We start from the raw sequence: 72,089 nt of genomic DNA on the forward strand, positions 1-72,089 counted from the left end.
GGGCTTGAACTCAGGGGCTGAATGCTGTTCTGGGTTTTCATGCTCAAGGCTAGAACTCTACGACATAAGCCACATCTCCACTTTTGGCTTTTTGGTGGTTAATTGGAGATAAGAATCTCACAAACTTTCCTATCCAGGTTGGCCTTTGAAATGCAGTCCTCATATGTCAGCCTCATGAGTAGCTAGGATCACAGGTGTGAGCCACAAACACTTGGATCCTAGTGACTTTTAGTCTTTTTTTGGCTGATGAAATATTCCTGAGCCCTGTTCTACATAGTTATCATCAAACAGTCTTTCTGATAGTCTGAATTTATGCTATCAACACAACTGAAATAATTCAAGAATAGAACTTACGTTCTTAGGAGAAGCAGGCTTAATATTTATAATAAAGATCAATGGGGAAAGTATTGAATTCTATTAAGATTAATGAAAGTTCTGCCTGAATATGGCATCTAAAGTCAAAATGAAAATAAATGATTAGCTAATGCCACAATAAAATTTCAATATTTGAATATTTAAATACTCAAATTAATGTAACTATAGAAATTTACTTATTATTTTAATCAACAAAAATATCTTTGTTTTCAGTATTAATGTAAAGTTTTACTCTAGATGATTATAGAGCAATAAAATAATTTAAAAATTAGTAACTAGTTCAAAAAAATGTAAATTGTGTTGAATTTTGTGAGGAAGGTGAAAAATCTTTTGAAGAGGAAGGTTGTGTGTTTTGACTTTTTTCAAAAGAAAATGGAAAACTAAAGTCATCTTTTCCAGCTCCAAATGTATGAGTTGAAGTGTCTGATGGAAAAGAAAATGTAAAGGCATCTTCTCCTTCTGGTTTCCCAAATATGTTTCCTGGAGAAGATAAACATAATGAGATCATGCTATTTGACACATAACATGTATATAACATAATAGATTATAGATCATTTTTCTATTTAGCATATATTTCAATAGATTTCTCATATATGCAAGGCATCATTCTTGGTACTATGGAAAACTACAAAAGACATAAACTTAAGCCCAACTTGCAACTACAAGGAACTTGTGTACATGTTAAAAATATGGAGTAGAAATGAAGAATTGAAGGCCCAGAAATAGGCATGCATAGAAGATTAGGGTAACCACAATCAATTCAACTTGGCAGGGGCACTAAGAAATAAAAAGGATACATTAAATCAGAATTAATAATGGTGAGCTTAGAAAAAAACGTTGAATGTCCCACTCTAGAATATGGGCTTTATTTAATGAATTAACAGAAAATCATAAACATTTAAGACATGAATTGAACTGCTTCATAAAGTTTACTCAAGAGAGAATGTGTAAAAAGAACCTAGAAACAGAGACAGATAAAAACGGGGAAAAAACTACAGTCCATCAAAGAGATGGCAAAAAATCTCACCTCACCTACCATCACAGCAATGAAAATGGAAGAAAAAAAATGCTGGATTGGAGACATACTACATAAGCAAACTTATCTAACTAATACTTATTAAGTAGCCACAATGTATGTTTATGACATTATTAATAGAAATAGAACAGTAGAAAGACTTCTACAGTTTGAAAAAGAAACTTTTCATTTAACTTTACATATACAATTATTTGGTTGTTGACTCTCAAAATTGCCAATAAGGAAAAATAGATTTTTATTCATTATATTATTTAAAGCTATAAATACAAAAGTATTTTTAAAATCTTAAATTTACTTTAAAATTAATCATTACTAAACAATTAAAAATCAACAGTAAAGCCTTGCTTGAAATGTCATCTAGGCACCTATATTTTTTTCCACTCTAAACATTCACACTGTGAGACCAAAGGAGAATGTTCTCAGGAGAGGATCACAAAGGCTCGATTGCTATGTGCATATGCTCATATAAAATGATGTTTATTGAAATGAACTCTCCAAGAAATGGAAACAAAGAGGTTTTGTTGTTTTGCTTTTTGTTTTGCTCCTTTGTCACTGTACCTTTCATCTTTCATGTAAGATTATCAGTTTTGGTGAGAGTCAGGAGGAGCACAAAAATGGTGGGACAAAGGGTGAACAAATGCAGCTGATACTCACTAGACATTATGTTGAAAATGAACTACACAACTTGTGAGGGAGGGGGACCAGGAGGGAAAAACTGGGAGAAGAGGGAAGGGTAAGGGAAAAAGGAAGGGAAAAGAGGGGAAGGAAGGAAGGAAGGAAGGAAGGAAGGAAGGAAGGAAGGAAGGAAGGAAGGAAGGAAGGAAGGGAGGGAGGGAGGGAGGGAGGGAGGGAGGGAGGGAGGGAAATTGGAGAGTAGGAGAGAAGAGGGAGGGAAATGGGTAGGGAGGGGGGAAGGGAAAGGAAGGGGTGGGGAAGTGAAAGGAGGAAGGAAAGATCAGTGAGGGTCACAAAAGTAGTGGGAAAATTAATATGTTTTTATATGTAGCAAACTTCAAATCACTTACCAATTTCTTGTGACGGAGGATTTAGATTTACTGCAGAATAATGCTCATTAAACTGGAAAATAATTCCCACAAACTATTACTTGTAAAATAAGTAGAACAGTATATAAAGCATATCTAATATTCAAGATTAAAGTAAGTCATACTTCTTATATAACATAGAATTGCACTTAAAACAAGTTCTGTCTTAGGACTGGGTATATGATTCTGTGGTACAAGCCTTATCTAGCTACATAATGTCCTAGATTCAATATCCAGCATAAAAAAAGAATTCTATCTTCATTTACATTCTATCTTTATTTACTTACATTAAAATAAGGCCTATCCCAGCACTTGGGAGGAGGACCACCAGTTTGAGATCAGCCTGAACTTCATAGACCTTATTTCAAACAAACAAGCTTTTGAGTTTTTCTTTTTCTTTTTCTCTCAAGACTAGGGCTCTACCACTTGGAGCACAACTCCACTTCTGGCTTTTTAGTAGTTAATTGGAGATAAGAGTCTCACAGACTTTTTCTGACTGGGCTGACTTCAAACTCACATCCTCAGATTTCAACCTCCTGAGTAGCTAGGATTATAGGTGTGAGCCACCAGGCTTCAGGTAATTCTGTTTTATCCAATGCTAGAATCTTTAGCCTTCCCCTTACCTCCCCTCCTTGTTTTTGTTTTGCCAGTTACAGGGTTTGAACTTAGGGCCTTCCATTAGCTCAGCTTGCTTGCTCAGCTGGCACTCTACCACAGTGCCCCTCTAGCCCAGGATTTTTGCTGGTTATCTGGTAGATGGAGTCTCCAAAATCACTAGTTTCAAGACCACTGTTTCTGGATCTCAGTCTCCTGAGTAGCTAAGATTACAAGCATAAGGCAGAACTGCCTGGTTCAATCTTTATCTTTTAATGGAGCATTTAACTCATTCATATTAATAGAATTATTATAAAGTTCTAATTTTCTGTAGCATTTTACTATTTATGTTGGCTCTTTTATCTTTTATTATTCTTTTCCTTTTTTTTTTTTTTGCCTTAAAAAAAAACTTTTTGGTGACACCAAGGTTTGAACTCAAGGCTTTGTACCTGCTAGGTAGGTATACTACTACTTGAGCCATGTGCCTCAGCTCTTTTTCTTTCGTTGTTTTCTTTTTTTAGTAAGGTCTCACTTTTTGCCAGGGCTAGCCTGAATTTTCCTATTTAAGCTGGGATAATTTGTCACTGTGTCTAGCCTTTTATTGGTTAGGAAAGGGTCACATCAACTTTTCTCCTAGGCTGGCATAAACTGCAATCCTCTTGATCTCAGATTACCCATTAGTGAGGATTACAGGCATGAGCCACTATGTCAGCTAAGGTTTGTTTTTCCTTTGCTATTTTTTAAAAAACAGAATTCCATCTTTATTATCAGTTTTACTTTTGAACATTTTCTTGATAATTCTTGACAACATTTTCCTAAGAAACATTATTTTGTCAGTCTCCTTCCCTAGCTCTACCTCTGCATAAACAAAACAACAAAATTAAAGATAAATTTTCTATTATTCCAAATACATTCATCAATTACCTGAGAACAAATTTATTTTTACAACATATTCTTCCTACATGTGTATTTTATATATCTATGTATTCAATAATTTTTCAGTGGTTTTATAGTTTTCTTTATTTAAAGTGCCCATTTCCCATTAAGTTTATGTATAGCTATGTTGTTGTTGTCTTAAATGAGAATTTAGTCGTAACTCTTTAGTCCATTCTTTCTAGGAATTTACTTCAGTAGTTTTTCAAATTAGCACTTAAGTAAAAACTGAAGCAAAAGGTGAAGATATACAATGATACAGATACAGTACTGTATCATCTCTTGAAAAAAATATGTCAACCATTTACTGTAAGAGGACACAGCAATTAAAACTTCTAATCCACATAAAAATACCTAAATGAGCAATAATAATACTTTCATTACATTGCTACTTCTTTTCATAGCATTATTAAGTGGTTGGGACTTTTCAAGGTGTTTTGTGTGCATAAATTCATTTAATATTCGCAAACAAAATTATTATTTTCATTTTACAGGTAAGGAAACTGAGAGTTTCTCTACTTCAAATCCCACATGCAAAACATACAAGTTATTATCTGACTTCTAAGCTCGTTCTAACCACTACACAGTATTTCTCTACTCTCACTAAAAGCCTATCTTAACTCTTCAATTTATGTATTAAATGCAAAAATGATCTACCATGATTTATGTCAATGAACAGTAAAAATATTAGGAGGAAATTGTTTTCTAGGGAGGGGGTAATACTGAGGTTTGAACTCAGGACCTTGTGGTTGTTAGGATAGTTAATATTCAACTTACCATAAGAGTCAAACTTTCAGACCAGAGAATTACTTACCTTTAAAACTAACTAATGACAGAGGTGCAAGGTACACACATATAGTTGAAAAGACCAATTTATAACAGCATTTTAAGTTAATTGATAATATGTAGTTTGCTTAGGAGTTAAACACATTCATTATAAAATCAAATTAATTTTAAACTACAAATTAAATCCTCCCTGTGTTAGCTAGGAGCCCATGGCTCATGCCTGTAATCCTAGCTACTCAGAAGGCTGAGATCTGAGGATTGTGGTTCAAAGCCAATCTTGGCAGAAAAGTCCCCACAAGACATTTATCTCCAATTAACCACTAAAAACCAGAAGTGGCGCTATGGCTCAAAGTGGTAGAAAGCTAGCCTGGAGCAAAACTGCTCAGGAACAGCAGCACCTAAGCCCTGAATTCAAGCCCAACCACCACCAACCAAAAAAAAATCTGTATTTTTAGGACTTTAGTAGCGTTGTTTTACTTTCATGGTGTTGAGTATCAAACCAGGGCCTCACCAATGCTAGGCAAGCACTCAACTATTTATCTATATGCCAGGTCTAATATTCAGATTTTTTGGGGGGTGGGGGCGAGTCGTTCGTGGGGCCTGAACTCTGGGCCTGGGCGCTGTACCTCAGCTCTTCAGCTCAAGGCTAGAGCTCTACCACCTGAGCCACAGCGCCACTTCCAGCTTTTTCTGCTTATATGGTGCAAGCACTCTGCTTATATACAAGGCAAACACTCTACCACTGAACCACCTTCCCAGCCCCAGTGTACAGTTTTTAAAAATAAAACTTATACTTTTACCTGATCTGATGAGTTTTCTGAATCAAATACAGAGGAGTCAAATAAATTCAATCCTGGTGATCTAGAAGCAAAACTTGTAATAAATGAAAATCCAGGAGATTTTTGTGTTTGATCTTCAGGCACTGTATTTCTATTTCTGTTACAGAGAAATTAAGAAGGCATTAAAATATTATAAAGCTCTTGTGGAACAATGCAAATGGTAAGTACCATAAGCAGTAACATAGAGGTAAAAATTAGCATAGTAGAAAAAGTAGGGAGTAGCTACTAAAGTGACAAACCTATGGTAAAAAGATGGTTTTGGTGGAAAATAATGTAGAAAAATCAACGTGAGGGTAAGAATACTTTCTGAGAATATACTATCAGGCACAATTCTACCAGGTACTTTCTTGTTTTTTGTTTGTTTGTTTGTTTTTGTTTTTTGTGGGTCCTGGGGCTTGAACTCTGGGCCTAGCACTGTCTCTGAGCTCTTCAGCTCAAGGCTAGCGCTCTACCACCTGAGCCATAGTGCTACTTCTGGTTTTCGGTGGTTTATTGGAGATAAGAGTTTCATGGCCTTTCCTTCCCAGGCTGGCTTTGAACTGTGATCCTCATATCTCAGTCTCCTGAGTAGCTAGGATTACAGGCACGAACCACTGGTACCCGGTGCTCTACCAGGTACTTCCATAAGAATAACTTACTTCACAAAATGATCCAATGAGATAGGTAGTTACTACTGCTGTAACTTTCATTTTGCAGTACAAGAATTTGGAAGCAAGAATAGTTAAGTGATAACTGAAAAGAAGTGCTAGAGTTGAAATTTTACTACAACAATTCAGATTCAAAGTCCAAGCACTTAACCTTGACATTATCTTTTAGATCTCAAAATCCAGTCACAAGATCTTACAGAAAAGCCAGCCATTAAAAAATGCTATGTAAAGGAGTTTAAATATAAAATGATCTGAGAAAAATTAGACAAGATAATATATTACACAGTAGTTAAAAATAAGGATTTTATGTCCAGAATTGTCTGTTTAAAAAATCTCAACTATAACACTGACTAGTTTTATCAGTAAATTCTATTCCCACATCTAGAAAATGAAGATAATAACATGCCTACAATTTAAATAGTTGTTATGAACTATAAATAAGCATTATTTATAAAGTGCCTAGTGACTTGCATATACTGCCACATAAGAGCTGAGATTGTAGCACAAGGGTAGAGAATATGTTTGGCATGCATGAGGCACTGGGTTCAATCTCCACCACCTAATATACATTTGTGTGTGTGTGTGTGTGTGTGTGTGTGTGTGTGTGTGTGTGTGTGTGTGTGTGTGTGTGTGTGTGTGTGTGTGTGTGTGTGTGTGTGTGTGTGTGTGTGTGTGTGTGTGTGTGTGTGTGTGTGTGTGTGTGTGTAGTAATATTCTCACCCATGGAGAGAGGTTTAAGCATTTGATATTTCCCAGTTTTCAAATTTGATGACTTCTACTTTGAACATGCTGTGCATAAGTCAACACACCAGAATATTCATATACAAAACTCTTACTAGTAGTTCAAAATACAGATATAGACCACAGGTGGATGATTTCTGATGAAGTAAAGTCTATTTGACATGTGTCTTAGAAGAACCTCATGGTTCAATGTTAAAGAAGAGACTGAGGGGCTGGGAAGATGGCTCAGTGGTAGAGCACTTGCCTTGCATGCCTGAGGCCCTGGGTTCGATTCCCCAGCACCACATAAGCAAAAAGAAAAAAAGCCGGAAGTGGTGCTGTGGCTCAAGTGGTAGAGCGCTAGCCTTGAGCTGAAGAGCTGAGGGACAGTGCCCAGGCCCAGAGTTCAGGCCCCACGACCGGACCCCCAAAAAAAAAAAAAAAAGAAGAGACTGAATTAAATATAAAGGTTAATTGCAGCACTACTTTCTTGGCTGCTAATCACAAATCTGTATTTTATAATTTTATAATTAAATATTCATGTTAGAGAGATATTTATGCCTAAAGAAGTTATGTAACAGAATGGCAATTCTTGCTTTAGACAAAACAACACATGGAAAAATAACTGCTAGAACATTAATGAATATTAAGACTATAATCTACCATAAATGACAGTAGCTCTTTAGTTTGACCTTTGTAATTTTTTCATAATTTTCTCAACCTTTGGAAAATCTTATATCTATATACTACCATATGGAATGAATACTCAGAATCTACATATCTTCAGCTAAATAAATGATTCAGGAAAAATGGCTTTTTTATGAAACAAATCACTAAAACATTTAAGAAGTTTTCAGAGGAATGAATATATGGAGTTCCATTACACTAGCGTCTCTCCTTTTCATTTCTGAAACATTTCATAATAAACCCCTTACAATATTTATATGTCAACGAAGAGATAATTTAATTAAAAGTAGTATTTAAAAACCTACATTTCAAACAAGGGACTTTTTGGAAACTGTATTTTCTCCAAAGATTCAGGTGTCTTCACAGCTTCAGTTCTTAAAAATATAGGAGTTTCAGGATTTCGTGAAAAAATTTCAGCCCTTTCTTCTACTTTGTCACTAGTATTTTCTATTGACTTTCCAAAGTGTTCTGTACGTGTAGCCTGCAAATTCAAAGTAACAGAAAACTTTAGTAATAAATGTTACTATATTAATAAAATGACATAAAATGTACAAGGTAGGAAATCAAAAATTATCATTTCACAGATAAAATAAGTAAATTAAAAAAACAGTAAACTGGTACTATATATTCAAAAAATTAAAAAGCTAGTTATTTTAATTATTTTTCTCTTCTTTCTGGCTCCCATCTTCCTTACTCCTATCTAAAAAAAAAAGTCAGTGACAAACTGATCATATTGAAATTGAAGAAAGTATTTAAGAGTAATTTTCTTTAAAATTACAACATTGTACTCTGGAAAAATTGTCTACTAACTTGTATTTAAGAATTTTGCTTTCACTTGGTTCATGTTATAGTCTGACTCTGAAATGTTCTTCTTCAAGGCTTGTGTCCCAGCTTGGGACTATTTGCAAATTCTAATTAAGATTATCTTTAGGTCCTTGGGGGGCAGGAAGAAGTATGCCTTGGAAGGGGATTATGAGAACTTAGTCACTTCCTCTTTTTTTTCACTTCCTAGCCATGATGTGAGGTAGTGTGCTGCCACAGGCCCAAAGCAATGATCAGGGACTGCACCTCTAAACTGTGAACCAAGACAAATCTTTTATCTTCATAGTTGGTTATCTCAGACAGCTATTATTTCATACTGTTAACAGGAAGATGTTAACACAAATTATGTACCTGTCCTTTTTTGCCATTTTCTTTTTCTCTCTCTCTCTCTCTTTTGTCAGTCATGGGGCTTGAACTCTGGGCCTGGCGTTGTCCCTCAGCTCTTCAGCTCAAGGCTAGCACTCTATCATTGAGCCACAGCACCACTTCTGGTTTTCTGAGTGGTTTATTGGAGATAAGTGTCTCACAGACTTTCCTGCTCAGGCTGGCTTTGAACCGCAATCCTTAGATCTCAGCTTCCTGAGTAGTTAGGATTACAGGTGTGAGCTACCAGCACCCGGCTTCTTTACCTTTTCTATAAATATTGAGAACCTAAATACTAATTTTCCTGTTTATGTTTTTGTTGCCCAGAGATGTTATTCCTTAGATACATACTCACTACAACAAATTCTTTTTTTTTTTTTGGCCCTGGGTTTGATTCCTCAGCACCACATCAACATAAAAAGCCGGAAGTGGCACTGTAGCTCAAGTGGTAGAGTGCTAGCCTTGAGCTAAAGAGCTCAGAGACAGTGCCCAGGCCCAGAGATCAAGCCCCACAACCACCCCGAAAAAAAAAATGGAAATGGAATATAAAATTAGAATGTTTTTCTTAGAAATCAGAAATCAAACATCTGACTTACTTGTGAAGAAGTACAGCTTGATTCTCTCAATTGTCTTACCATCCCTTTATCTCCACATTCTACATCTGTTATATAAGAAAAAAACTATTGTTCTTTTTCAATTTTATTGTAAAATAAAATATTAGTCTAGGTGTATGAAGGTATGAAGTTTAACTTGAAATTTTATATGATCCAACACAATACATACAAATAAAAGAACAAAACATAATATTTATAGTTTAACAAACAAAATTGTAAAAACACTCACGTGGCCACCACTAAGTTGAGGAAATCAAGCATCATGAACACTACAAAAAGTCTCATACTCTCCATATTCTCCTTCCTCAGAAGTAATCCCAGAGCTGGAAATGTGGCCTAGTGGTAGAGTGCTTGCCTAGCATGCAAGAAGCTGTGGGTTCGATTCCTCAGTACCACATACACAGAAAAAGCTGGAAGTGGTGCTGTGGTTCAAGTGATAGAGTGCTAGCCTTGAGCAAAAAGCAGCTCAGGGACAGTGCCCAGGTCCTGAGTTCAAGTTCTAGGACTGACAAAAGAAAAAGTAATCCCTACTCTGACTTTTGTGATACTCATTTCCTACCTTGTATATGATAAACCATAAAAATAATTTTTTTCCTGTTTTAAAATGTCAAATGGAATAGTATCATATGCTATTATCGCTTTGCTTTATTTAGCACTATGCATGTAAAATTGATCAATATAAACATATTGCTGAATTTAAATACCTTGTTGAATATAAACGTAATTTTCTCATTCTTAAGTATTTTGTCATTCATATGCTATCTATGCATTCCAATGCAACTGAGCATTTTTGATGCTTCTCTTTTAAAGTTATTACAATATTGTAACATTCTCTTAAATACATCCTTGTATGTATTTAGCTATATTTCTCTAAATATCTACTTAAGAATAGAATAGGTAGAATTAGGAAGTATACATTATGTCTATATTCTAAGACCAGAGAGTTGTGTCAGTTTTTGTTCTGACAACTAGCCATTCTAGAAATCGTTTAATCCCACCAGATAAACTATTAAGTTCAATTATAATTTAGGTATGGTTTCAATTATATAGTTGTTTATAAAGGACAGTTCCCTATTGTCCTACATTCTCAGCAGCATTACTTTTTAATACTTAATGTGGTCAGACTTTTGAATTTTACTAATCTAGAGATGTGTAAGGACATCTCACTGTAGTTTTTACAGTTCCATGAGTTGCTGAGCACCTTTTCATGTTTATTTGCCACATAAATTGCTCTTTTTAAAGTGCTTATTCACATATTTTACGTATCACTTCAAATTGGGTTGTCTCTGCCTTCTTTTCTTATATGGAATGCTTCATGAATGTGCGAAAATTTTAGACAGGAGCTATGCTAATCTTCTCTGTATCATACCAAATTTAGTCTATGAGCTGCCGAAATGAAAATGTATTTTTTTTCTTGATTAATAGTTCTTTCACATCGTGTGGACTACACCAGTTGTGAGGCTTGAACTCTGGGCCTGGGCGCCTATCCCTTAGCTCTTCAGCTCAAGGTAAGCACTCTATCATTTGAACCGCAGTGCCACTTCAGGGTTTAGGAGTGGTTTATTGGAGATAAGAGTCTCACGGACTTTCCTGCCTGGACTGGCTTTGAACCATGATCCTCAAATCTCAGTCTCCTGAGTAGGATTACAAGCGTCAGCCACTGACACCCGGCTAGATTACTCTTTTTGACATTTTTATATACTGCAAACATATCTTTTGGCATGATGACTCACATTCTAATCTTTATGATATCTTTTGATTTAAAAAATTCTTAATTTTAATATAGTCAAATTTTCTTTTATAATTAGGCTTTTTAATTATTTAAAACTCCTTAAAAAATCTTCAAAGGATTAGGAGAGGAAAAACTGGGGGGAACAAAGGGAAGGGTGACATTGACCAAAATTCATTATACTCATAACCTGACTTATGGCTATGTAAAGTCTTTCTACAATTACTTAATGGTGAAAATTTTTTTAAAGCTTCAAAGGATTCTAAAAATCCTTTCCTATACTGAAGTCATGCATCTGTTTCTCTATGTGATTTTCGAAAAGCTTTGTATTTTGAGTCACAATTATCACTATTCTCCATGTTTTTCATCACATTGTGGGTATAGAGGTTGCTAAAAGTTATCTTTTTATTTTCCAAAATAATTATATGTCTTCATCACACGTGTTCAACAACAGGTAAAACTATGTTATTTATATACATTTCCAACTTTTTATTTCAAGGATGTATTGTTCCTAGATATTACATATTGCTCCTGTCTAGTACTTTCAGCTTGGCATATAGAAAGGATATAAACATCTAGAATATATAGTTATGAATATACATCTTACAGAGAAAAATGTAGGGAGACTATCTTTGTGGAAAAAGCATCGTTTTTTGGATGAATCCCATAAAAAATATTGATACATTATGACCATTCTGTCAAGTACTTGTGGCTCATATCTGTAATCCTAGTTAGGCAGGATCTGATGTTCATGGTTTGAAGTCAGTCCAGGCAAAAACATCTATGACATTTACCTCCAATCTGCCCCCCAAAATAGCCAGAAGTGGAGGTATGGCTCAAGTGGTAAAGTGCTAAACTTGAGCAAAAAAGCCAAGTAAGAGTTGGAGGCCTTAAGTTCAAGTTCTAGTACCAGAAACAAAAAAACTGACCATTCTGAAAATGCATACATATATCTACAATATTTTCATGCTTTCAGAATGAGGTATTTCCAAAATAAGAGTCCATAATCAAATGAGATCTGAAGATATTTACATAGCATAATGTGTGGGATAATTTTATGTATTAATGCATTTCCAAATATGTATAATATACATATTCTTACAGGTATTTATATACATATAGACATATGCCATATAGGTGTACATATGAGATACATAAGAAGAGAGAAAAAAGTATTTTCAAAGATGTGTCAAAATCCCAATAGCTAGCTGATTTGAGGATAACAAATGCACACATATATTCTATGAGCCCTCTATGATTTTATCCAGAGAAAATGGCCCAAGATGGTAAAACATTAGTGCAAAAGAATATAGTATTATTTATAATAGCAAAAAATTCTAGAAACAACCAAATATTTAATGTGAGAAAATGGCTAAATAAATTATGGTGTATTCACACAACAGACCATTATACAGTTATTCCAAATAAAACCAATGACCTAGAGAAACAAGCTCAATAGTGTATCAAGTAGGGACACAAAGGATGTAAAATTATATGAGACATGATTCAAATTTAGGATGAAAAAATATGTATAGACTAAAAATATGCACAAGTAAGTATGGGCATCAGCTATGTCTATGTGATGGTATTTTTGTTTCTTTTAGATTTTTGTTTTCCAAACTTCCTACAAGGAAATGCATTTAGAAGAACATGTACTTTAATGCTTGGCCTGTGTGGGCAATCACCAAAGATAAAAATATCCAAATAATTTATTTGAATAATATGTATACATATATATAGTTACTTTTACTTAGGAAAAATATAAAAAGCAAATACCTGAAATGCCTGTATTTTCTTTTTCAAACCACTGATTACAGCTTGCTTTTTTCTGTAAATTTAATCTAAAATACAATAAGCATAACTTTATATTATTTCCTTAGTTGGTATTTATTAGCCATTCCTTCCCTCCCCTCCCCTTCCTTTCCTTCCTCTCCCTCCCTTTCTTTCCTTTTCCTTCTTCTTCTGCTTCCTTCCTACCTTTTCCCTTGCTATTCCCCTTTGCCTTTCTCCTCCCTTTCCTCCCTCTTTCCCCCTTCCCTCCTTCCTTTCCTTTCCTTTCCCTCCCCCCTCCCTCCCTTCCTTCCTTCCTTCCTTCTCTTTCTGTGTTGATCTACCACTGAGATACATCCCTAGTCCCCAAGAATTTTATTTTAAAAAGTTACCTGAATTGCAAAGAATTTTGTGAACTTTTAATAGCTGTAATATCACTCATAGCAGAGTCATTAAATACCTGCAAGAAATTAAGCATTATAATTGGCTATATAAAACAATAAGCATATGCCATAAACTGCTCAGAGCTGTCTCAGATTAACATTTCACTCCCCTATCATCATCAATCATTATCAACATCAACAACTACAAATATTTACTAAAACTACTACACTCAAAACAAAGTAAATACGGAGAAACAAAAAGAGACTCTCAGGCTAGCCAGGAATAGTGGTATACATCTGTAATTACACCTACTTGGAAGGTAGAGATTGAAAAGATTGTTCTAAGAGGTCAGTCCTGCCAAAAAAGTTAGCAAGATACCCAACTCAGCCAACAGACTGGATGTGGTGGCAGATGCCGGTAGTTTTACCTGCATGAAAGGCACAGGTAAGAGCTTCAAGCTACAGCCTGGCCCCAGGCCAAAATGGAAGACTATCTTATAATAATAATAAAAACAGCTGGATGCAGGTAGCTCATACCTGTAATCCTAACTACTTGGGAGGATGAGATCTGAGGATCTTGGTTCATAGCAAGTCTAGGTAGGAAAATCCGTGAAATTCTTATTTCCAAGTAATCACCAAAAGGCCAGAAGTAGAGCGGTGGCTCAAGTAGCAGATTGCTAGCCTTGACCTTGGGACAGTGCCCAAGGTCCAAAGTTCAAACTCCAAGACCAGCACACATACACACATACAAAAAAAAATAACAATAATTTAAAATAACTGAAAGCAAAAGGATGTGACTTAAGAGGTAGAGTGCCTGCCTAATAAGCACATGGTCCCGATGTCCAAGCCCAACACTAACAAGAGCAACAGAAAAAGACTCAGAATGTGATGGGTTTTGTTTTCTTTTTTGTCAGTTGTGGGGCACTATCCCAGAGGTCTTTTGCTCAAGGCTAGTGCTCTACCACTTTGAGCCACAGTGCTACTTGAATTTTCTGGTGATTAACTGGAGATAGTCTCAAGACTTTACTGCCCAGGCTGGCTTTGAACTGTGATCTCGGATCTCAGCCTCTTAAGTAGCTAGGATTACTGGTGTGGGTCACCGGTACCAGGCTAGAATTTGATCTTTTTAAAAAATATGATAACCATTTGGGGCAAAATTTCTACATTTAAGGTAATGCTTTAAAATTTTTATCCTGTCCATATTCATGACTAATCAAGTAGATGTTTTCTCAAATGATTACTTGATTTCATTTTTCAAATAGAATATCATGGTTTTTGCCTAGGTGAATGGAAACCTAAGTCTTCCTACTTATACCTCCCACATAGCTGGGATGACGGGTGTGAACACAATTAATCACTTCATCTGTGGCTGAGATGGCGTCTTGCTAACTTTTTGCTGAGGTTAGCCTCAAACTACAATCTTTATCTCTACCTCCCAGAAAATTGGAAAAGATGTAATTTCATCTGGTCCAGTCTGATTTCTATAGTCTTCCTTCCTTTATAATCTCTCAATCTGAATACAGGAAAGGAAAACAAAGCCTGAACTTTCTTTTATATGTATATATGAAAGAACTAAGATTTCATTTTTAATTTTACTTTAATATTGTTTAAAACATCACTTTATTGTTTCAAGCCTTTCATTTTTCCTGAGTGACTCATTTTGAACAATCCCCAATTTTTTTTGTTAATAGACTCAAAATGTAAGGATCTTTGTTTTAAAAGTAAAGTTCATCTTTATTATTTTTGTTAAACAGAGTAATGTAATCTATCATTTTATTGTGCTTTTATAATGTGTCAGTCTCCTTTAAAGAACAATTTCAGTTATTGGTTTGATGTATGTTTTAAGCAATACATTTTTGTATCTGACTCCCTGACAAAGTTTAGAACCAAGTAGTAAGCTTGCTTGTTATATGTATTTTATTACTAATAAATATGGTGAATCAGTCCTACAAAATAGTTGTAACAAATTACACACACACCCACAAATCTTAATCTCACAAAGTTGTACTGAGATTTTTGAATGTTGGTTATCTTATAAATGAAAGTAGATATACTCCTGTAGTCAAGAATCTTTTTATAGGGCGGTAGGGGGTTAGAGGTGTTAGGGGGTGGGAGATGGGAAGGGATAGAAGGGGAAACAAAGGAGGAGGCAACAAAGCTTGATAAGAAATGTACTCATTACCTTGCCCATGTAACTGTAACCCCTCTGTACAGTATTTTCACAATAAAAAAATTTTTTTAAAGAAAAGAAAGAAAGAATCTTTTTATTTCAGAGACCCCATTTCTTTTCTGTTATTTGCCTTCTTATAAACTCTGTATTTCTCAACATCTGAAGACAGAGATAGTCTTCTGACTATGTTCTGATCAATGAAATGATAACATAAATTGTTTAAAAGTTTCTAGCTTCACTTTTATTGTCTCCATAAATTTTAAGAATCACTATATGGTTTTTTTTTTGTTTTTTGGGTCACGGAGCTTGAACTCTGGGCCTGGGCACTGTCCCTCAGCTCTTCAGCTCTAGGCTGGAGCTCAACCACTGGAGCCACAGTGCCACTTCTGGTTTTCTGAGTGGTTTATTGAAGATAAGGGTCTCATGGACTTTTCTTGCCCTGGCTGGCTTTGAACAGCTATCCTCAGATCTCAGCCTCCTGAGTAGCTAGAATTACAGGCATGAGCCACCGGCACCTGGCTCATACTGTCATATTTTAACTACTCTAGTGTCTTTTGTTGTACAGGCTTTTTGTTTTGACATTGCCAATTGATCAATTTGTCTTTTCCAGAACCATACTGTGCTTTACTAATATTTAAGAAATAGCTGGGTGCTGATGGCTCACACCTGTAATCCTAGCTTCTCAGGAGACTGAGATCTGAGGATCATGGTTAAAAACAAGAAAGGGCAAGAAAGTCCATGAAACATTTATCTCTAATTAATCACCAGAAAACTGGAAGTAGTGCGGTGGCTCAAGGTAGTAGAGCACTAGCCTTGAGCAAAAGAGCTCAGAGATAGTACCCATCTCCTAGTTCAAGCTCTACAACCAACAAAAATAATTTTTTAAATATAAAAATATATGTAGCTGGGCACCAGTGGCTCACACCTGTAATCCTAGCTACTTAGCTAGAGAGGTAGAGTGCCAGCCTTAAGTGAAAAAGATAAGGATATTTTAAAGATGGTACTAACTGAATCACATATTTATGGTTCAGAAATATATCTAGCCTTGTTTTCTATTTAAATGCTTTATAGCGTCTCTGTTCTCCCTCCCCCAATCGTCTATCTCTTATTGACTAACTTGCTTTATTTTTTTACTGTCTTAAAATTTTATGCCTTCCTTTTCTCTTTTGATGGTTACCCTTAAATATTTAATACATGTTCAAATCTTTGCATTTTTCCACCAACATATAAAATTAATCATTATTCAAGCATTCTCCCTGTCTCCATTCCCAGCTCCATCCAACACACCACAAAAATAGTTTAAATAAATTGTTTTCTTCTTTTATCTTCTTTCCTCACTTCAAACTGACATAATCAGGACTTTTAGTACCAGAATTTTAGATTTTATATTTAATATTTACTTAGACATAAATTTCATTAATTATCTTAGTTATCTTTACCACTTAGTTATATTATTAACTGTGAACTGATGGAATGACAATTATATTTTTCATCAAAAATTTCCCTCTGAACTGTTTTCAGGGAGAACAAAGGGAAACAATGATGTGCAAAATCAGTAATTAGCTTTCTGGTGGTAAATTCCTTGTAGTTCACAAGTATCAAGAAGTAACCAACTTGTCTTTCTCACTTAAACTCATTGCTTCCACCTGAAGAAAGTCATCCCACTGCTCATACCAGACTAAAAGCAGAATGGATATGGAAGAAACAATGATTAACTAGTCTACTGAAGTAACCTAACCAATTACCCTAATCATTGTTCCTGGATCTCTCCGTTGTGAAAAATGCATATACCAGGAGATAATATCCTTCTTCAAATCAATCCTTCTTTCTTATTTCAGAGATTTTTTTTTTTGTCAGTCTGGGGCTTGGACTCTGGGCCTGAGCGCTGTCCCTCAGCTCTTCAGCTCAGGGTGAGCGCTACACCTCTTGAGCCACAGCATCACTTCTGGTTTTCTGAGTGGTTTATTAGAGATAAGAGTCTCATAGTTCCCGGGCTGGCTTTGAACTGCGATCCTCAGATCTCAGCCTCCTGATTACAGGTGTGAGCCACCAGCTCCCGGCCATTATTTCAGAGATTTTTCTAAGTTTCTGGCCTACTAGGCACAGGACTTGGCAATTTTTTTTATTATTTTATTGTTTTTATTAAGGTATTATACAGAAGGATTACCATTTCACAATTCAGGTAATACATACATTTCTCTTTTGAACAATTTCACCCTTCCTTCAGTTTCCCCCAGTTTTGCCCTCCTGTCCCTGCTCACAAGGTGAATAGCTCATTTTCCAATATTCCACCTAGTGTATACTGAATATCATGATTGCATTTGTCATCTTTCCTCCCTCCTTTTCTGTATCCCACATTTCCCACCCTCCCCCCCACAAAAAAAAAAAGCAGAAGGGGAAACAAAGAAAAAAGAAGCACACACAAACACCACCACTAATATAAACAACCCATGTTTCCGTTTCCTGGAATTCCTTTCAATAAGTAGTATTTTAAAAGTTTAGGGGCGTTTTGCCTTTGGGTTCCGCACCTACTGGTATCCTCTAGTCTGACTGTTTGTGTGTGAATAGCTAGAGTTGTGTATAGGTTATCATGTCAGGGTTTGGTATTTTAAAGTATCGTTTTTTCTTACTTTAATGGACTTGTTACAGTATATGTTTAGAATACTGACGTTAATATTTTAAGCTGAGCATTGGTGGCTCATGCCTGTAATCCTAGCTACTCAGGAGGCTGAAATCAGAGAATTGTGATTCAAAGCCAGCCTGGGCAGGAAAACTGTGAGACTTTTATCTCAAATAAACTATAAAAAAACCGGAAGTGATACTGTGGTTCAAATGGTAGAGTGCTCGCCTTGATCTGAAGAGCTGAGGGATAGCGTCAAGGCCCAGAGTTCAAGCCCCACAACCAACCAAAAAGAAAATTTAAAATTTTAGACCCTGAGGTTATACTAATGAAAGATTTAATTAACAGACATTCAACCTCTGTATTCCAAATGCAGAATGTTCATTATTTCATATAATGAAAGCAAACATCTGTGCTGTTAAAAAATAAAACCTACCTGGATATCATTTTCTTTTTGTCTGAAGTCAGCACTGGCAATCTTTGACTGTTTGATGGCATTTTCTTCTTCATCTAATTCTGGAAGACAGAATCAAACATGATCTCCAACCACCCTTCCATCTTTTCCTCCAGTTTTTCCCTCCCTCCCTCCCTTTTTCTTTCTTCATTTTTAGTGGTGAGAATAAGATGCTAAGCTCGCATTCTTCCACTGAGCCTATACCCCAGCCTTTATCTCTAACATTTAATCTAAATTTGTACCTTAGAAAATCAGGTCTAAAACTACAACCAATTCCCCTAAAAACAGGAACAAGGCAAGGATGCCCACTTCCTCCACTCCTCTTTTATAAAGTTCTGGAATCCTTAGCCAGAGCAATAGGCAAGAAAAAGACATTAAAGGGATCCGCATAGGGGAGGAAGAAGTTAAACTATCTCTTTTTTGCAGATGACATGATTTTATATCTTAACGATCCCAAAAGGTCCATCCCCAAACTCTTAGAGCTTATAAACCACTTCAACGAAGTAGCAGGATATAAAATTAACCCACAAAAATCAGTCGCCTTTCTGTACAGCAACAATGTACAAGCAGAAAGGGAAATCAAGGAAAAAACCCCATTCACAATAATCTCAAAAAAAAAGTATCTAGGAATTAACCTAACCAAAGATGTAAAGGGTCTACTTCATGAAAACTATAAAACCCTTAAAAAAAGGAATCATAGAAAATACCAAGAAATGGAAAGACCTCCCATGTTCCTGGATAGACAGAATATAGTAAAAATAACCATACTGCCAAAATTGATATAAACATTCAATGTAATTCCCATTAAAATCCCAATGATGTACTTTACTGAAATAGAGAAAACAGTCCAAAAATGCATATGGAACAACAAGACCTAGAATAGCCAAAGCAATTCTAGGCAAAAGAAAGAATGCAGGAAGGATCACAATACTGAATTTCAAACTCTACTATAGAGCCATAATAACAAAGGCAGCTTGGTACTGGCACAAAAAGAGACCTCAAGACCAATGGAACAGATTAGAGGACCCAGAAATAAAGCCCCGTATGTGACAGTTGATATTTGACAAAGGAGCCAAAGACATACAGTGGAAGAATCATAACCTCTTCAACTACTGGTGCTGGGAAAACTGGGTGGCCAAGAAATCTAAAAGTTGACCCTAGCCTGTCACCATGTACTAACATCAACTCAAAATGGATGAAAGACCTTAACATCAAACCTGATATTCTGAAACTACTGCAGGACAGAGTAGGAAAGACACTTAAACTTATAGGTACAGGCAGGAACTTCCTGAATGGAGTCCCAGGGTCACAACAAATTGGAGAGAGACTTGATAGATGGGATTACCTTAAAATAAAAAGTTTCTGCACAGATAAAGAAATAGTAACCAAACTAGAAAGAAAACCAACTATTTGGGAAAAAATATTTACCAGCAATATATCAGACAAGTGTCTAATATCCATTACATACAGGGAACTCAAGAAACTAACCCCTCACAAATCTAACAAACCAATTATGAAATGGGCAAGGGAGCTAAAGAGAGACTTCCCAGAAGAAGAGATAAAAATGGCAAAGAAACACATGAGGAAATGTTCATCATCCCTGGCTGTAAAAGAAATGCAAATAAAAACAACCCTGAGATACCACCTTACCCCAGTCAGAATGGCCCACATCCTACATTCAACCAATGACAAATTCTGGAGGGGATGCAGAGAAAGATGACTCTACTGCATTGCTGGTGGGAATGTATTCTAATACAACCACTTTGGAAAGCAATCTGGAGGTACCTCAGAAAACTAACTATTGACCTCCCTTATGACCCAGTCATACCACTCCAAGGCATCTACCCTGAACAACAGGAACCAGTACACAAAGGCACATGCACCTCCATGTTTATTGCAACACTGTTCACAATAGCCAAGATCTTGGAACAACCCAAATGCCCCACTACTGATAAGTGGATTCAAAAACTGAGGTACCTATATACAATAGAATATTATGCAGCCATTAGAAAGGACAACATAATGGCATTTGCAGGGAAATGGATGGAACTAGAGCAAACTATTTTGAGTGAGGTAAGCCAAGAACAAAGAGACAAATGGCACAACGTCTCCCTGATACATGGACACTACAGCCAAAATCCAAGAAGATATGGCAAAGTAAACAAGACTCAAGAAACAAAGGGCAGCCACTCATTTTGTCATATCATTACTAAATGACTCCATGTTCTTGACCATATATATGGTAGATATATGCACGCAAAGGAGGGAAGCCAGGAGGAAGACATAGAATAAGTGGGAAACGGAACAACATACAACAAAGGGAACCATCAGCTGCACTGGACATAGAAGAAAAAGAACTAAGCAACCCAAAGACAGAGATGGGAAGGGAGGAATGAGAGGGAAAGAGGGAACAGCCTACACTAAGCAAAAGGAAAGAAATCTAAATATCACCCGATGTGGAAGAAATCATTTGTATTGTCAAAGCTCATAGAATTCACAAACTTTATAGACTATGATAATGACTATTTGCCTTTTGAAGGTTAAAATGTATTTGTGTCTTTAAGTATCGCTATTCCTCTATACTGTGAAATATGTGAAATTTATGTAATCTAATCTCAATTTTAAAAGAAAAGTGAGAAAAGGGATGGGTTAGGAGCGATGGGTGACAATGTTGTCAGACACTTTGTATTCATATACTGTTTTGTAGAATGGGAACTTCTTTGTACAACTACTTCAAGATATTATAATAAAAAATGTTTAAAAAAAGAAACTCAGGTCTAAATAGGTATCTAAGATTCAGAATTAAAATTATTTAAAACTCTTTTTTTTTTTTTGGGTCCGGTCATGGGGCCTGAACTCTGGGCCTGGATGCTGTCCCTCAGCTCTTCAGCTCAAGGCTAGTGCTCTATCACTGAGCCACAGCACCACCTCCGGCTTTTTTCTTTTTGCTTATGTGGTGCTGAGGAATTGAACCCAGGGCCTCTGGCATGCAAGGCATGCGCTCTACCACTGAGCCACCTTCCCAGCCCCTTATTTAAAACTCTTAATTCATTAAATGTATATTAGTTATTACAACTATTAGTGTGAAAAGACTAAATGAAAAAAACTACATCATTTTAATGAATAACCAAAGAAGATAAGAGTAGTGATACTAATGATATGGAACAAATAAAACAGCTAATGTAGTCAGTCTAACACAATGTAGTTAATCTAATCTGGAGACCAACTGGAATGAAAGATGATTCTCATATTTTGGTGGCCAAGTTACAAATACTATTAACACAAGTTAATAGTATTAACTCCCACTTAAATCACACATACTGATAATATACAATATCTCAACTAAAATGTGTATATTTATTTATCCTCCTCTGACTGCTATCAAACCAGAACACTTTCAAAATTTCTTCATTGTCTTAAGTCATTGCACAAAGAAGACGCCATTTAACAGAGCAGTTTATGAATACAATGCATTTTTTTTCCTGGGGCATAAACTCAGGGCCTGGGACCTGTCCCTGAGCTTCTTTCGCTCAAGGCTAGCTCTCTACCACTTGAGCCACAGAGACACTATTGGCTTTTTCTGTGTATGTGCTATTAAAAAATTGAACCCAGAACTTCATGCATGCTAGGGAAACACTCTACACTAAGCCCATTAATACAATGTTCATCTTGATCAACATCATCCCCTTCAATATTCTCACCCCCTTCCTCCCACTTCAACCCACTCCTTCCCTTAATTTTCATATACAATTGTTGACTCATTTTAATGTATCTGAAAATAATTTCTTTCTAAAAGAAAAGACAGATGTGAAGTTCAGATCTTATTTGCTCTCAGAACTATTCACAATAGTACTTTCCTGAGTCTACAGATCCCAGAACTGTTTTCTTGCTTATACCAAATGATAACTAAAAGTCATTTTGATTTCTTCAGTGTTTGCAAAGGAAAATAAAGTTTTTAAATAAGAAACAATTCTGTACCTGTAACTCTTGGTCTTGAAGAATGTATCTTTATTGGTCTTAGTAATTTCTGAGCTTCATAGGGAAGAAATAATTGACTGCTTTGTGGAGGGTTGTTCAATACAAGCACATGTTCATCTTTTTCAAAAACTCTAAAGAGAAAAGTGGATTGTATTCGATATTAGCCAAGTAAATATTAATATATTTTAAATCTAGAAGGAAGGGCTGGGAAGCTGGCCCAAGGGAGAATGCTTGCCTAGCATGCATGAGGCCCTGAGTTCGTTTCCTCAGCACCCATAAACAGAAAAGGAAGTGGTGCTGTGGCTCAAGTGGTACAGCACTAGCCTTGAGCTGAAGAGCTGAGGGACAGTGCCCAGGCCAAGAGTTCAGGACCAAAGACTGACAAAAAAAAATCTAGAAGGAATATTTAGGTTTTATATAGTTAAAAACTCTTTATATTTGCAGATAATGAACTGAGTTCCAAAAAATTTAACAGACTTGCTCAATATTATTTAATTACTTGGTAATAGTGCCAATGCTAAATACACTTTACCTAATTAAGTCCAGTGCTCAGTATAACTTTTTATTTTTAGAATATACCCAGTTTTTTTTTGTTTTTCTTTTTGGGTCCGGTCGTGGGGCCTGAACTCTGGGCCTAGGTGCTGTCCTTCAGCTCTTTAGCTCAAGGCTAGCGCTCTACCACTTGAGTCACAGCCCCACTTCTGGGTTTTTTCTTTTTTGCTTATGTGGTGCTGAGGAATCGAACCCAGGGCCTCAGGCATGCAAGGCAAGTGCTCTACCACTGAGCCAACTTCCCAGCCTAATATACCCAGTTTTAAAAGATGTTTTAAACAGATCAGAAACCTGTTAAATGAAAACATTAATCATAAATATCATCTTATATTTCAGATTACTTCAAATTAAAAAAAAACTAGAAGCAAATTAGCTAACATGAATATATAAATCTTTAAATGAGTATTACAATCATAAATGTTTGGGGGGGTTGCTAGAAGAATAGTTTTGAGTTTTCTTAAATCAGAGAACTAGAATAAACACTGTTAAAATACATCACACCTCTCTATCAGCAGGGGATACAGTTCAAGATCCCTAGTGGATAGCTGTAACCACAGCTGTATCTCCCTTTGTCATCTCCTTCTCTTCCCACTTCTCATTCCTTCTCTCTTTCTCTCTTCCTCCCTCTCTATATCTGTTTATTTTTATTTAAAATTTGTAATTGCTAGTATAAAGGTATTGTACAGAAGGATTATAGTTACATAAGTCAGGTAATGAGGCCATGTCTTTTTGGACAGCATCACCCTTTCCCTCACTCTCTCCCAGTTACATGTTTTTCATATATATTCTTATATATAATACACAAATTTAATGTCTCTTCCTTCTTAGCTAAGTACTCAGTACACATTGTGCTACAACTTTTGCAATGTGAAGTATAATAGAAAAACTAGCATGAATTTCTTTTTTTTTGGTCATGGGCTTGAACTCAGGGCCTGGGCACTGTCCCTGAGCATTTTTGCTGAAGGGTAGCACTCTACCACTTAAGAGCTACAGTGCCACTTCCAGTTTCCTGGTGGTTAACTGAAGATGAAGAGTCTCATAGTTTTTTCTGCCTGGACTGGCTTCACTCAGCCAGTAGCTAGGATTACAGGTGTGAGCCACTGGAGCCTGGCCATGAAATTTCTTTTTCCTTCTTCACAACTGGGCAGACAGAAGATTCATTCTTATTAAAATATTTTAGCAACCTAAGAATATGACTGTTTTCTTAATTGAAAACTCTGACCTATTTAATTAAAGAAAAGTACTTTATAGCTTTCTAATGGAAGAATCTAAATTATAAGCATCACTATTTTTCTACTTAGGGCCATTTTGAAATATAAGGGTCATTTGAATGTAGCACAATGATACCACAATGGCCAACTTAATATAAAGCGATTAAAAGGTAAGTGGTATATACAACATAGATATACTGCACAAAGAGAAGACTCATATCCCCAGTAGAATAAAGATGCATTGAATTTTATCATACTACTCATGTGAAATTTATTTCTGAAATTTCCCATTTAATATTTTTGGACCACAGTTTTCCACAAGTAGGTGAAATAGAAAACAAAACTATGGATAAAGGGAAACTATTATCTATTAAGAAAAAAATGACCAGGTGTTTAGATCAGTTCTTTTCAATACAGGGTTTATATAATATTAAAATGTGAGTAAATAAAATTTTGTACATTTGCTTATTTTTCCAACCAATTTCATTATAAATTAAAACCACCCTGCCATGGTGTGATATGTGGAGCTTGGGGACCAAGAAAAGAACAAATCCAAACAAGAGATCAGGGAAATTAACTCAAAAGGGAAATGTGTTGAAAAATCAGGATAAAGGCAGTGGAAAGGAATTTACAAACAACAACTAAAAGGATATGGGCAGAAAAAAATGGAATGTTTATTAGAAACAACAATAGTAATATGTCTCTCTTTCTGTTGTACAATAACAGGTAAAAAAAAAATGTCTTCTTAAAGCCTTCATCAATGATGTTTACAGTCTTACCATTACAACAAAGGACAAGAAAAAACATGATGCCCAAATACACAGAAGTGTACTGGAAGTTCATCTTTACTCTTTGTATGTCAAGCAGGTGACAGGATGATAAATAAGTGAATACATTACTGTTCCTAGCATTGTTTCATGTTTACTACTACTGATGATTTGTCACAGAGAACTGGATAAACTATATAGTTGAGAGATTATAGAATACACAAGTGCTGCTGCTTCAGCCCAATTTCTCTCAATATAATATCCTTCTTATTACTAATAAGAATATTCTAATAATATCTGTGCATAACTAAATTACTCAAAATTAAATTAATTTTATAAGAAAATAATAGAAAAATATCCTGCACAAAATTATATTTGAACAGACTTAACAGAAAGATACTTTTAGATGCAGAATTATCTGTTTACATAAGATCCATACCTTTCTTTCAATTCTTTTCTCTTTTCTATATTTTTGTTATTTTCTTCCAAAGTTTCTGAAAGATTCTTAGTTTCATAAAGTCGTGCAATTTGCTAAAAAGAAAAGTGGGAAAGCAAAACAAAGTAATTACCTACAAAGCAATAGGGATATATGTTTTTCTTAACTAGTGGATATAATTTTTTCCTGTGAAATCAGATTTGCATTTTTGTAGTATTCGCTTTTACTGAAAGTTATTAAGAGTAAAAATAAATATTAAACAATACCTCTTTACATATGTATTTTTAAATTTTTTGTGCCAGTCCTGGGTCTTGAACTCAGGGCTTGTGTGCTATCCTTGAGATTCTTTTTCCCAAGTCTAGCATTCTATCACTTAAGCCACAGCCAGAGCTTCCAGCTTTTTCTGAGTTGTTTATTGGAAATAAGAGTCTCATGGACTTTTTCTGCCTGGGCTGGCTTCAAACCATGATCATCAGATCTCAGCCTCTTGTTTAGCTAGGATTACAGGCGTGAGCCACCAATGCCAGGCCCTCTTTATATTTTTCTCAACACTAAATTAGCACATGGTAGATTTCAAGGAACTTCTATACTTAAAAGAGCAGGAAGCTGGGCACCAGTGGCTCATGCCTATAATCATGGTCATTCAGTAGGCTGAGATTTGAAGACTGTGGTTTGAAGGCAACATAATCAGGAAAAATCCATAAGATTCTTATTTCCAACTAACAGCAAAAGCCAGAAGTGGATCCTGTGGCTCAACTGGTAGAGCTCTAGCCTTGAGCACAAAAACTCAGGGACAGTGCCCAGACCCTGAGTTCAAACCCTTAAGACTAGTACTAACAAAAAAAAATGAGGAGTAGGCAGAGGAAGGACATGAGGAAGAGAAAGAGAAGGTTCTGGAGGAAGAGGAGAAGAGAGGATGTTTAGGAGACAGATCATAGGAGTATCACAGTTTGAGACCAGCCCAGGCAAAAACACTTACAAGACCCCATCTCAACCAGTAGCTGTTGTTCAGAGGGGCAGAAAATGTAAATAGGAGCATCATAATCCAGGTAATTAACTCAAAACCCTGTGCAATAAACATCAAAAGCACAAAAGGCTGGGGGCATGACTCAAGTGGTAGAAAATCTGCCTAACATATGCCAGGTCATTGCTGCTGCTAAAAATATAACAAAAAGTTGTTATGAGCGAAGTAGACACTGACTCTTTACATATGGACATAGTCACTACATATTTTTTTTTGGGGGGGGGTCCGGTCATGGGGCCTGAACTCTTGGCCTGGGCGCTGTCCCTCAGCTCTTCAGCTCAAGGCTAGCGCTCTACCACTTGAGCCACAGCACCACTTCTAGCTTTTTTCTTTTTGCTTATGTGGTGCTGAGGAATCGAACCCAGGGCCTCAGGCATGCAAGGCAAGCGCTCTACCACTGAGCCAACTTCCCAGCCCAGTCACTACATATTTTAAGAGAAATAAAATCTATTTTAATCTCTTTACTAAAATTATGTTATGCTGGATATGGTGGTAAATATATATAATTCCAGCTACTTAAGGGGTAGAGATAGGAAGATCACAAGTTCAGGGTGAGCAGGGGCAAGTTATGAGACACTGTCTCAGAAAGTGAATATATCAACAAAACAGCTAAGATTGTTGCTCAACAGATAAAGCACTTTCTAGAAAGCTCAAACACAAGTGCTTCCCCAATATGGCAAAAATAAAATGAAATAAAGTTATGTTACTGTTACTGTTATCTATTAATAACATATAATCTTTTGGGGAGACACAAAACTAGGGTTTGAACTCAGGGTCTTGTACTTGCCAGGCAAAGAGCCATACCTCCAGTTCTTTCGCATTTCCTACTTTTCAAATAGGGTCTCATTTCTCTCCCAGGCCAGCTTCTACTGTGATCTTCCTGCGTATGCTTCCTCATTAGCTTAGATAACAAGTATGCATCACCATGTCCAGGCAGGAATCTCATGAACTTTTTACTAGCGCTGGCATTGAACTGCAATGCTGATCTTAGCCTCCCAAGTAACTAGGACACAGGTATGAATCACCAAGCCTGGCTAATATATATTAACTTTAACATAATTTTCAAAAAAAATAAAAATTAGGTACTATATTCAAATTTTCCTCAAAATTGAGACATAGCTTTGATGGGTTCTTGAACCTATGCTAATTAAAGCCACAACTAAATAAATGACACCAATAATTATTACAAAAAATAGGTTAAACTATTCCTATCCTAGCTCTTTAAACATTATAATTGCAGAATTATATTTTTAAGATTAAAAATTTAAAACTACTTACAATTCTTCCCTCATCCCCTTATTATTTGTACTGGTTCTGGGGATTGAACTCAAGGCCTTGAACTCTTGCTTGGTTTATTCTACTTAAGGCTCATAACTCTCACCACTTGAACCAGACCTCCTTCTGGCTTTAAAGTGGTTAAAGAATCTCACAGATTTTTCCACCCAGACTGATTGTGAACCAAAGTACTCAAATATCAACCTTCTGAGTAGGTACAATTATGGGCATGAGCCACCAGCACCCAGCTCTTGTTCCCTTTTTTGAAGTGCAACCCCTCTGTATACTGACTAAAAGATAATAAAAATAGAGGCTGGGAAGGTGGCTCAGTGGTAGAGCACTTGCCTTGCATGCGTGAGGCCCTGGGTTGGATTCCTAAGCACCACATAAGCAAAAAGAAAAAAAGCCGGAAGTGGCGCTATGGCTCAAGTGGTAGAGCACTAGCCTTGAGCTGAAGAGCTGAGGGACAGTGCCCAGGCCCAGAGTTCAGGCCCAGACCAGCAAAGAAAAAAGAAAAAAAGAAAAGAAAAAAAAGAAAGCATAGTTGCCCTTTTTTTTAATCAGTCAGTCACAGGGCTTGAACTCTGGGCCTGGGTGCTGTCCCTGAGCTCTTCACTCAATGCCTGCACTCATCACTTGAGCCACAGCGCCACTTCCAGTTTCCTGGTGATTAATTGGAGATAAGAGTCTCATGGACTTTCCTGCCCTGGCTGGCTTTGAACTGCAACCTCAGATCTCAGCCTCCTGAGTAGCTAGGATGACAGGCGTGAACACTGGCACCCAGCCACAGTTGCCTTTTCAATGCCTTTAAATTGGTATTGTAGGTCTGGAACTATTCTCAGAAGTAGAGAACTTTCCTAACATGCAAGAGGGCCCTAGGTCTGACTCATGCACGCGTGCGTACATACACACACAAACACCACAAAATAAGTTCCTGTAACTAATCTACATTTTGTTGTTTTTCCTCATCTTCCTCAGACCCTAAAGAAAGCCGAACTATTCCTTAAAACTCGGAGTTAGAGTATATTTAATACCTGCTAGGTGCTGGTGGCTCATGCCTATAATCCTAGATACTCAGGAAGCTAATATATGAGGATATGAAGCATAGACTGGGCAGGAGAGTCCTTGAGACTCTTATCTCCAACAAATTACAAAAAGCCAGAAGTAACCTGTGGTTCAAGTTGTAAAGTGTAAGCAAGTTGTAAAAAGGATCAAAACAAAATATATTTTCATAATATATATATTTCAATACCCAAAATATATTTTGCTTCAAAAGTAATTTGAGACAAATGCACTGACCTTTCTCTATATTTGTAATTCCTTACAACAGGATTTTAAAAATATTTTAACATAAACACTAGTCCATGCATTAGAAATATGTAACAAAATACATACCTTGTTTAAAGAATTAATTTCCATTTCCATTTCATCTATTTCTTTCTTCAATTCAGATGAATTTTTGGTAATATTGTTGAAACTTTTAAGAATATTTTGTGTTTCATGTCTCAAATTAACTCTGTTCTTGTTAAGGAACTATATCATTCAAGTTAATTTTACATTTATAAAATAACTAGCACATATTATTTATATAAACAGTACATATTACTGATATGTACATTTAATATAAGCAATAAATAGTAAGAATGTCTGAAAACAAGATGGAAATAAGCTATGTTGTTTACATATTTTATTGAATTAATTTTTTTGTTTATTATTTTTTTTCTTTTGGCTAGTCCTGAGGCTTGAACTCAGCCTGGATGCTATCCTTCAGCTTCTTTGGTTCAAGGTTAGTGCTCTACCACTTGAGTCACAGTGCGACTTCTGGCTTTTTGTGAGTAGTTTATTGGAGCTAAGTCTCACAGACTTTTGCCTGGACTGGCTTCAAACTATAATCTTCAGATCTCAGCTTCCTGAATAGCTAGGATTATAGGTATGAGCCACCAGCTTATTGAATTGTGTTTTGTTTTGGTCCTGGGGCTTGAACTCTGGGTCTGGGTACTGTCCCTGAGGTCTTCAGTTCTAGGCTAGCACTCTACCTCTTGAACCACACCACCACTTCCTGTTTTTCTGGTGGCTAGCTGGAGATAAGACTCACGGACTTACCTGCCTGATTTGACTTTGAACTGCGATCCTCAACTCTCAGCCTCCTGAGTAGCTAGGATTACAGGTGTGAGCTACCAGCACCTGGCCAGCTTACTGAATTTATTTTTTTATTTTTTTGGTTTTTTTTTGGGGGGGGGGGGGCGGTCCGGTCGTGGGGCCTGAACTCTGGGCCTGGGCGCTGTCCCTCAGCTCTTCAGCTCAAGGCTAGCACTCTACCACTTGAGCCACATCACCACTTCCGGCTTTTTTCTTTTTGCTTATGTGGTGCTGAGGAATCGAACCCAGGGCCTCAGGCATGCAAGGCAAGCGCTCTACCACTGAGCCACCTTCCCAGCCCAGCTTACTGAATTTAAACATAACATTTCATCCCAAATACTCACTAGGATTTTTTTCCTTTCACTTAAATATTTTCACAGCACTGTATTTTTCTTTTCCTTTGTTTTTTGTGTAGGTTGTGGGGCTTTTTGACTCAGGGCCTAAGCACTGTCCCTGAGCTCTTTTACTCAAGTTTAGCGTTCTACCACTTTGAGACACAGCCCTACTTCTGGTTTTTGAATGGTTAATTAGGAATAAGAATTTCATGGGAACTCTTTCTACCCTGGCTACCTTCAAACCATAATTCTGAGATCTCAGCCTCCTAAGTAGCTAGGACTAAAGGTATGAGCCACCAGTGCCCGGCTTGTAGTTTTCTTCTTCTTCTGTTCTTTTTATGTAAGTTCACTGTGCCATTTGACCATAACCAGAACTATTCAAGTTCAAATTTAACTTTTTACATTCCAATTATCTGTTCCAAAGTCATCAATGTACCCTGCAGAACTCAGAAGAGCTTCCTTCTAGGCTTTGTGTTCAAACTGTTTTATACTCAATTTCAACTAAAGAATTTCTTAGCTTGGGCTGGGAAGGTGGCTCAGTGGTAGAGCACTTGCCTTGCATGCTCGAGGCCCTGGGTTCGATTCCTCAGCACCACATAAGAAAAAAGCCGGTAGCCAGGCTCTGGTGGCTCACGCCTGTAATCCTAGCTACTCAGGAGGCTGAGATCTGAGGATCGCGGTTCAAAGCCAGCCCAGGCAGGAGAGACCGTGAGACTCCTATCTCCAATAAACCACCAGAAAACCGGAAGTGGCGCTGTAGCTCAAGTGGTAGAGGGCTTGCCTTGAGCTGAAGAGCTGAGGGACAGCGCCCAGGCCCAGAGTTCAAGCCCCACGGCCGACAAAAAAAAAAAAAAAAGAAAAAAGCCGGAAGTGGCGCTGTGGCTCAAGTGGCAGAGCGCTAGCCTTGAGCTGAAGAGCTGAGGGACAGCGCCCAGGCCCAGAGTTCAGGCCCCACGACTGGACCCAAAAAAAAAAAGAATTTCTTAGCTATTAATAGATATCCTAGATGATTTTTAGATAATGCAACTTTCTAAGTTACTATACAATCTACTTAAGAGAATTTTAAAATACTCAACAGTGATCAAAATTCTAGTGAGAATTTATCATACCTTCCCAATCCTGCCTTCAAAATATGATTGACATGCTAGCACACAAAACCCCAGGTGAATATGGTGCACCTGAACAACATAACATAAAGCTATGTTATTATCAAACTGGATCAAACTTAAATTTAATTATAGATATTCAGATTCTAAATTCTAATTCTTTGTCTGTACCCATCTCTCTTCTTGCCTGTTATACAACTTTCTATCTCATCCTAACTCACATACAACTCCTAGATCGTTGTTGTATCTGCCCCTTCCTATTGAAAGTGCTCAGATGCACGGCAATGAAGAGCTGACCCCCTCGTCCAAAAAAACACCCCAAAATAGAAAAAAATCTAATAGCAGAGGAGTTAGAGGAATGATTTATGAGGGACAGAACATTTACTACCAAGAATAGAATTATAATCTGATATAGGAAAGCATATAAAGGATTGTGAAGGTTGGAAGAGGACTAAATTTCAAGCTCATTATCAGTGAAGATCTATTACAAATAGGTGAGATTTAGAAAAATTAAGTATTAAGTGGTAATGAATTAGAATTATTTATTGATATGACTGTTTTCCATGCTAAACTGTAAGCTTAAAAGAGCTTCATAAGGGCTGGGAAGATGGCTCAGTGGTAGAGCACATGCCTTGCATGCCAGAGGCCCTGGGTTCGATTCCTCAGCACCACATAAGCAAAGAAAAAAGCCAGAAGTGGCACTGTGGCTCAAGTGGTAGAGCGCTAGCCTTGAGCTGAAGAGCTGAAGAGCTGAGGGACAGCGCCCAGGCCCAGAGTTCAGGCCCCATGACCGGACCCAAGAAAAAAAAAAAGAGCTTCATAACTTCTTCAGTATTGCCTGGCACAAGATAGATACGATTACTAATTGTCACAATCTATCCTAAAGACTACTAATCAAGTAATTTGATGGGAGCTCTCTTTGTTAAGGCACAGCAACATGACTCTCTCATTGGTATGGTTGCTAAGACATATGCCACTTTTTTTTTTCTGGTCAGTTGTGGAGCTTGAACTTTGGACCTGGGCCTGTCCCTCAGCTTTTCAGCTCAAGGCTAGAACTCTACCACTTGAGCCACAGTGCCACTTCCAGTTTTCTGAGTGGTTTACTGGAGATAAGAGTCTCATAGACTTTCCTGCCCAGGTTGTCTTTGAACCTCGATCCTCAGATCTCAGTTTCCTGAGTAGCTAGGATTACAGTCATGAGCCACCGGTGCTCAACTAAGACATGCCATTTTAAAGGCAGATATAGGGGACTGAGAAAGTAGGTCAGTGCTAGAGTACTTACCTTGCATGCATGAGGCCCTGAGTTCTATTCCTCAGCACCACATAAGCAGAAAAAGCCAGAAGTGGTGCTGGGGCTCAAGTGGTAGAGCGCTATTCTTGAGCTGAAGAGCTGAGGGACAGCACCCAGGCCCAGAGTTCAGGCCCCACAACTGGCAAAAAAAAAAAAAAAGGCAGGTACAGGTATCATTTTATTCTCCCTAAAACTTCTTGCTTTTAATCATATAGGTATATAGGAAAATTACAGTTTCTACTATTTGAATGTAATAAAAAATTTAAGTAATCTTTAAAATATGAGTTAAACACAAAAAACAAAGCCACGAGACTCTCATCAAGAAAATACAGTACACAACAATGAAAATACATAAATTATACATATCAAATAAAAATTATAAGTAGAAATACTATTGTGGATACATATATAATGTCCATTTGGTAAGTGATGAAAAGGGAGCAGGTACTGAAAAACAAAATCATAGTTGAGAGTGAGCTATTATTCTTTTCATTAATAACATCCTATAATTAAAGTAACATATAACAAAATGTTAATACCTAGAAATTCCATGAGAATAGTTTCATGTATTTTTAGTTGTTCACTACAAGCCAACACTCTGTTTTGAATTTCTTCATGTTCTCTTTTCTTCTCATAATATTCACGTGAAATATGGTTTTCTGAGTACTTTAGTTGGTATTGCTTCAAAACATCTTTATACTGACTGATATAATCATGATACATTTTTCTAATAAAATTAAAAGAAATAAATTCAAAAAATAAGTATCACTTGCTAAGATCTACTAAATTAAGCACCAAAAGCAAGTTGAATATCTACTTAACTCGACTGTCCTCAATATTGTCTGCCCTTCAGACTTTCCCTTAACCTATCAAACTTTTTATTTTTATTTATTTATTTTTTTGGTCCGGTCGTGGGGCCTGAACTCGGCCTGGGTGCTGTCCCTCAGCTCTTCAGCTCAAGGCTAGCACTCTACCACTTGAGCCACAACTCCACTTCTGGCTTTTTTCTTATGTGGTGCTGAGGAATTGAACCCAGGGCCTTGAGCATGCAAGGCAAGCGCTCTACCACCGAGCCACCTTCCCAGCCCCCTATCAAACTTTTTAAATATACTCTAAATTATTTACTCCTTAATCTTCTTCAATTTAACTTTTTTTAATGACACCATTTAAAAAATTTATTATAAAGATGATGTACAAAGGGGTTACAGTTACATAAGTAATGAGTATATTTCAACAGTTGTCACTTCTTCCTTAGTTGACTCCTAGTTTTATTCCTGCCAACCCCCACCCCTACAAGTTATATAGTTCATTTTTAACATGATGTCTTTATTAAATTATACTTTGTCTCACTATTTCCAAAATTAAGTCTACAGCTAATTATTCCTCTAGAATTATGCCTATAACTCATAGCAACCATTAATTGAAGGACTATGCTGTCATTAGTTCTGAGAAATAGTTTATATCTAAGGCACTGTCTAAACAAATTCACATTACACAGAGCTTTACAATAAGTAAATGGCACACAAGCCCAAATTAGTATGGTTAGCTAAAAAAAAGAACCTCTTTCAGAATACAAACTTCCTACATTTTCAATTACTATTCTTACAAAGCAAGTCCTAGTAATTACCAATTATATTAGAATTATATTAGAACTGATATACTTACATTATTTTATTTTTTTATTTTTGGGTTCGGTTGTGGGGCCTGGGCGCTGTCCCTCAGCTCTTCAGCTCAAGGCTAGCGCTCTACCACTTGAGCCACAGCACCACTTCCAGCTTTTTCCACTTATGTGGTGCTGAGGAATCGAACCCAGGGTCTCATGCATGCAAGGCAAGCACTCTATCACTGAGCGGCACCTTCCCAGCCCCGATATACTTAAATTAATATATGTATTATACTTGTCATTTTCAATGGTTTCTTGATAAACAGTAAACTGGTCCTGCATATAATCTTCATGTTTATGAAAAACATCACATGTTGGCTTCCAACTATAAAAAAAAGTATACTTATAGTAACCATTTCAGAATAAACAAATTGACAAAGATAATTTTAAATGAAAATAATTCTTTTTAAATAAATGTTTTCACTTAGAAAAAACAAGTTTACATCAAGAAAAATATTCTCATATCTTAAAATCATCACTACTAGCAATCATGCACTCATATGCACAAATATTAATACTTGTACATAAAATGTTTTCCAATGACTTGAGAACAAGTGTGGTACAGCAATGGCATTTTTTCTATTATGCATTATAGTGATACTCTTCAGCTATTATCTCTAACTCCAGTCTTTCTCTCTGATAGGTTTTTGAAAAGATCCTGACCAAGAAATTCTTTTGGAATAAACATTGGAAGAGCTAGGTTAAAGAGGATTTTCCTCCTTTTACATTTAGGTTATAGAAAGAAAGAAAGAAAGAAAGAGAGAGAAAGAAAGAAAGAAGGAAGGAGAGAGCTCACGAGCGGGAAGGAGGGAGAGAGGAAGGGAGGGAGGGAGGGAGGAAGGAAGGAAAGAAGGAAGGGAGGGAGGGAGGGAGGGAGGGAGGGAGGAAGGGAGGGAGGAAAGAAACTAGGCTAAACTGAATCATAAAATCAGACAGAAAAGATAAGATGAATATCCATCACATATATTTTTGTTTTATTATATAGCTTAAAAATACTATCATTATAAAAAATATAATTACTATATACCATAATAGTTTCTATTCCAAGATTGCTTCAATGTATTTCCTGTTTTTCCTAATATTTCTCAATTGAAAAAGTATACTCACTTTGGAAACACAAAATATATAAGAAAATAATTATCATCAACATTCTCCATATTAAATAACTGCTGTCATTATTTTAATAAATTATCTCCATGTCTTGCTATATGTATATGTTTCAGTGTAATCAAAATCATATTCACATAAACAACTGATTCTCCTTTATTTATTGACCAAAACTTATTTAAATATTTGTCTGATTCTAATTTAACTTAATCTAATTTAATTTGTCTAATATTCTAATTTCTTAGAAAATATCCCCAAAACAGAATTAGAAGTCCAAAGATCATTACATGCATATATTCTGAGCATTTAATGATTATGTAAGAAATAGGTCCATTGAGAAGATAATTTTACTACATGCAATTTAATCTAGAGAATCTTTCTAGATTCTCTAGACATATATAGTTATGAATTGAGTTCCTACTATAAACATTTTATACTTTGCTTTAATTTGTAATGTACCATTCACTTCTTTTCATGTTAAACATACATCTGTCATAATTTCCTTAGCTACTGTGTTCAGAAATATGAATATTTTAATAAGTCATTTACCCAATTAGTGTTGAACATTAAAGAGTTATAGCTAATGTTTTCATATTATAAAAAAAAAAACGTTCAAATAGAACTCAAGCAATTCAATAGCAAGAAGACTATAAAACAAATGGGCAAAGGCCTTTAAATTACATTTTCAGCAGTCCTTTATCTTGAAATATTTTAGATTTGATTTTCTTACATAAAACTAAGCTTTTGAAAAGTCAAATATCAAAATTATTTCAAATCTAATAAAAATTTTATATCCTAAGCTTAGATTATATTAAAAATTCTGTACTTAGAATGACTAGATTTGAATCACTGAGATATTACAGCCCTTCCATTTTTCTTTTGAACCATCAATGATCCTTTCTACAACGACATATAACTAACAAAGCAACTGATTTATAGGCTAGAAGTATGCCTGCCTAGCAAGCATGAGGCCTTGAGTTCAAATACCATATTGCCAAGCATAAACAAGTGATGATTAAAAAAAATGTTTAAGCAAAAAAAACATGAAAAAGGTTGCATAGATACTACCCTAAGACTAATTCAGTGGTAAGGATATATGCCAATGTCTTATTTTTTTTTTTGTCTTTTCTTTTTTCGTACTGGGGATTGAACCCAGGATATTATACTTACTAGGCAAGTGCTTTGCCACTGAGCTACATCCCAGTCCCTTTGCCAATGTCTTATGCACAAAACAAAATAAACCATGAATAACCTGTGCACCAATCCCCAGCAACAAAACTATTTTAGAGCAACAATGTCTTCAACTTTAAGCAAAAGAATCAAATCACAATTATTGAAAGTTCATTTTTTTCAAATACTCACTTATTACAGCTGTCTTTGATTTCCTTACTATGTTTACAGTAATGAGTAATTTCTTCATCTGTTGTACTTATGGTTTCATGTATCTTACGAATAGTTTCTTTGTTTTCTTTAATATCTTCAAAACATTCTGAAAGGGAAATGTTTTAGTGTAGAAATCATAAATTCAAAATAAATAAACTAGAAAAAAGTGTATAGCAACTTTCCTAAAAGGAGGTAACCCAGAGAATGTAAAGGAAAAGAGGCCTGAGATAGAAAGGCTTTCACACTAAAAAGTAGAAAACCACAACCAGGCCTAATACATGACCCAGAAGAAGATGGATTTATGTTTTGTGATTGAAGAGAAATAAATGTCCCTTACCCTCATTTTTATCAGAAAGTGGCTAGATTATGTAACACTTAAAGTCAGGCAATCTTTTAATACTATAAATTTTGTTCATTACTGGGTACTAACATAAGGCTTTCAGTTTTGACAAATGTGAAATTTCTATTAATCAATTCCACATGATTACTAGATACACCTTCAACTAGTTTGTTATTAATGATCAAATATGAAGATAATTTTGAAAATATTAAAATAATTTAATATATTTTTAATTGCAGAAAAGATAAATCAAATTCTGCCTTTCCAGAATTAAGAAGTTAACAGTCCAGTTCTGAAAATTAAAATTAAGTTTAGTGTATTTAAGAACTTAAAATATTTGGTTAATTAACCATCCAATTTTACTGATACTGTGATTTTTTTTTCAGAATTATCATTCCTGAAAATGTTCCATCTATCTCAATCTTGGTCCCTGATTTTTGGTGACTTCTGAGAAAAAAACAATTCTCTTACATTTGAAACTATCTTGTTATTTGTTTTTTGGTTTTGTTTTGTTTTGGGTTTTTTTGGGACCGGTCGTGGGGCCTGAACTCTGGGCCTGGACGCTGTCCCTCAGCTCAAGGCTAGCACTCTACCACTTGAGCCACAGTGCCACTTCTGGCTTTTTTTCTTTTTGCTTATGTGGTGCTGAGGAATCGAACCCAGGGCCTCAGGCATGCAAGGCAAGTGTTCTACCACTGAGCCACCTTCCCAGTCCCACTATCTTGTTATTTGATATTAAAAAAAAAAAAAATTTTCAATTACACTTAAGTCATCTAGGAAAGAAAACTCATAAGTAATTAAATTCTGAATAAACTAATTTATTGTTGAAAAACTAGTTAAGTCACAATGTATTAATTAGGGTAAATATCTCATTAATAACCAGTAGTTACAATGCCAACTCTAAGTTATCCTCCACAGGGAAATCATGTATTATGCTATATGCCATAAATCTTAAAAGACTAAAGTATCTTTGCCATATGTAACTACTTACTATTAATTCTTTGAACCATATCTTCTTTAGTACTTCTGTCTTGCTCATACTGGAAAACTAAATTAAAAACAATTATTTTAAATTTTTTGTTGCATTGTTGCAGTCCAATGATAATACAAACAGTTATCTATTTATTTTCATTTTATACCTACCAAATTCTAACAGAAGCTTGTCCAAACTGGCAAACAGGCCGTCGTTCATCTTGGATACTATGTGAAAAAATACATATATTAAGATTTTCTTAAGTCGGGTGCGGAACAGTGTACATAGAAGCGAGCACCTTCCTGATACAGCATACCTCACCTGAAAACGTGGTGGACACCCTTTCAGCACAGTGTCTCTCGCCTAGGCCAGTACTGGTGAGCCCTGAGAAAGTGTTAAATAGCTGCTGGGCCTGGTTGCTTATCTGAAACTTCCAGAAAGGGTGGGCAACCTTTCTAATTGTCCATGCGTGGACACCGAAATAAGTTTGAATCTACTGGTTTCCTGAAATATGCTTTCTTTTAAATGGAGAAAAAGATCATCAAATTCTACCTTTCCAGAACTTTCCAGAACATATGCTCCTCCCTCCCCCAACACTATTTTTTTTTTTTTTTAGGTCTTAATTGCACCGATGGGGCAATTTAGTACAATTACGACCTGCCCCAGCCTGCGGGTCCTCAACCCCCCCCACGTGACCCTGCCACGTGACCCCCGCTGCCCACGGCCCAGGCAGGCCTCTCCTCAGGGCCACCGCCCGCCCCGGCCTCCCACCATACGGCGCCCCCTTTTCCACCCACCTCAGGGGCCCCTTCGGGCACAAACATCCGCGCTCACTCCCCCACGGAGCGAAGCCCACGATGCCAAGGCCTCAGCCGAGACACCCCCTCCAAGGAAGCAGAACCCGGCCTCGCCTTCGACTTCCAAGGCCAGCCTCGCGAGCAGCTGCTGTGGTGAACGAGGCCGCATCACACTCCACGCGAGGCCAGCAAGACCACGCGAGACTACAGACTACCGTGCGGCGGCCGCGACGCTGGGCGGGCTGGGTGGTGCCCTTTAACCCCGCGGGGACGCGTCCAGGCCTGCGCCGCTGCCTTCAGGACACACGGGTTTCTAGGCAGCCTGCTTGCAAACGCTTCAGTAAGACATAATCTGGGGATCCACAGCAAAACAGATGACGGATAAGCGCAAGAAGTAATGATTGCAGCCTTAGTCAAAATTCAGCTTTAATTTAACGTTCGCAAAACGTTTACTGAACGCCAGCATACTTCCAATAGAGCATATTTTCTGCCTGAAAAATGCTATTGGAAACTTTTATGTGTGTAGACCTTGCTTGTCCCAAGCGAAATAAAAGAATGGAGGGGAAAAAAGAAAACCAGTTAAGCACCCAATAGTCTTGATCTTTTTGAGTTTTGTTGGTTGTCTTTGGGTGTATGTGTGTGTGTTGTTGTTTTTTTTTGGGGGGGGGTTGGTATTTGTTTGGCTTTGGTTAGTTTGGTTTGGTGCTGGAGATTGAATCTAGGGCCTCCAGCATACTAAGCCTATAATCAACTACTGATCTATACCCTTTTAATTTTGTATATTTCTGGTAGAAACATGTTTTAATCCTAAATGATCTCAATAATTACCTCAGCTCACCACATCCTAAATGGTTTCATATCATGAAAAGCAATGTGCGTAAGTTTTTTTCTATTTAGCCCCGGTCAGCTATCCATAGTCAATTTTATTATGTTTTGCAGTGTTGTACACTAATAAGTATTAATAATAAACCAGTAAACTAGCTTGTTTGGATAATAGAAGAACTTAACTAGATTTATCTTTTTGTCTCTCTGTATGAAAATCTTTTCTTTTTTCCAGCTTTATTGAGCTATAATTGACAACATTACATACATTTACAGAGTATATTTTGATGTGAATATTATTGTATATTTTGATGTGCATATTATTGTACTCATTGTCTATTGGTAACAACTGAATAACACAGATTGGGTAAATTATATAAGGAAAATAAATTTGTTTTGACTTACAGATCTTGGGATCCAAAGTTGAGGGGCCAGATCTGGTGATAGCCTTCTTGACTGGCAAGGTCCCAAAGTATCTCAAGGAAACAGAGTATACCTTTGGTATGTGTTTCTGTGGTCTTCTGCACTTTTTATTTTTATTTTTTTTTTATTTTTTGGGTCCGGTAGTGGGGCCTGAACTCTGGGCCTGGGCGCTGTCCCTCAGCTCTTCAGCTCAAGGCTAGCACTCTACCACTTGAGCCACAGCACCACTTCCGGCTTTTTTCTTTTTGCTTATGTGGTGCTGAGGAATTGAACCCAGGGCCTCAGGCATGGAAGGCAAGCGCTCTACCACTGAGCCACTTTCCCAGCCCATAATGTCAATTTTTTTTTCTTTTTTTTGGGGGGGGGGTCCGGTCGTGGGGTCTGAACTCTGGGCTTGGGCACTGTCCCTCAGCTCTTTAGCTCAAGGCTAGCACTCTACCACTTGAGCCACAGCACCACTTCCGGCTTTTTGCTTATGTGGTGCTGAGGAATCGAACCCAGGGCCTCAGGCATGCAAGGCAAGCGCTCTACCACTGAGCCACCTTCCCAGCTGCACTTTTGTTATATAGTCACCAGGATTCAATTGGAGAGCTCCATCCTAATGACCTTGTCTAATGCTAATTCTCTCCCAAAGTCCCCAATCTAAACACCATAGTCATATTGTTTTCACCTTATTAATACCTCACAGTGTGGGTTAAATGTTAACACATGAAACCTTGAGGGACACACAAACTATATTCAAGCCAAATCAATTATGAAATAGTGACTTATCATTAATGTATGTGCTAAAAATGTTTAGGATCTATGTAAGCTGAGAGCTGGTTGCTCATGCCTGTAATCATAACTACTCAGGAAGCTGAGATCTGAGGATCAAGGTTTGAAGGTAACCCAGGCCGACAGATCTGAGAAACTTATTTCTAATTAACCAGGAAAATACCAGAAGTAAGGGTGTAGCTCAAGTGGTAGAGCACCAGGCTTGAGTGGAAAAGCTAAGTTAGAGTAATAGAAACTGAGTATGCATATACTCTCTTTTTCTTCATAGCAAATACCAAGTACAAAATACAGCGTTACTAACTATCCTCATCATGATATACATTAGATCTCCAGAATTATTCATCCTGACTGACTAGAAACTTTGTATCCTTTGACTAAAATCTTGTTCCAAAATCCTACTAACTGGGCTGGGAAGGTGGCTCAGTGGTAGAGCGCTTGCCTTGCATTCATGAGGCCCTGGGTTCAATTCCTCAGCACCACATAAGCAAAAAGAAAAAAGCCAGAAAAGTGGCGCTGAAGCTCAAGTGGTAGAGCACTAGCCTTGAGCTGAAGAGCTGAGGGACAGCGCCCAGGCCCAGAATTCAGGCCCCACAACCAGACCAAACAAAACAAAACAAAACAAAACAAAATCCTACTAACTTAGCCACTTGCAACCACAATACTACTCTCTGCTTTTCTACATTCAACTTTTTTATATTCCACAGATAAGTGAGACCCTGTAGTATTTGTCTTTCTCTACCTAGTTTATTTCCCATATTGTCCTCCAGCTCATTTATGTTGTTACAAGTGATCAGATTTTCTTCTTTTTAAATCTAACACTCCATTGTATGTGTGTTACATTTTCTTTATCCTCACATTACCCAAGTGTTGCTATCATACATTGGCTATTGTGAATAATTACAGTGAATATGAAAGTGCAGAATTACCTTTTTGACTTACTGATTTCATACCTTTTGTATATATACTCAGAAGGAGGACTACTAGATCAGTTAGACCTCTTTAAGGTTTTTTCACTTAGACAGTGTCTTGCTGTGTAGCCCAAGCTGGCCTCAGACTTGATGTTGTCTTATTTGTGCCTCCTAAGTGCTGGGATTACATGAAGTGGTATTATGTTCAGCTCCTATTTTTAATTTTTGAGGTACCTCCATACTGTTTTCCATAATGGCTATCTTAATTTACATTCCTGAATAATACAACTTTCCTTTTCCTCTACATCAGCACTAATACTTGTTATTCTTTTGTCTGCTTTTATAGTAGCCACCCTAACAGCTGTGAATTGGTTTTTTATTTTGGTTTCTATTTCCTTGATGATTAGTCATATTGGACTTTTTTGTTGTGATTATTTATATGCCTTCTTTTGAAAATTGTCTATACAGGTCCTTTGCCTATTTAATAATACATTTATTTGTTTACTTTTTCTGAGTTATTTTAGTTCTTTACATATTTTAGGTATTAATCTTATTTTCATTATAATTGTCCTATGTGAATTAACTACTCCTTTTAGGAAAGTATAAGGAGATAAATATAAGTAAAGGTACTTAGTCCTACTGGTTTTACAAGAAAATTTGACTTAGTAGGTCAAAAGATATTATCTAGGAAGAACCATGGCAGGCTTACATAATTAAATGTGTTAGCTCTAGTAGATTTTACACATCTTTATTCTCATAATACCTGTTAAGCACCCCAATATATAATGGCAGTGGCTGTGGCAGCAGCAGTGAAATAGGCAATAGCAAGGAGAAGGCCCAAAAACATTTGTATCTAGCCCAAAATGGATTTTTTCTGGTGTTTGTCATAACACATTCTGGTGTTTGTCTACACATTCGTCTCTTCCAGATGTCTATAACTACAAAGCATAGCTTACTTTGACATCTGACAGATGGCAAGGTCATTTTATATTATGTATAATCGTATATAATATTGCACATTATACCACTCTTTTGTGAACATTCTACTTGTGCACACAAACCCTATTCTTTGGCCAGATTACTGTGCAGAATAATAAAGAAAAATACATGATCAACTGCTAAAATTAGATTCAAAGAAAAAGATGAATGCCTTGACCAAGGACCCCTGAGAAAACATTCTACAAAATATTCTATTACTCTGGAATGTTGGTATCCTCAAGAACAGTGTCACTGACATCATAGTGAGCTGAACCTGCATAAAACAGATGATGTTCTGTGCTTCCTTTGCCATTTGAGATAGTGAACTTGTGCTTTCCTTCCTCTTCTTCTTCCCAACAGATAATGATTCTCTCCATGTTGTATTACCTGTAATTGGGAGATGAGCTATGCAGTCCCATGAGCACCAATCTCACAACGTGTTTCTGCCTGGACCCCACAATCCACCAAGACCAACACCATTAAGAGACAGGATCAAAATCCACTATGCTACCGTCTACTTGCCGCTATGATATATTCATGGCCTAAGAGTGGTGCAGCCAGCCAGAGATAATGCTACCTAGAATTCAAGTCAAATCAGAGCTGCTCACACAGAACTCAGTAGGAACTGGTTAAGTAAGTTATGACACTTTTGCGGTGGAAAAAAATACTGGACTCATTCAAGAATGATAACATGTATTTATAAAAAAAATTTTCAAGATGTGTTATGATGACAAAAGAACTGCAATATAGTATTTATTTTATTGTAATATTTCTGTTACTTGGAAAAAAAGGTATATATTTCTATACATAGAAGGAAAAACTCTGTCCTGATATATACTTAGCACTAACAGGTGTTTGTTAGCTCTGTAATCACAACAGTACAGGAAACTTTCACATTTGATTTCATGTAACCTTAGTGCTTGACATTCAATAAGAATGTACAGCTTTTACAAAAACCAAAAATGTATTGATAGTAGAAAAATAAACTAGTAACCCAGATGAGGAAAATACATGAGAAAAAAATCTACATATCAACAAATGAAGTAGAGCAAAAGGAAGAACAGAATAGGGAAAGAAGAAAGAAGGTAAGAAGGGAGGGAGGGAAAGAATATGCATGTATGTGTAGGTGAGTATGTGTAGGAAGAATAGAAGTAAAATTTTTCATGTGTATGTTGGTGAAAGGAATAGGCAAATAAGAGTATTGTGAAAGAAAAAAATAATATGTCCTGATGGGGGGCATATTAAGCATCTGGGTTATAGATAATAGCCATGACACATCTATCACTAATTAGGAGAGCAGAAAACATTATATACAGGATAAAAAAAGTCAACTGTCTGAATTATGCCTAGAAGATACTCTGTGGAATCCAGTAGATAGTTTTAACACATGCATTTTTGACATCTTGTTTTCCACATGGCCAGACCTAAGTAGAAGCGATATTGCTATAATAATAATAATGAATTCTTCCCTTCTGCTTCAAATGGAAAAGAAAGACTAAATAAAATAAAATAGAATCTTAGCTGACTTGCATTTTTACTAAACCTAAATAAGGAGCTCACTGTCATACAACAATTAAGTAAATTATACTTAAGAGCCAAATCATAAGCTTTGTCATAAAATTTTTCTGACTCTTTTCCTGGAACAATGAAGATTGCTTTTATACATTTCCACTAAGGAAAGATGGAAGACTTCTTTTCAACTCCCTGAAACAAACAAAAATACATATAAGCGACACATTTCTTCTTATATTAGTGAATTGGTACTGGGGCTTGAACCCAAGGTCTGGGCACTGTCCCATACCTTTTTTCCCTCAAGGCTGAAACTCTACCACTTGAGCCATAGTTCCACTTCTGGCTTTTTGGTGGTTAATTGGAGATAAAAATTTCACAGATAGGCTGGTAAGATGGCTCAGTGGTAGAGCGCTTGCCTTGCATGCATGAAGGCCTAGGTTCGATTCCTCAGCACCACATAAGAAGAAAAAGCTGGAAGTGGTGCTGTGGCTCAAGTGGTAGAGCACTATTCTTGAGCTGAAGAGCTGAGGGACAGTGCCCAGGCCCAGAGTTCAGGCCCCATGATGGACCAAAAAAATAATTAATTAATTAATTTTAAAAATCTCACAGACTTTCCTGCTTGGACTGGTTTTTAATCCTTAGATCTCAGCTTCCTGAGCAGCTAGCATTACATGTGTGAGTACCAGAGCCTGACTTACCTTTTTACAATACCAAAAAGATTATGTTCCAACTTTCTACATTGATCTCTTATTGTGTTTATTCTTTCATTTTAACTGGGCATAGTTAAGGTGAGGAAATAAGGCCTCTGAAGATAGATTCACCACACAGTCTCCAGAACCTGGGAATATTACTTTATATGTCAAAAGAAATGATTATGTTAAGGCTGTTGTGAGGATGAGCATATCCAGATTACCCAGAAAGTTCCTAATGCAGTTGTTAACTAGATTCTTACACAATGCAAGCACAGAGAATGTTCACATACACTAGAGAAGAAGTGGATGTGGAGGAAGCAGAGATACAGCCATACACTGGATATATTAGCAGCCACCCAAATCTGGAAAATAGAACATTCTTCCATAGAGACTATTTGGAAAGAGGATGGCCCTGGCCAACATTTCAGTTCAGATTTGTGGCTTCTGGATCTGTAATAGAATATGTTTTCATTTTTTTTTATACTACCCAGTTTGTGGTGATTTGTTACAACAACCACCAGAAGCAAACATAGCAATCATTTGAGAAATTCCAGACCAGCTATCTATTGATTAATCTGTTGCAATCACATTTTTTCATGGAATAAAAATGCCTACTTCAAAAGAACCTATTACTTGAAAACTTTCAAGAGGCCCAAGGAGAATACCAAAGGATGATGAAACCAATGACAAGATGGTAGGGGAGACCTCATATAGGCAGACTAGAACACCTAATGAACAGATGCAGCAGCTGGTTTCCCAAAGGAGGAGAACTAATATTTGTTTAAATTTCATCAAATGTATCAGGCATTGTATAAGGAATAGCCATGTATAATTTCATTAAACCCCTATAACTACTCTATAATTATTATACTGTTTAACAGATATGGAAACTGGAACCTAAAATTATGAAGTCAGTACAATGATTTAAACATAAACTATCAAGAAGTCCTCTCTGTGATCCCCTACTTTATCTTCTTCTATAAAACTGTTTGAAAAGCATCACTGCTCTAAAATATCATTACAATGATTATACCTCTCTTCTCTGACAACCACTCCTTACCTCCTTCCACATGCAATCTGTCACAAGTTAAGCATTTGTCTTTGTCTACTTCCCAATTTTAAGAAGGATTAGGCTACTTAGGAGGTAGTTGGTAATAGAGACCAGGAAGCAGGAGGAGGGAGTCAGAGAGTTAGAACAACTAGAAAAGAAAGAATATAAATACAAATTATTACACTATAGAGCGCTACAATCATTAGGAAATAAGATAATTGTCCAAGACCATTAAAAGGATTGGTAAGGATATAAAAAAAAAAAGTGTTAACAGAAAGAAAGGAGATGAAGGGAGTAGAAGAAAATCTAACTAAATGATGAGCAAAAATTAAACATTAAAATTCTAAAATTTCAGTTCAGCCCCAAATACTAATATATGTGGCATATTCATTTGCATTAATTTCACCAAAACCTCGGCGCAACCTAGGCAATAATATAAAATACAAAAAAGAAATGGTTTAAAAAATTGTAATATAGAGGACACGAGAGAAAAAAATCTGCTCGTAAAGCAAATGTGAATCCATTTCTGTGTCCCTTATTTTTTTCTAAATCTATTCCCCCTGTCTGCCTATATAACTCTCTGCCAGGGCTTTGCAGCTGGTCCCCACTGTGGCTTAAGCAGCCTCCTCTCTGCGTTTCCATTTAAAAATCTTTATTTCAATAGGTGGGCCCAGAGCATCTGCACTTCCAAAATTACCACACAACTGATCCAAAATGATTGAAACAAAATTGGTTTCAAAAATTGCCCTTAGGCTGAAAAGAAGATGAAGGCTAACATTTCAGACCTAAAGAAACATTTATCACAATTTTGAGGTCTGTAATAGACTTCTGTAGTCGTAATAGAAATGTTGACAGCTTGTTAATTATAGAAATGCTTGTGAGCATCACTGTTATTCTTTGGAAAGACCTGACAAAAGAGTTCAGAGTTTTTTCACGTACACAACACCTCAAGTCCAATCTCTTCTCCCCCACAGGCTGCATTCACTTCCATTTCCTTGTTAGTAGACAGTGTGCTGACTCAGGAGAGGGTCTTCAATAGCTCCAGACTCTTAACAGTTTTCACTCCCCAAAGAAGACAATGAAAGTCCCAGAGCCACATTTTGATTCAGGGACTCTTGAGGGCTTGTAAGGGTTACATCACCTGACAAAGCCCAAGACAACTGAAAATCTCTCTTGGGATCTTTGAACATGAGTGTTTCCAAACTAAAGCCACAGCCACATGCAACAACACTGAAGCTTACATATAGCAGACATCAGCAAACACCTTTGTGTGATTAACATCTTCTGTCCTTACACTCAACTAAAATTAGATCAAGTTCTTTAGTGAAGAAAGCAAGATGCATGATGGATAGAAGTTTGAATCTGTTTTACTTTCTTCCTCTACCACTAACTAGTTGTGGCATGCTGGTAATGGCTTAAAGTCTTGGATCTTCATATTTTATTCATTTGTAGATTGAAGAAAGGGTCTCAACAATTGATTGTCTATGCTACCAATGACTTAAAAGAACACAGATTCTACCATGATAGAAACAAATTTCACTTTATTCACTGATATTTATAGGTTTATAAGTATTGCTACTAATATCACAGCAAATTTTAAGGAAAAAATTAAACAAAATTACATAGTGCATTCCTAGCAATTGATTTCATTAGTATGGTCTAGACTCAGGTGAAATTAAAAGTGCAGTGATTTGAATGTTTCAATTCTAGAATAAACAGAAATTTTGCAAGTTTCACTAAGTGCCTTGTTATTTATTTTAAGACTCTTTGACCTAGAGTTTCTTAACAGCTGTTATTGGTCTTTGTTGTGGACTATTCTGTTCCAGTGTAAGATGGTTAGCAGTCTTTCTGGCTTGAACCCTCTAAATATCTCCAGATTGTGCCAAATCTCCTTAAGGAGGAGTAGGGGCTCAAAATTGCCCTCAACTGAGAATGGCTACTTGGAAAGATAAAAGGTCATATAAATATATTATTCTATAGTGCAATTTTTAAACTTATTTTCTGCTAGCTGGCTTTATTAACTCAAAGAATTTAAGGTATTTTTAAAAGGCTAATGTCCTTATTTGACTTTACAGTGTACGGAAAAGAATGACTTAGTAAAATAATAATATATATTTACTACATATACTTTATGTATATGACCTGTACAAATTAATGTGAATAATATTTGTCTAAGTCCCTGAGGACATTAAACAAACTTACACTAAGCAAATTTACAGTCATGTATGCCATGCAATTTTAAAATTTTTATGCATAATTTACAAAGATAACTTGATCTTATATTTGGAAATATTAAAAATAATAATACCCACTGGTGGAAAAATGTTACAATAGAGAACTGCGATTTAACCATTTTTCAGTCACACAATTAGTGTTTCATTATTGATAATACTGTGTTTATAAATGACAAGCTGGTCACATTGTTAAGCATTAATCCCTCAGACCGGAGCCCATTGATACACTGAGCAAGTCATGCAGTAGTTATACCTGTGTACATGCAGACTTACCTAAAGAAGCAGGATGGAAAAATGCAAATTTAAGTCCATAGCCTATATTACAAGGGTTATAACTCATAATATACTTTTTACAAATATGAATTTTCATCCAAAGTTTTGGATGCACCACAAACTAGAAGTCAAAACAGAGTTGTATAATGTTTAAAAAAAACAAAACCTACTACTGACTAACACCACTTTGAAACAGCACATTTCTTACACTTAAATTTTGAATTTTTCTTCTGTTTACCCAGCAGAAGCAATTTTGTGTCATTTTTAAATATCATTTTTAAAAACAGCTGGGGGAAAATACCAAAAATTATCTCAAAATATCCTGATTCCTTAAAATTAGATTGATACTTTCCTTGGAATGCTTTTATTTGCCAGTTAATTTCACAGTACTGGGACATCTGTAAAGCATTTCTCAAATCATGTTTGTTCTTGGGTGCCTCCAATAATTCTGTTACACAGTGTACACCCAGGAAGTAAGTCATGGAATATAGAATTCTATCTGATATGGTCCACTGAATTAACTTTTAAAAAACAAACAAACAAACCATGCTCCTCTATGTGCAAAGTATCATCTGAAAACTAGGTTACTGAACTGATGGGTAAGTATCTGAAAATATGAAATTTTTATTAGTCTTATTCCAAGGACTGTAAAATGCCAGCTAACCTTTCTGGATTCTATGGCTAAACTCAAATGTTTTAAATTGTCACTACTTTTTAAATAATTTCTAAGTTAGAGGTTAAAAATTAAGAAAACAAAAAATCAACTCTCACCATCAACACTAGGCTTTAATCACGGGAAAGGGAAACGAAGATCTTTTTCAAAAATTCAAATGGGCCCACAAAAAACAGGAGCACTCCAAGATGCAGTGCCAGTGACTTAATCAAGGAATTCTGATAGATTCAATTACGACACTCTTAAAAATCCTGACTGCAAAATTACCTGGGAAGAGCAGATTATCTTTAAGGCATTTGAGGTAGTAAAAGTGCAATCTTAAAAAAAAAAAAAAAAGTAAAGAATAGAATCCCAAGGTAAGGATGTGCTGACTTCTATGCACTGCACTGTGACAAAAGTGAGCTACATCAGAGAGAGCAATCAGTAACTTCAGAACCATAGATGTGATTCCCACATGAACAGGAGTGCAGCACTGGTCTCTGAAAAATGTCTAGCGTAAAACCTCACAATTCCAGCACTGAACAGTTCCACATAGAATCTGTCCTAGGCCAGTGGCCCCTCTCCCTCTTCTTCCCAGTCTCTGACTCCAAAGAGAGCAGAATAGAGTTCTCTGGATTCCCAGCAAGAGATGCATTTGCTCCCTCACTCTTTGCTTCTGAATCTCTTAGCAGCAGACCACCCTTAGAAAGTTGTGAAGCCGCCCAGACAAGTCTGAGGCCAAGGGCTGCTGCTGCACTTTCTATTTTCTCATTAAAAAGAATGGGGGGATGGGGTGTGTGGAGTGGAGGGTTGCCTACAGGGTTGGCACAAAGCCCATGAATTGGATTTTCTTAAAAATCTATCTTGCCCTGCCACAAACAAAATCCAACCTTCCAACAAACCCGCAGTAAGTACTCTTTGAGGGCAGGGTAAGGGTCACGATGCTTTTCTCAGTAGTATTATTTCTAAGAAACCCCAGGAAGCTCCTGAATATTCCAAGGATGAGAATGCAACCCATTCATTTTTTCCTGTTTGTCTCTGTGTGAAACTGATGAACGAATAAGTGATTCGAATGGGCCATTTGAGTTAATAAATTTTCCTTTGAGTTAATAAAATTAAATCAAATTCCCAGTGGAGAAAATAGGATGTCCGTGTATGTCAAGACCCCTCCCTTGGGTAACTAGACACGGGCTACCAGTAGCCTGCTCTGTTTCTTCCTTGCGGCTTTGACGCTGCTGCTAACCCAGACCTCTAGATTCCAGTTGCACACAAGCCTCAAATACACAAAAACTAAAGCAATCGGAGCGTTCATGAGTTGAGATAGTAGGCTAACTATTCCATTTTCCCAGATGGGGCTCCCAGACTCGGAAAATTAAAGGTAAAAGCCAGGTCTCCCCGAATCCTTCCGTTTTAAATCTTGCACGTGCAGCAAAAGAGCTGTGGGGAAACTAAGCAGGGACCAGCCTCTCCCTCCACCAGCAGCGCTGGAATTGGGGTCTGCTTGGGACTCGTAGTAGGGTCCTGGGAATAAAGTAAACCCTGGAGACTGAAGCAAGGGTGTGTTTTCCTTCCCTGGCCAGCAGGCTCCGGGAATGCAGTTAGCTTGGTCCCTGCCCTACCGGCCTGGTCTTTAGGGGTTTTCACAGCGCAGATTCTCTTCTGCTTCTGCATTCTGAGTCCCTGTGTGCTACTTTTCTCACTCAAACTTGTCCAAGGGGTGATTCGGAAGTCCCTCTGAGCTAGAGAAAGATTTATGCATTGTCATTATTCCCAATGTCCTCTTTATTTGCCCTGCCCTGTCGCATTTCAAGAAAATGAGCTCTTAGAAAAGAAAGCCTCTCTATTGAGGCAGCTGGAGAACTTGCAGAATGATGTAAATGGTTGCAGGGCTTTCTTCCCCCCTCTGCTTTTTTTTTTTTTTTTCTGAGTGAACTGTGAAGATCTGTGAAAATAATATCAGGGTTTTCCGTCAGAACAAGCTTTGCCCTGCACTCAGGCGTAGCATGATCTGACCCGACACTTCCAACCATCTGTGCTATCTATCTGCCTTCTGATTTACCAGATCTGAACAAGCCGCATACAAATTGTACTTGATACTAAAGAAAAAAGCGCCTGGCCCAGTCCAGTTTGGGGGTGAACTTTTCCATCTGATTTTTGGTCAGATGAGCCTCCCCCAAACTTTCTGGCATTTTTGTTGGATACCCCATCAATCAAGTTATTTTCTTCCAACTAAATAACCCCCTTATCAAAAGCCCAGATGAGAGTTGCTTTGGTTTCTGTGGCGGAGGCCTCAGAATATGGTATGATGTGGATGTCAATTGGGAATCAATACAAGTTGCCAATTCAGCCTATGTCCAGAAGGTAGAGCTGCCAACAAGGCCCTTCTCTGCAGGAGGCATCAGTGGCCAATGGCTTAAGAAGTGGGGTTTTTGTTTGTTTTTGTTTTTTAGTCACTACTACCACTACCCCCCCTCCAACACATTGTTGTGGGTCTCCTCTCTTTTACTGAATTGCTTTTAGGTTAACAAGGCAACATTGCTGTCTCAAGCTCAAGAATTGTTAGGGGGTCAAAATTAGGCTGCCAGAAGAGAAGTAAATCAATATTTTCTAAAAGATCTTTGAAATGAGCTTTTAAGTCACTGTCCTGACCTAGCAATGACTTCTCACTCTAAATGTGGCTATGCTGCACATTTGTTCAAGTCCATTAAACAGGGGAGGAGGGGATTAAAAGTATAGTATTTATTTGAGTGAGATCTCTCCAGCCCACCTGACTTCAAGTATTTGACTTTGTGGTCAGTGTCTATATCTCCAACTGTGAGCATGTCCCTGCTTTTATTTACAATAGTTTTAGGAAGTTTTTGAAGGGAGTGGGGATAGAGTCAAACTGACCTCTTCTACAGATCCCTGGTCCTGATCCTTCGGCTGCAGATTAGTTTCTCACTCAGCTGCTTTGGCAGCTGGAAAGGGGAGGGGGGGAAGGGTCGGGGCGGGGTGCAGGGATGGATGCTTAGAAGACTTGGCAAAATCCACTCTCTTTCCTCTCCCTCTTCGTGGTGCGTGAGATCCCCAACGGTTTTCTGTTTCCTTACAACTAAATTAGACAGTTCCTCGAGGATTTTGAGTTTGGGGCCAAATCTCTTTGTCTTCAGGAGATCTGTCCATAGCATCAGAAGCATAGCATCGTCCCCGGCCCTCCCCCCCCCCCCTCAAAATCGAATTCCAGTAGCACCCCTGCCTCTTTTGTGGGAAAACAAGAGGGAGAGGAAGGCTGAGAGCGAAAGGAAAGAGAGAGAAACGCCGCGGTCCTCGCTTGTGTGCTCTTCCCAGCCACTCCATCCGTCCTTTTCATCCTCCAGCTTCTGCAAAATACTGAGGATAAGTCCACCCACAAACGGCGGGCGCTGTCGGGTACGGGGAGGTGCTGAAATGGCCCAGGCGCTCTGGTCGCAGCCTTGATTGGCAGAGTTGGCCAGTGACTGACAGGGGGGTCTCCATGGCGCCGGCGCTGCCAGTCCTCCCACCCCAGTAGCAGCGCCTGCGAGCCTGCCTGCATGCGGGAAGGGAGCGGTGCCGAAACCTAGCCCAGCAGCCCACACCTCCTCCAGTCGGGGACCATCTCGCTTGTGGCGGTGTCACCCCCCAGCCACCACACCCAGGAGAGCCTGGCGCATCCTGCTAGGCCTGCAGACATCTGCTGAGTGGCCCGCCCGCCCGGGGCTCCGTGTCCCCTCCGCTGCCGCCGGCGCTTCCTCGATGTTCCAGCTGCCTATCTTGAATTTCAGCCCCCAGCAAGTGGCCGGGGTATGCGAGACCCTGGAGGAGAGTGGCGATGTGGAGCGGCTGGGTCGCTTCCTGTGGTCGCTGCCTGTGGCCCCTGCGGCCTGCGAGGCCCTCAACAAGAATGAGTCGGTGCTGCGCGCACGAGCCATCGTGGCCTTCCACGGCGGCAACTACCGCGAGCTCTACCACATCCTCGAAAACCACAAGTTTACCAAGGAGTCGCACGCCAAGCTGCAGGCGTTGTGGCTAGAGGCGCACTACCAGGAGGCTGAGAAGCTCCGTGGACGGCCCTTGGGACCCGTGGACAAGTACCGCGTGAGGAAGAAGTTCCCTCTGCCCCGTACCATTTGGGACGGCGAACAGAAGACGCATTGCTTCAAGGAGCGCACTCGGCACCTGCTCCGAGAGTGGTACCTGCAGGACCCCTACCCCAACCCCAGCAAAAAGCGGGAGCTCGCCCAGGCCACCGGACTCACCCCCACACAGGTGGGCAACTGGTTCAAAAATCGCCGACAAAGGGATCGAGCGGCCGCAGCCAAGAACAGGTTGGTACCTAGAGGCCTTTGTGCACGCCAGAGAGGGTTTGGGGGAGGCTGTTCCGCGCCCTTCTCCGGGTCAGGAGATTTCCGATTCTGCAGGAGTTTGGGAGAGTGGTCTTGTCTTCGGTGTCGGAGTCCAAGTTCTGGACTCCAGTGTGAGGGCTCCCTTCCTGGCTCCTTGGTTCTCTACCCTCTCATTCACCTGGCTCTGGGAGCCAGGCAAAAGCTGCTCCTAGGCACCAAAACCAAGGGTTCATTGGAATGGGGGAGAACTAAAATCCCAGAACAATTCATTGACTCCAACATCCAAAGCTTACTTCTTGTGACCCTGGGCCCAGCCTCTTACCATTCGAATTGAAATCTGGCTCGTTCGCAATGGGTCGGCTTTGTGAATTTTTTTTTTAAATCCCAGGTGTCTCCTTGCGCAATGCAGTTTTCCAAGGTGCCTCTTCTTCAGAGGCGGAAAAAGCGACTTTTTCTTCTTCCCACCGCCTAGCTAACCTTGTCCCATAAGAGCGATCCAAAGCGTCCCATTTCCCAGCTATGGATCTCAATGAGCCCAACACTTCGTTTCAAACTCCCAGGGCAACCAAACCTCGGGCAGTTTTTGCCCTTAGCCTGAGCAGACCCGGCCTCAAGCGTGAGCCTCAGGCAGATGAACCTCTGGGAAGGGAGTCCCCTGTCTCGGAGCCTTATCTGTTCGTCCCAGCCGTCTGTCGGCTGCTTCCTAACAGTCCTGTCAGTCTCCCAAAGGTGGGCCCTAACAGAAAGACCCAGTGATCCCAGCATCCCCAAGGCAGAGGAATCAAGAAGGGTGGAACCGCGGGAAGCCGCCGCAGACTCCTGCGGGGCCTGGGCCTCGGTCCTCTGTTCTCCTCCACCCTAGGTGTCCTGGTTTGGGCTGGAGGGAGGCAGACTAGGAGGAAAAGGAGACTCAGGAGTGGCTAAGTTACGCACTGTGACCCGTGTCCCCTTCCTTCCCGTCCCCCCCCCCTCCCCAGACTCCAGCAGCAGGTTCTGTCGCAGGGCTCCGGGCGGGCGCCGCGGGCCGAGGGCGAGGGCGCGCCAGAGGTGTTGGGCGGTGCCGCCAGCCCCGCTGCCAGTCTATCCAGCAAGGCGGCCACTTCGGCCATCTCCATCACGTCCAGCGACAGTGAATGTGACATCTGAGTTGCCCACCCATCACATTCAGAAAACAGAATCCGGTGAAAAGTGATAAGCAAAATACAGAAAGGAGAAAGGGCGAGAGACCAACAAATCCGGCGCTGGAGGAAGTCAGGTGGCTAGGGACCCGTGGGCTTGAGTTGCAGTGTCGGCTCCACCGTCCGCCCTGCGCCAGGGGCACCGGCTGGCTTCCAATACCGGGACCCGCGGTGAGGCCTGGCCCAGGGCCACCTTCTCTTTGCTTTGCTTTTTCTGAAGGATTTTGCGGCAAAAGACGCTTTGGGAACCCGAACTGCACGCTGAGCATCGGCCTTGAATCTTCTGTGGGTATTTCATGTCGAAAGGACGCTGATATATATGTATGTATGTATGTATGTATAAGTTCTGCTTTAAAGTGTTTTTTTAAAGAAAACATATATATGCTGTTTATTTACTTATTTAAGGACTGACTGCCATGGTAGGTTTCTCTGTAGCGTGGGGAACTTCCTGGGTCAAGTGGGTGCCCACTGTGTAGAGAAGCCAAACAATAAAACAACTTGGTGGGCAATCTTTCTTCATGAAGGGACCTGTTATCTTAGATTCTTTTTAAATCATTCTCATTTCTTTATCAGGCATATAGGGTTGAAATCTTGTCCAAACAGTCTTACCAGATCTTCTCTGTATCATATGCCTTCTGTGATGTTTCCCTGTGTATATATTTTTCAAACAGCCATTTGATAGGTCTACAACCACCTACCAGATCAAATTTTATGTATATGTTTGTGTGTACACCTGTACATACATATATACACATCATATTTAAGCATAGAAATTGGCGACCAGCGCATGCTCTGTAAGGCCATCTCCCATGTCTCCAGCATACGTAATTATGAATTATCTATTGGTATCCATTTTTTATAAAGTGTTAACAGTTTTCAGAAGAAATAAGAGAGCCAAACATGGGGCTCAGATAGTGGATCTTTTTATTTAAAATGCAAAACTACTCTGACACACAGGTTCTGTAAATAAAGAGGCTTTCCACCTCTTCTGTGGCCCCCTCCCATTTAAAACCAATGGTTTTAAAACCAATTTAAAACACAGGACCAGGCTAGGTAAGCATGTACTGTGGTTAGACTTGAGCTTTTATTTAAATAAGACCAAAACAAAAATACAAAAGGCTGGAGATGACTAGAATAAGATCATCCTGCTGCAGGAAGGACCCTATCTTCCTGTGGGTTATTTTCAAATGAATAATTTTCAACAAGAAAAATCTCAAGGTTTGGTATAGTATGTAATCTTGTTATACATGGAGGGTGAAACAAGTCTTCAGGAAATAACTGACATTTTCTGATCTCCACATTAAACATGAAACAATTCACAACTACATTATCCTGGCAATGACCTCAATTAAATATATAAAATAGCCAGTGGCTCAGGTGGAGGCTCGGATCTGACCATGGAGGTTCAAAGAAGCCGCCTGGGCTGGAAAGTCCATGAAACTCTTATCTCCAACAAATTAAAAAAAAAAAAAAAAAAAAGGTAGAAGTGAAGCTGTGGCTCAAGTGGTAGAGTGCTAAACTTGAGCAAAAGAAGCTTGGGGACATCACCCAAGCCCTGAGTTCAAACCTCAGGACTGACACACACACACTAAATAAATAAATAAATAAACCCTTAGTGTTTAATTCTTCAACCTGCAGTACATAAACACTCACATTCACATGTCACCATCCGGGGGGGAAAAAAACTTATCATCCTTGTACTATAAAAACAAATGTTATCCAAAGTTTCTAAGCTTGTTTCCTAGTAAAACAGATTGCAAATTACAAATTTTGACATTGATCTTTCAATCACTTGAGCTGGACTTTTCTTCTACTCACCCCCTTTGGAGAACTTCTAATTTGATTCACCAACCCTAGTCAAAATGCTCTTTGGGTCAGAAACTTGCTAACAATTCTTAAGGGAGAAATGCTGAAGTACAAACCAAACAAAAAGAACTAAAATGAAGAAGACCAAAAAAAAAAAAAAAGAGTCAAATGGAAAGCTATGGACTGGAAGGCCTGAACATCAGTAAGGGCTGATGTTTGCTTCCTAAATCACTTAAACAGATTTGGCTTGTTTGAGCTTTATTAAATGTTTGCCATTTTGTGCAATCCCCCTTATCTGGAGAATTCCTGAAGAGTACCTGGATGGAAGAATTGGGAAAGTCTTTGTTTTAACTAGTGTTCTTCCTCAAGCAAGTAAATGCCCTTTAGTGTGTCCTGAAAGGTTTGGTTGATAGAGGTCTCTCCAGACCCAATTTTTATTTAAAGCCCCAGATAGTTCCTGGAATGCCAGGGTTCAGAGACAAGGATGGTCTTTACAGTTGTAAAACTTAAGGAGGACTTCACTCCCAAAGTAACTTTGGAAGTACAAGACACTTGTGATTGAATGCCTCCTTAAATTTTGGACTGGGGGAGAGGAGGGAGTCTCTCTTGCCACACCCTAGTTCTGAATACACAGAGCAACAGCGTTGTACTGTGAAAAGTCCAGGGATTATCAATCTTGTGCCCCAACTCCACCCTATCTTAGCTATAGATTTATCCAAAACCAATATTTGGAGAAATTTGTTGGTAAATTTTATCTCCTACTTTGATGATTTCAGGTTTAATAGGGAAAAGGATTATTTGGTGGAATGATATAAAGGAATTTAAGATTCAAAGAATCCCAGTCCACTCACCAGTTCAAGTGATACTTAAAAACAGAAGGAAGTATTCATTCTGCCATCTCAAGAATTGGGGTAACACAGCTAGGAAGCAAGTTTTCCCTTTACAAAGTAATTTTTAAATTACATGTAACTTGCTTAGAGAAGATGAAAAGGTCAAGTATCAATGGGCTTTAAAAAAAATTCCACTTTGATTGAAATGGCATGCGCCATTTACTTAAATTAACATGCAGCCAAGAATTACCTCTCAAAACAGCTATAAAAATTCCACAATCTGGAGATTTATTCCTTTAATTTTACCTTAAAGCCTTACAGAAGCGATATATTGTTTCAAGTTGTTTGTGTTTATCTTAAATTGGGTCACACCTAACTCTCTTTGTAGACAATCAATTCTTTGATGGGCACATGTTAAAAAACCAGTCAGTACCTTCACACAGAGATTTCTTTATATTTATTTTTATTCTTGTAGTGCTGGTATTCAAACCCAAGGCCTTGCACAAAGTAGGCAAGCGCTGTCACTGAGCACCTGCCCTTGTATATTAACAGTCTAGAATTTCCAATTCAATTTTATCATACAAGTTTTCTTTTAAATGCTTTCCTGGATCAGTTTGATCCGGACCTAGAGAGTGTTTATAAACATCCATAACAACACATGCAGGTAGTAAAAAGACTTGAAGGTTCTGGATTAGGGAAATCTCCCCGTGATGGGTTTCCTTTCACTCGGGCAATTCTTCTGTCAAAATTTCCTCAAATAGCACTGCAGCAGAATAGAAAGAAGCTTTTTATTTTTAATTTTATTTTTACATTTCAACAGACACAAATCTGGAATGTTTTAAACCCCAGCCTCAGCTCAGACTCTTTCACAGTGTGTAACTATTGGAATCAGCCTCTGATTCCACCCAAACATCCATGGCCCCCGTTCCCCACTGCCAGGGCTCCTGGCCTCCACTTTAATGACCCACTGGGCCCCCACCAGCTCCCCCTTCCCCCTTCCCTTCACTAGTTTGTTTATAAAAATCTAAGAGGAGGGGGGGAGGCTTGGGTGGGGGAGGGAACTTGCTCTTTGTTTACATTAAACAAATGACAGGCAAAAAGCTTGAGCAAAGGTCTTCCTTGACCTCGTTCTCTCTCCCTAATTTTAACAAAAAGCAAAAAAATATTGTATCCAAAGAGAATGAGACTGGGGCCCCGGAGGAGGAGAGAAGCAGCTTTTCGCTCTATTCAGCGGGGACCCCGGGTGCGGACGATTTCCGCTCCCATTGTGAGGCGGGGCCGGGGGCGTCGGTGAATGGGGGGTCTGCCAAGCGGCCCGCCGGGCTGTCAGGCGGCTCAGCGTAATCAGGGCTAATGACAGCGGCCGGGCGCTCGGCGGGACAATGCGCGGGACAATGCGCGGGACAATGCGCGGGGCCTCGGGGTTGCGGGGTTTTGTCAGCCTGAATAGCTAATAGGTTTGCTTGTGGGCTGCGAAGGGGCGGGGAGAGGGGGGCGTCGGAGGAGGAGGCGGCCGGGGAGAAGAGGTCATTGTCCTCCCACTAGCCGGGGCGCCCAAGCGCGTCCCTCCGTCGCGCGGCCACCCCCTCCCCCTGCAGCGCCCGGACAGGAAGACGGCGGGGAGGACCCCCAAAGAGCTGCAGGCCCTGCGTGGGCTCCCCTTACGGAGGGGGTGGTAGGACCCGAACAGTCCTGGGAAAAGTGGTCCTCCCTTCCAGCTGCGATCGCCGCGCGCCCACCTTCTCCATCCAGTGCCCAGGGACCTCGCCCACGTGCGGGCCTTGAATCACAACTATTGTCACTTGCACACTCAACTCCTAGCTGCAGGGGACAACTCCCTCACAACCTGCCACGGGAGATTGCGAACATCCAGCTGAGACAATACACACACGAGTGTCCGAGGCACAAGCCTGGCCGGGCCTGGGGCCAGGGCGCTCGGGCAGCCTCTCCCGTGGGCCTGAACCTGCGTCGGCCCCACCCGGGATCCGCCAGCCCCACGCCGTAGTTGGCAGTTGTGGGCAGTGTCGACCCAGTAGCCCAGCAGAGGCCAAAGGGAGAGCAGGGAGGTTGCAGACTTCCAGGAGCCGGATTTGGCGTCACTGAGACCTCGCAGGCCGGCGGCTGGGGCTCAGCCACCAACCACAAGTCCCCGGCCGCACATTTCAGCCGGCCGGACTAGGAGGATCCCCCATCTTTAGAAACCGCTGTGAGTTCCACTTCCCCCTGTAAATAAACTCTTTTGTTCCCGGAGCTAGATCTAGCCTAGCACCCCTTTGCTACGATCCACGTATCTCACCAGGAGCGAATAAACTGGATTCCTTTCCCTTTTCACCTTCTTGTTTGGAAACAAAGGGACGGGAAGGTGGGTCCCCGGGCCCATGCAGTTTCCACTGGCTGCGTGGGTACGGCTCCCTACCAGGACTACTAACTTGCCAATCCACCCGGCCGGCCCCACACCTCCAGCACGACTTCCAAACTGTTCCCTTTCTACTCAGAGTCCCCACGGCAGCTTAAATGGGTGACAATAACATTTCTGTGCACTTATTTATCCGATTTATCTGATTCCCTGAACCACCGTAAAGTGTGAGCTCTTGAAGAACAAGGGCCGAAGCTCACTTTGGGTATGCCCAGCACCTAGCCTAAATTGTCGGTACTCAATAAATATTTAAAGACCCAATGAATTCATGAATCTTCCTGAAATCTGTTCCACGTAAGTAAGGGACCTTTTGCTAACTCAGAACCCATACAAACAGCAAACAACGAACACCGGTTGGACCCAAAGTTGACTTAAAACCTCCTAGCTCACGTCGTTGGCTCTCTCCAGCTAAGCATACATTAGTTTTTTTTTTCTTTTCTTTCCTTTATCAGAATTTTGTGGCTTTGGGTTCATAACATGAAAATTCGTTTAACACACAACACATTTCCCCGAACTGTAGGGTAAGAATCATCTCTCTTCGTTTTCAAAAATTCTAGCCATTATACTCTCTAAATCCTATATTTTATCGGTTATGGAGCAATAGAAGATATCTGCTATGGCTTCAATGTCTGTGTGCCTCCAAAATTCATGTCGAAATGTAATCCCCAATGCAATAGTATTATGGAGGGGGAGCTTTACAAAGTGCCTAAGTTATAAGGGCTCAGACCTCATGAATGGATTAGTGTCTTTATGAAAGCCCCCATGAAGCTGTCCTGTTTCACCCTTCTGCCATAGAGGATGCAGTGTTTTCTTGACATTCCTGCAGGCTTCGTGTTAGCAGAGGGAGCCAGCTCATACTACCTTACTAGACCATTTATTTCACTAGGATCTATCTAGGACTTGATCTTGAAATCTCCAGCTCCCAGAACGATGAGAAATGAATGACCAAGTCTAGGATATTTTTGTTGTAGAATGAGCAAACGAAGACTATCTTCTGTCTTCCCCTTTCTTCCTCCTCCTTCCTTTTATCCTCTCAGTCCAGTCTTCACCAACAAATAAGTTCACTTAAAAAAAAATCTCAAACTCAGACAAGGTATCCAATTTTGAGAATGAGGATCTCACCCCTCTCCCCAACTCCATCCCCACTCCCAACCCTCTGTGCTTAAGAGGGGTGGGGGGCAAAATTTTCATTAAAATATTGAATTACAAAAGCCCTAGAAAATCTACTTGATAAAAACTTATTTCAATTTTAAAATTTAATGAGCAGAAACAAGTGAGCTGTCTATAATTTTTGAATTCTGATAAACTAGATATTGTAAGGTATATTAAATGGGTAGTTTTCATTATGTCCCCGAAGAGAACACCACATGATATTCAGGCAGGAAAGAAGTTTATTTACTGAACTGCTGCCCCTGGCATGCATGGTGGAGAAGCGGGGCTGAAAAGGAAAGGGGGGGGTGTACCCACCTCTGGGCCAGGACTTATCTAGGCCAGGGACAGGAAGAGGTGTGGTCAGGTGGGGGAAAGGTGTGGCCACACTGGATCTGGATGTGACCTCAGCGTATGGGACCCTCCTAAGATCAGATGGGAGGCACGTGACCCGAGGTGGCCTGCGATCTGACCTAGCAGCTGGGGAAGGTGATTGCTTCCAGGTCTGCCAGTTACCTAGGTAACAGATATTGGGAGGAAACTTAATCAAGAGGGAGGGAGGTGTCCCTGTTCAGACCTTACAGATATGTCATCCCTTAGAAAGACATTTTTGCCTGGCACTATCAATTTACAACCTGAGAAAATTGATTTGCTATATTTGTTTTTCTCACTGACCAGATAAGTCTTGAACTTTCTAGAATAAGATCAGCACCTGAGTTCAGGTGGCCCATTATTAATTTGGTATATGAAAAATTTGGTTGATGATAAACAAGCATGTCATGCATTTCATTTTTAGATATTTAGATTGCTATCAATTACTCATCTATTTAAATTAAGCATCATTAAAATGATATTTTATTGTACTGAGTATATGCATGAATTTCCATATTCATGATAAATTATGTATTTTAGCTGTGCATACATACTAGACATCTTATTTCCAAAATTATTTTTTCAAGTAATAATGGTTGTATAAGTAGGACTCAGCAGTTTAAAAAAGACAAGCAAATAGGAAAAAGAAAACTATATTGTAAGCAGCCTGTCAAAGTAAATTGGCACCTCACAGGATGATTTCAACAAACCTGGCTTGAAGCATCTAATCTTCATGAATCTGGGCAGGTTATTCTACTCTCTAGCTTTAGGTTTTACTTGTAGAAACTAGGCTTCATAATATCCAAGCATATTTTGAATGCTGCTGGAATCATGCATATAAAGTATCTTTCACAGACTCTCATAGACCACTTTGTTTTTTTGTTTTGTTTTGTTTTGTTTTTGTATTTTTTTTTCTTTCTTTTTTTCTTTCTTTTTTTCCAGGGCTGAGGACCGAACCCAGGGCCTTGTGCGCACCGGGTGGGTGCCCTTCCGCTGGGCTAAACCCCCAGTTCCCTTCATAGACCACTTTGTTAAGGCAAAGAAATGCTATGGGGATTAGGGAGGTAGCTTAGTAGCACAGTGCATGCCTGGCCTGGGCAAAACCCTGGGTTCAATACCAAGTACTACAAGAAGAAAAAGACAAGGAAAAGAAGGAAGGAAAGAGGGAAAGGAAGGGGAAAAGAAGAGAAAGGGAGGAAGGGAAAGAGAAGAGAAAGGGAGGGAGGGAAAGAAGGAGGAAGGGAAAAAGGGAGGGAGGGAAGGAAGGATATTCTGTATCATGCTCCTTCAAAAAAACTGTACTTTTTTCAGAGAACTTAGATTGCAATCTAAGTTGTTCTTAGATTGCAATCCTCCTGCCCCAGCTTACCAAGTACTAAAATTACAGGCATGTACTACTACACTTGGCTTAAAATTTGATTTTAACAGGTGTTATGTGTGCATATATGTTGCATCTATTGAATCCCAAGCATCACACGTGCCAAGCACCTGCTCTACCATTGAGCCACACCCAGTCATAATGACTTGATTTTGTTCAACACCTCAGTTGGGAGGACTTAACATGTTGGTTTTCAAACAGTGGCAATGGATGGGTTGATGTTAATGCATCGTCATTCTTTCCTAGGCTCCTTTGTCTGTCTGAGGCTGCTAATCATTTACTTGCAACTCTCCAAAGGAACCCTGGTCTTTCTGGCATGGAAGTGTGGATAATGACAAATATAAAAGTATGATCATTGAAACTATTACATAACTACTGGGGGAAATACAAAGTCTGTTTCTTTGAGGAAAAGCAGTGAGGCTATTTTACTTTTGTTTGTATGGCACTTTGCAGCTCGTGATAAAATCCTCTCATCTGCAATGTCTCACATCCGCACCAGAACCCTGTTATGTATAAGTGAGAAAACAGGATTATTCCCGCCTTTCACACAGGAAATGAGTTCATGTTACTTGCTTAATGTCACTAGACCGGGGAAAAATTCAGATCCTGTGGGGTTTAAACTTAGGCAAATTAGAAGTAGGGAAGTATTCTTTAAATCAAAACAGAATTGGAGCTGTAACTCTGTGGTAGGACATTTTCATAGCATATTCAATGCCCTGTGTTCAATTTCCATCTCCGCACACACCTAAGAGAAAAAAGGATAAAATATGAAGATTATGAGTATGAAATTGAGTATGAGAACAGAAATTGCAGTATTTCCAAACTTTTTAACCTAACATATGCAACAACTTATAAGATAATAAAATTATTTTATTAACTGTCATATACATCTCTAGCATCATTTTTCCTTACATTTTTTGGTATCTTCTTTGAATTTTTTATATGACATCAATTTTACAGTATATCCTCAAATAATAAGATAATTCAGGGATTAGGCATAAGGACACGGATTTATAATCCTAGCTATATGGGAAGTAGAGACAGAAGGATTGTTTGATTCAAAGTCAGCCCCAGCATAAAAGTGAGCCAAACCACTATCTCATAAACAAGATAGGTAGTATATGCCTATAATCTCAAATATGTTGGCAAGAGCATGAAACCTAATATGAAAAAATAAAATAAAATAAAGCAGAAAGAACTGTATGGCTCCAGTGCAAAAGCTTAAGGCCCTGAGTTTAAACTCCAAGACCAACCCCCCCGAAAAGTCTTCATTCTCGTATGGGTTGAGTGACACTTTTTGTTTATTATTGATGGGTTAGAAATGTTTGTGTCTCTCCCATAGCTCATTGTTGGTAATGCCATCTATCACTTTTTAGTGACATAAAATTTGGGAAAGCCTCAATGAATTAGCTTTCATAAATGAGCAGCAAGACTTCATAGCACGTCAGCTCTCCTTGTACAGCATTTGTCTTAAATAACTCTGTGCAACCGCACTCACTAACCAGTGTGATATGGCTTGGTGCATAATGGGCATGAGGGATATTCTTGCCACATATTCCTGTACTGCAGTAGTTGGCAACTTTGCCTAGAGGTGACACAGACCATAACAATACATCTTCAAACCCAAACTAAGTGAGCGCATTTCCAATGAACTTTTCTGTGACTATATTTCCAAAATAACCATGTTTACTCCAAGACCACCTGGCAGAGGAGAAATAGAGAGAAAATACAAGTGGAGAGAGGTAGTGGTCTATTACAGTTAAATTACCTTATTTTCCAAACATACTAATATATTGCAAGGACCACTTCCAGGCCTTGAGGGGCCTGTGTAAGTGCACAATCTGGAAACCTAAGTACAATTTGCCTCAAGGTAATTCTACCTCTGCATAAACAGTGACTGATGAGCGTAAGTTTTCTGGCTCCAATTCCAGTATTGTTTTTCTATCACCTGAAACCATGTATTTTCCCAGAAAATTTGACAGTGTTCTACTGGGAAAGTTCTAATTTTATTTATTTATTTAAGAATGGCTCACTTGGGGCTGGGAAGGTAGCTCAGTGGTAGAGTGCATGCCTTGCAAGCATGAGGCCCTGGGTTTGATTCCTCAGCACCACATAAACAGAAAAAGCCGGAAGTGGCACTGCGGCTCCAGTGGTAGAGCACTAGCCTTGAGCTGAAGAGCTGAGGGACAGCGCCCAGACCCAGAGTTCAGGCCTCATGACCGGGGAAAAAAAAAAAAAAGAATGGCTCACTGATGGAGAGATATGTGTAAGATGGCCAATGATGAGCTAACTGGATAGAATGCTCTAAAGAGGACAAGTTATTCCCTTTGAACCTGGTTACTTGTCCTTTTGGGAATTTTCCACCTTGCCAACCTACAGGTGCCCCTTCCCAAAGTGGTGAGCAAATATAGTCATAATACTCAACATACATATGGAACTAGGTAATTTGGAGCTAGGTAATTTGAAGGGATGGGTAGGGTTAGGTTGAGTGAGGGAGAATGATGGGAAGAGGTGATATTGATCAAGATGTATTATACTTATAAATTCATAGGTTGAATTGAATCCTCTCTGTACAACTATTTAACAATAATAAAATTTTGTTTTTTTTAAAAAGCACTTCAGTGTTCCATCTCCCTCCCTTTATCATAATCCACTCAGTTGTAACAACAGAAAAAATCAGATAAACCAATTCACATCAACATACAAATAGCTGCTAAAAGCTTAATGAATTATCTACAGATGGGGGCCTGGGAAGGTACTTACTAACTGCTAGAAGATAATCCTTTAATTCAATAAACCAAATCACTAATGGTAGCAGTTCAGACATCACTAGAGGGCTACCAGAAAATTATTTTCAGTTGGCAAGGAGCCAAGAATCCTTCAAATCATTCCAAAGAAGTAGATGACTGCTTTCTGAATCAGATATTACCAGCATTTCAAAAGTTAACCAAGTTGTTTTCTTTTTTTGTTTAAGAGAAGCTATCTCTCTGTCATCTCCTTTACCACCAGACTGCATGACACTGTCACCAACATTCTTTATCTCCTGCCTCCATTTCTTGTCTCTCTCTATATTTACTTCTTAAGCTCAATTTGGCTTTTGCCTACAGCATTCCATTAAAACAGTTGCCTCAAAGATTACTGTACTCGGACTTCAAACTATCCAATCTGTTCATGAACTCTAAACAGGGTCTGGATTAGACTGAGGTAAGGAAGACAATTGAAGTTACAAAATTTAAGGAGACATTTTCTATTCCTGAGAATCTACTGCCTTAAATTTTGTTCCACAGATGCCTCACTCCAGATGAACTATAACTGAACTTCTTGGTACAACCAGGTGATGGCCTGTAGCTTGTTGCTTTCATACCTTTGCTCATAATACAGATGTAAGTGTGTGTGTGTGTGTGTGTGTGTGTGTGTGTGCAGCTATTTCCTCCTAGAACCTTCTTTCATCCAAATCTCTCCTTGATTGAACTGCTGTGATGTTTTATGCATCTCTTATAGTTTCTTAGCTTTGTATTTTGTATCTCCAACTATACCAAAAGTTCTTCCAAGGAAAGGTTCACAAGTGCAGTAGCTTTTGCACATAGCAGAAAAGCAACAGAGCTTTACTGAACAAATGGATTAAGTGAATTAGGGAACATAACTAAAGGAAAGCAGAATTCTTATACTCCATTTCCAGAAATTTTAGTATGAATGAGCTGAAATTTAAACAAAAAACCCTATTTTTCTTCCAAAGGGGAAAACAAGAGGAAGAATGGGCAATGGATTGCTAGGGGAAGTTAATGAAACCTAAAGAGCACCAGATTTTTTTTTTAAGGTTGGAATGTTATACTTGATATTTATATTTACTAATATCTGAATGACTCAATGGTTTGAGGATACCCAAGAATCTATAAACAATAATTTCAGGTTTGGTGGGAGAGCAAGAGGATATATGAAGGCCTGAGATAAGAGGAAAACTTGCCAATGTACAAGTTCGCATATTTCAAATGTGCTTAGCCATGTGAATCAGTTAAGAACTTCACAACCGGCATGAGCTACATAAATAGATAAATAAATATTAAAACTAACTGAATAACATAATAGCTAAACACAGTGGACTGCGTTGTTGTTATTGTTAAAAGCACTCATAAATGAGATACAAGGAGAAACTTTGTTTCCTTATGAAATACACATGGCTTAAAAAATGCATGGCTCAGATAACCTACACGCAGATGAGGATGCTTTGCACTCATAAATTCTATTTGTGATCTCAAACAAATGGAACTTTCAGCCTTGAAGATTTTAATGATACTGGTGTTGAAGCTAAATGCAAAAGATGCAAATAAAATTATTTCATATAATTTGTGCCTGCAATTGCAGCTACTCAGGAGGTGAAGATTGGGAAGATCAATGATCTGAGCCAGCTTGAGTAAAAGTTTTGTGCAACTCCATCTCATTTGCTGGGCATGATAGTATCCTTCTGGGATCCTAGCTATTTTGAAGGATCCCTAGCTATGTAGGAGGATCACAATTCAAGGTTGTCCCTAGACAAAAAATATCTATATCTGAAAAACAACCTAAAGCAAACAGTGTTGGAATTGTGGCTTAGCCAGTAGAATGTTTAAGAATAAGGCTCAGGGGGCTGGGAAGGTGGTTCAGTGGTAGAGTGCTTGCCTTGCACGCATGAGGCCCTGGGTTTGATTCCTCAATACCATATAAGAAGAAAAAGCCAGAAGTGGCACTGTGGCTCAAGTGGTAGAGCACTAGCCTTGAGCTGAAGAGCTGAGGGACAGGGTCCAGACCCAGAGTTCAGGCCCACAACCGACAAAAGAAAAACAAAAAGAATAAAGCTCAGAATTTAAACCCCAGTACTCAAAAAAAAAAGTATGTTAGAGTCACAATTCTTCATAGTCTTCATCTACTAATTAGGTTTAGAAGCTGTCATTTTGTCAGACTTACTAAAACTTATACTTTTAGATAAGGAATTTTTTGTTGTATGCAAATTATATTTCAAAAAAGTTGGTTTTGAAAATATGCTAAGATTGGAAGGGATTTTAGATATTTTTTATAGTCATCTCCAATCCTTCTATCTAAGGATTCCACCCTTTCTTCTGAATGATTGACATATCTTGAAAAATTCTGCTACCTAAATGAAATTACACAAATTACCCCGATGGATACTGCTAATAAATAATAAAACTAAAGATTTACAGACAAAAAACATTCTGCTACTTCAAAGGTTGACGATCAAGTCCTTAGATGCATAATCTACTTAGTAGATACACAATTTAAATAGTTGAAATAGTATTCTCATTAGCTAAGAAAAGAAAACTGGTGTTTGGTTTGTCATCTGATATTTTAGTTTGTGTAAATCATGTTTCTTCTTGAGAAGAAACAGTTTCACTGCTAACCTCCAATGGGATCACTCACACTCACTCAACCATCCTATAGACATCCATTCATCTATTTGTTCATAGGCTACTAGGTATTTCATATGTGCCAAGCATTTTTAGCTGCCAACTTGCACTGAAGGTCTCTTCACCTTTTAACAATTTACATAGTGATCAATAAATTACTGTCCACTAGAGGAGCACTTTGCCATGTTAGGCAAGTCCAAATATTCAAACCATTAGAAATCATGTTCTGATGCTCAGTAGGGACTGCCAGCATGGTCCCTGAGTCAATTCTAGAAATCTTAGAGAATCTATGGCCTATGAAAAGATGACTGAAATGGGAAGATGATCTCCTCAGCTCCAAAAGAGAGAGGAGCGTAGATTTTAGAAAACAGATCAAGCCATGGTTCTCTCACCACATAGTAAGCCACAGTGGGTACTATAAATCACTGTTTTAAGTCAATACTTTCCCTCTAGACTTGGATGAAAAATTATAACTGAGAAGAAAATCACTACAAAAGCAAAATGCAATGAAAACAAAAATCAACATGATCTTATTAGACTAGAATGTTTTAGCCCCAACAAACAAGATAAGTAAATTTATCCCAAATTTCTAGATTTTCACAAGAATCACAAAATAAGTTCCCAGGTCCCACCTGATGATATATGGATGTATTACAATGGATGGTGTAATTTCAGGCACTGTGCTTCTATTTTTCTGCTTTGATATCCAGATACCACACTCCTGTTATGCATGAGACTGCCACACTCCAAACACAGTGGTCCCACTATGATTTCCCACATATTGTAATTCCTCTCTAGGAATAAGATACTGTTGACCTCGTATTTCTATGAGACAAGATAGTCTCATGGAAGGAAGAAGATATTGTTGCCCTTGTATTTCCATGAGACAAGCCCTCCATTAAAATCCCTTAGACACCACTAGTGTGAAGTCACAGTTAGGAATAAAATTTAACCTAAAGTTAAAGAATAACAGGCAGGAAATATGAAACAGGTATGACAATTAGTACTAGAAGTGTCTATTGTCAGATTCTACAACCTGGTTTAGGGTGCTTTGGAGGGCTTCTGGCCTGGCTTTACCTCTTCCAACTGTTAAATCATGTAGAGTGCTCTGACATCTCTACCACCAAGAGTTGAAGCCACAGACTCCCTGAGGGCCAGAGAGAAAAACAAGTTTACCCTTCCCTACCTCTGAATCTAATCAGCACAATTAAAGCTAACTGGAAACTTTATTCTTCACCAGTACCCAGTTTTATCTCCTATTATTACTGGGCAGAATCTAAGTCTAGAAGTGTCAGAGTCAGTCAGTACAGTAAACAAGAGTAGACTCCAAGACTCTGATCCAAGTGTCATAGGCCATATAAGAGAGTAGCAAAAAGTTGCTTGGTGATACAGAGTGCAAGGGAAAACAAACCCAGAGTTCCAAAAGGAATGGAAAACACAAGGAAAGCACCAGGAAAGCATCCATTGGCTCAGAATAGTTTGTATGTTTTTCCAAAGACAAAATCAGAGGGGGAAAGAAATCTGAGTATAAAAAGACATCAGACCCAAAAGACTGCCCGCCAGGGAAGAGAGCAGTACAGGAGTGTAAGGCAAAGTGAACAAAAGGAATCAGAGCTCTTTAGAGTGGTTGATTGAGGGGCTGTGGTAGGATAAGTCTGGATAAGTTTATGCTACTAGAAAACAAAGAAATCATTCAAAAATAAAGAATAAAAAAGAAAGGGGGCAAGTCAAAAGGATAGAGGAGCCAGTCTAGTGGTACCTCACTACGGTATCACAATTTGACAACTGAATTGCCTAATAATAAGAGTATTAGAGGGGCTGGGGGTTTTGTCCAGCAGAAGGGCACCCGCTTGGCAGGCGCAAGGCCCTGGGTTCGGTCCTCAGCCCTGGAAAAAAAAAAAGAGTATTAGATTATAACCCATAAAAGAAATATTCAGGGCTGGGAAGATGGCTCAGTGGTAGAGCGCTTGCCTTGCATGCCTGAGGCCCTGGGTTCGATTCCTCAGCACCACATAAGCAAAATGAAAAAAGCTGGAAGTGGCGCTGTGGCTCAAGTGGTAGAGCTCTAGCCTTGAGCTGAAGAGCTGAGGGACAGCGCCCAGGCCCAGAGTTCAGGCCCCACAACCGGACCCCCAAAAAAAAAATATTCACAAGTTCACATTAATATAAATAAGCAATCAAATAAATAAATGGGAAAAAAGGCAGCATTTCTTTTTAGAGAATTATAATTTGTAGTACGTAGAGATAGTAAGAATAAGATAGTCACCAGTAGGCAAATACTGCATTCATAGGCTAGAGCCTATGAATGAAGAATTTAGCAGGCAAAACTTTGAAGAATGATAGGATATCAACATACTCTCATAGTATCCCAATATAGCATGAATTACAAAGGAAAATTCTTCACTTGACAGTGAAGAAACCCAGCACAACCAGTTTAACAAAGTGACCAAAGTGAATTTAACAAAGGTTTACACCACCAGAAATAACACAGCAGTTATGATATGTCTTGCACACAGGTAACTCCATGATGTTCTTGTCAAAATGCATAATCTCTTCATAAGAAACATTAAATAAACTCAAATAGAAAGTCTACAAACCATTATTCTTCAGAAACAGCACTGTTAGAGGAAACTAAAGACATAGAACTCCATATAATAAATGCAGGGTTCTAAAATGGATCCTGGAATTCCAATAAGGTTCATGGTTCAGATAATAGCAATGTGCCAATTTTAATTTCCTGGTTTCATAATTATATAATTAGTATATAAATAGTTAACTTTAGGGGAACTGAACAAACATACAGATGAAATCTTCATATGATTTTTGCAAATTTTCACAAAATAAAAATTAAAGCTACCTTATCCCCTATTCTTAGTTAGAATAACAGGTTCTTCTTCATAGGAAGATTCCAGACTCTTTGTGTTTCCAGGTGGGAGTGATAGAGTTTCCATCAAAAACCATGTGCTTATTCATTCGTTAAATCAAACTGCAAGAAAACAAGAAAAGTCATTTGGAGTTATTTATTTCACATTAATGTAAAACATTAAATGGATTTTCCCCTCTGTCTCTCTCTCCTTTCCCTTCCTCACCCCTAAAAAAAAAAAAAAAAAAAAGGACAAGGCAACAAAGAACATTCTGTCTTAGGCACCAAATGACCTTTGCTGAGACACTATGACTCACCTCTAGTACATTGTTTTTAATTTGTGTCTACTTGCTACTGTGGCATTCCCTAATCAATGCTGTTATAGACTCACTTAAAAACGTGCTGTTTCTTAATCTTCCATCTCAGCCATGAAAACATGTTGCCTCTGAATGACTTCTTAAAATCGTATGACCATTATTGCTTTCTACACAGGTTCTACTGCTCTATAAGAGGGGGTTGGCAGTTATCTCAAGGAAATCAAAGTTACCTACAACTATTTTTATATGTCCAATAAAATATGGCAGTAAAGACCATTCCTGATTCTCTTCTCCATTTATTCTGTAGAGTGAGAATTTGAGGAGGTCCTGGACATTCTCTCCATCTCAGAGCAAATATCAAAAGCTCCAACAATCATTCAGTTCTATACTCAGTCCTAACCAATGAGGAGAAGGTAAGAATGAAGAGCGGAAAGAAAGCAATGGAAGATTTTTAAAATATATATATTATTTAAAAGATACTGTACGGAGGAGTTACTGTTACATGGGTAAGGTAATGGGTAAGGTACATTTCCTAGCGAGCATTGTTTCCCCCCTCCTTTGTTTTTCCCCTACCATCCCTTCCCTCCCCACCTTGCCAACTCCTCCCTCCCGCTCCAAGTTGTAAAACTCATTTTCAACATAGTGTCTTGGTCATCTCATTATTACAATGGGTCAACCTGTATCCTTGTTTCAGCATTTTCTGATTTTCCTTCCCCTCCCCAAATTAGAAAAATGTATATACAAGATGCAAGGCACC

The 72,089-nt window shown here is 38.5% G+C and overlaps 2 protein-coding genes across 2 annotated transcripts; one reads left to right on the plus strand and one right to left on the minus strand.

Annotated features, from left to right (window-relative positions):
• Nucleotides 1-655: 655 nt before the first annotated feature.
• Nucleotides 656-38,384, minus strand: CUNH14orf39 (chromosome unknown C14orf39 homolog). Its single transcript, XM_042682614.1, has 17 exons — nt 38,336-38,384; nt 38,184-38,240; nt 36,832-36,958; nt 34,598-34,687; nt 33,239-33,426; nt 33,104-33,146; nt 29,224-29,344; nt 25,533-25,624; nt 22,564-22,694; nt 18,568-18,647; nt 13,351-13,418; nt 12,974-13,029; nt 9,442-9,506; nt 7,966-8,141; nt 5,568-5,709; nt 2,437-2,488; nt 656-855 (listed from the first exon to the last, which is right to left on the minus strand). Exons 1-17 carry the CDS (start codon nt 38,382-38,384, stop codon nt 656-658), a joined length of 1,737 nt encoding a protein of 578 aa, XP_042538548.1.
• Nucleotides 38,385-52,949: 14,565 nt separating this feature from the next.
• On the plus strand, nt 52,950-54,770 carry Six6 (SIX homeobox 6). The gene is made up of 2 exons (XM_042682613.1): nt 52,950-53,606; nt 54,602-54,770. The coding sequence occupies exons 1-2, from the start codon at nt 53,035-53,037 to the stop codon at nt 54,768-54,770; spliced, it is 741 nt and encodes a 246-aa protein (XP_042538547.1). The 5' UTR covers nt 52,950-53,034.
• The last annotated feature ends 17,319 nt before the right edge of the window (nt 54,771-72,089 follow it).

This window comes from Dipodomys spectabilis, unplaced genomic scaffold (genome assembly GCF_019054845.1).
Source record: "Dipodomys spectabilis isolate Male_0828 unplaced genomic scaffold, ASM1905484v1 ptg000073l, whole genome shotgun sequence".
Lineage (NCBI taxonomy): Eukaryota > Metazoa > Chordata > Mammalia > Rodentia > Heteromyidae > Dipodomys > Dipodomys spectabilis.

Excerpts from the sequence above, each read along its gene's own strand:
- CUNH14orf39 (XM_042682614.1), bottom strand. The coding sequence starts at position 38,384 with ATGAACGACGGCCTGTTTGCCAGTTTGGACAAGCTTCTGTTAGAATTT. Across the intron at positions 25,625-29,223 it reads AAATTAATTCTTTAAACAAG|CAAATTGCACGACTTTATGA; the intron begins GTATGTATTTTG and ends TTTTCTTTTTAG. Across the intron at positions 22,695-25,532 it reads AGAAAAGAATTGAAAGAAAG|AGTTTTTGAAAAAGATGAAC; the intron begins GTATGGATCTTA and ends TTTTCTCTTTAG.
- Six6 (XM_042682613.1), top strand. The coding sequence starts at position 53,035 with ATGTTCCAGCTGCCTATCTTGAATTTCAGCCCCCAGCAAGTGGCCGGG. Across the intron at positions 53,607-54,601 it reads GCGGCCGCAGCCAAGAACAG|ACTCCAGCAGCAGGTTCTGT; the intron begins GTTGGTACCTAG and ends CCCCCTCCCCAG.